Genomic DNA, 72,089 nt, shown 5'->3' with positions numbered 1-72,089 from the left:
GCATTTACTAGGATGATCTAGTGTTGATCACGTAGGCCAGAGAGTGGTATGAGGTAACTGGAACACGATCTTGGTTAAGTCAAGTGTCACATTAGTCAGTGACATCTACTACTTTGATCACAGATTGTTAGAGTAGGAAGGTGTCTGGGAGATCTACTCCTCCACCCCGACCCCTTTGGGAATTCCTTCATCAGCACTCAGGAGCAAGGAATTTCCAGTGACAGGGGGCTCACAGCCTGTTGGAAAGTTCTTCCATAATCTGACTTGAAATCTGCTTCCCTGGATTCCTATTCATTGATTTTACTTCTGCCCCCAAGAGCCATACAGACTTACAGTCTTGTAGTCTGTTCAGGGTGTAGAAGGGGAAGGTGGCAAGGAGGGGTTGGGTAAAGCGGAGGAGGAAGCAATCCTTGAATGACTTTAGAAAGTTTCACGTCTGTGGACAGCAATAAACTCCAGTTTATCTAAGGAATGGCTAGTGTTAGGAAACACTTGATATTACATGAAACTAGTTAAGTCATTCTGCAGCTGAGAGATGAAAGACAGCCTAGATGCTAGAGACTTCTGGAAGGCCCAAGAAGTATTATGGCATAGTGTTTTATAGTCAAGGAAGTTGTTGTTGAGGCGTTTAAATTTGTATCTGAATCTCTGTGACCCCATTTAGGGTTTTCTTGGCAAAGATACTATAGTGGTTTGCCATTTTCTTCTCTAGTCTATTTTTACAATGAGGAACTGATGCAAAGAGGGTTAAGTAACTTGCCCAGGGTCACACAGTTTGTAAGGCTTTGAGGCCAGATTTGAACTCAGGAAGAGGAGTCTTCATGATTTCCTGCCCAGCCCTCTATCCACTGTACTACCTAGTTGCCCATTAAGAGTCAGGAAGACCTAGGTTTAAATTCCTAGCTGTGTGATCACATAGGCCAGTCACTGTGCTTCTCTGGCCTGAGATTCTTCATCTGTAAAACAGAGTAACAGCACCCATCATACCTGCCTCACTGGGGATTGCTGAGAGAATCCAAGTAGACGATGTATAGAAGATGAGCCTTGCAAACCTTAAATTGCTATATCACAATCAGCTATTATTATCTTCAGTTCAGGGAATACCCATGGCCATGGGGATTCTGGTGTCCAGGTGGGGGCAAATGGGGGAGGGGGGAACCTTCAGCCTTGAGGTCATATGTGGCTCTCTAGGTCCTCAAGTATGGCCCTTTGACAGAATCCAAATGGATTGAGGACCTAGAGAGCCACATGTGGCCTTGAGGCTATGGGTTCCCCACCCCTGCTAGCCCCTTTCCTCCTGTGCTGATGGCAAGAGGCATGCAGTTTAGCGACTCAAGCCAAGCAGACACCAAATGGCACTGGTCAAGGAAGAGACAAATGCCATTGGCTTAGTTAACTGTGGTTTGCTAATATTTCTTAGGATTGCAACAGGAACTACCCTGGCCCCCACTGCCTGAAAGGCCAGGTAGGTAAAATTTCTCTTTTCCCCAAGAATTCTCTGGTTTCCCTTAAGGAAAATTTGGTGGTACCTAGGCTTTCTGTCAATGGCTCTAGCCTCCACCCATGTGCGGGAGATGGGGGGAGGTGTTCCTCTTTATCTCAAGTTTTCTTTGGCCACTATCAGTTGGATTAGTTTTTACAAAGAGATATTAAATGGTATATCACCAATATACAAACTTCCCCAAAAGATGGGAAGCATAATTCCCCCCCCCTTCCTCCCTCCCTCTTCTTTGTATCACCTCTTTTGCAGGGAGAGGAAGGGGATTAGGTTAGAAGCTTAGCTGGGTTCCTATAGAGCAGTGCTTCTTAAACGGTGGGTGACATATGGGATCATGAAAAATTTGGCAACAGTAAAAAGTTTTTGAATGTGCAAAATTTAATTAAAAATCAAACATGTAATGAATTAAAAGTGTTCAAAAAGGTGTTGTGAATGGAAAAAGTTTAAGAAGCCCTGCTATAGAGTACACAGCCCAAATTTAAAGTAAAAAATTCCCCTTGGGCTTGAGTCCCAGGTCCCCCCACCTTCTCTCCCTGTCTGTAGAGATGGCTAGCTACACCATTCTGCCTGTAATTCTAGTTCCAAGGTTATTATGGCTCAAACTCCCCAGTCCAATCTGATCACTGCCATCACCTGAAACTAAGGACAAATGACTTAGCACAGAGACCCCAGGCCCAGTTCTTGGAGCCAGGGTTAAAAGAAGAGGGGAGAAAGGAAGGTATCCCCCCGTCCTACTTCATTTCATTATGCCCACTTGGGCTATGTGGGTGAATTGCATTCTTTACTTTGTGGACGCAACAAGAAAGAACAAGCAGAAAAAAGAGATTAACTGTCTTGTCTTTGCCAGTTTTTAAAGACACAGCCTTTTAAAGACATAGCCCTAAAGATATATATGACATTATTATAACTATTTCCTTATTTTTCCTTTTATAGCAAATTTCTATAATCAAGAAGTTTTCTAAGTACAAGACTATATTAAATAACAGATTGATACTGGAACATCTTTGGGTATGATAGGATGCAAGTATGAACATCTTAAAATTTTAGCCTATATTTGTGGTCAAATTATAATATTTTCCTCTTAAGGGAGAAATGATTATACAAGGTAATGAGACAAAGATGTAATGTGAAAGTTTTCTAATTAAGTGGAATAGTAAATTTTTAGAAAAACAGCAGGACTAGGCTGTTTTCTTTAAGAACTATATGCATATGAATACAATTGGCTTCCAATCCAGTCTAATGCCTTCTTTTACAAAGCTCTCAAGTAGATGACAAAACCCACCAGGGACCTCACGGTTCATGTAATACAGATCCAGAAGCAGTTGACATACAGATGAGACAGTTGTCCCAAAATTCTGGATGAGGGATGAGTATACTGTCTTGTTTTTTTCTCCTTTTCCCTTTTGTTATGTGTCCAACCACTAAGACCTTGGTGTGTTGGCATTTTCTCTCTCTACATTCTTGGCCCCCCCCCTTTTCTGTTTGCAAGCAAACAATGGCTAGCAATGATATCTGGGACACACTCCCCCAATAGGGCCCCTCAAGGAACTGACCCCCTGGGATAAAAATGCTTGTCCTGGCCCAACTGGCTTCTTGGGCAATCTTGGCTTATACCTACCTGTCTCTCTTTTATTGGTCAGAAGGGTAGGGCTTCTTCTAGAACCCCTCCCTTTGACCAAAAGGGGCTAATGTTAAGATATTAGGAGACACTTTGTTTTCCAGAGCTAAGGCCCAGCAAGCAAGCTGGGCCCTGAGCTTGGCCTAACAACAATTCTTTGCATTCACTTTCTAGATAATCTCACCCTCTGGCAAAATCACATAATTATTGTATTGCTTTGACCAGTACCAGGTATTTTCTGAGCTCACAAACTCAGAAAAGCGCCCACTTCAGGTCACACAGTCCTGCTACGAATCAACTTGTTCCATGGTTACTGTTACCCCTCTTTGTTAGGGCTGCAGCTCACTGCATAGCCATAGGTATAAGTATTGAGATCGGCCTTCATGGCCTGCCATCCTTCCCCACTAGGGGTGGGGCTCCAGCACATGTGTCCTTGTTTGAAAGCCATTTCCCTCGTTTTGAAATTAAACTTGCTTGATTCCTGACTTTCCTGTCTCTAGCCTGCTCTGTTCAGCTCTGGCCACCCAAAGTTCCATCCATATTCCCATTACAGGAAAGTCTATTTTCCCTAAATATATACCTGTTTCAAAGTTTTGTATTTAAATCCCCTTCATATATTGTACTTCTATTCAACAAACACTTATTAGGTACCTACTATGTGTAGATTCCTAAGCTAGGGGTGGATGATATAAAAAATCAAAGTTTAGATAATACCTGTTCCCTGCCTTCTTAGAGCTATGGTCTGTTAGGGGCATATGCCATATATACCAAAAACCATAGTACTAAAACATTAGTGATTATGGAATAAAGGAGGTACAAAGTGTTATGTGAGGGCTCTGGGAAGAAAAGTCATTACCAGTTGGGGAAAACAGAGAAGGCTTCATGGTGAAAGTACCATCTGAGTCATATATTAAAGGATATCTAATATTCAGTTGATGTCGATTGGGGTGGAAGGTATTCTATGCATAGAGAAGAATGTGAGTTAAGGTCCAGAGGTGGGAAAATATGGGGCACATTTATTGGACATGTATTGGGTTTGATAGGACCAGTGTTTTGCTGGTACATCTCCTTTATTCTCATCCACAAAATGGGGAGGCTTTCCCTAAAAGAAGACCAAACTGCCTTGGGAATTGAGTCCAGTTTCACTGGTGACTAATAGCATAAAAAGTCCTGGCCACATGAAGTCTAGGCTTTTCAGAGTTGATGGACCACAGTCACCATGTCCTTCATCATAGCCTACTCTGAACGGCAGACTCAATTCCATATGGAGATAAGGAGGGCTGTATCCAAAAAAGGCAAGTGACATTGTCACATAGCCTTGCTGTGTGAGGGCAAAATAAACCTCCTTTGTTCAATGATTTATAAATGCCTTACTTTTGACTCAACATCAAACCATAACTAAGTACTGGTATTAAAATCTCCTGTGACATATGGAATAAAAGAAAATGGGAAATGATGTGTACAAGGGAGATCCTAACAGTGCTCTAGAGGGCACTCTGAGGAGGGAGGCTACACTTTCAGCTGGGAAAAAGGGATTCTGAAAGTCAAAGATGAGCAAGTGTATTTAAAGGATGGAGGGTGAAGGGTGGGGAGAGGCAGTTTTGGATAAATGAATGGAGATAGAAGACCACATTGAGTTTGAAAAACAGTTTAGCAGTTCACTTTGGCCCAGAGATAGAGTATACAAAAGGAAGAAGTGTGAAAAAAAGATGGGAGGGTAGGAGCCATTTAATGGAAGACCAGTAGTGCTAAGCTAAGGAGGTTGTATTTTATTCTGAAGGTAATAGGATGCTGTGAGGTTTTTGAGCAGGTAAGTGTATGGTCAAGATCTAGACTTCAGACCAGCCAAGATGGCAGAGTAGGAGAGTATTTTGAGTGAGATCTCCCTCACAGTCATTCTACAAAGATCTAGAAAATGTATTAGACCAAGTCTTGATTGGGAAATCCAAGGGGAAAAAAAAATCACTCAGAGTAATTTTTCAATCTGAGGGCAGTTTAGGGAGATGGAAGGTTTTCTGTATGCTGGGGATAGGTCTAACCCAGAACACATAAGGCATTTCCTGCAGGGAACTGAGCAAGCACCTGTATAGAGGTAAGCACCAGGGAAAGAAACTTCCCAGATCCAGAGGCACCCAAGCTTGTTCCAGGATCAGGAACAGATGATACTGTGTACTGCTTACAAAGATCAAGAAAGGACTGAGGACTGCACCTTGGGGTGGTCCAGAGCAAGGAGCAGTAGTCATTATCATTGCGGGTCCTAGGCTATGTCCTATAAGGAAGCATATACAAGGAGGCAGAGCCAAGATGGTAGCATAGAAGCAAGAAAACTCCATGCGCTCCCCCCATAACCACCTCAAATATCTATAAAAAATGATTCTAACCAAACTTTAGAGTTACAGAACCCACAAAATGACAGAGAGAAACAAATCTCCCGCTGAAGGCAGCCCAGTAGGTGAACAGGAAGGGTCCATTGCGTGCACTGGGAGCAGAGCCCAGCCTTGAGTGAGCCCGCGGTTTTAGTATCATGGAGGCCATGACCAGCTGCTGGCTGGAGGGACTTTGGGAGAGTTGATCACCAACAGTTGTGGCAGTTTCCAGAACTATCAGCCCATAAATGCCAAAGACAAAATGAGAGGTCAGTGTAGACTTTGGGAACAGGGAGTCCATGAGTGCGGTCTGGCCTCTGCCCCCTGAGGCAAAAGTGGCTGAGGCATGGTGGCGGCCTCAACATGGCTGCTTCACACATCCTGGCCTGCAGATTGTAGGGGAACCAAGCAACCATTCAGAGGGTAATCACTCTTGCTTTGACCTGCTTGGATCTGGATTGCTGTCTAGGGTGGAGGTCCTGGGGTGCATAACCAGGTGCCAGAACTGGTGGAGGCTTCAGAGAGGGAAGCCAATTAATAGCTCTGGCAGCTACAAAACCCCCAGCAATTTGGGACAAAGCCCTCCTCTCTGGAAGCAGAGTTCTACTGTGGCAAAAATCTCAAAAGTCAAGTAATTGAGAGGCAACATGAGCAAGCAAAGGAAGCAAAGCAAGCATAGCAATCCAACTACAGATTCCTATTTTGGGGACAAAAAGGATCAAAGCATGGAACAGGAGGAAGACAATGAAGTCAGAACTCCTATACCAAAAGCTTCCAAGAAAAATATGAATTGGTTACAGGCCATAGAGGAGCTTAAGAAGGATTTTGAAAACCAAATAAGAGAAGTGGAGGAAAAATTGGGAAGAGAAATGAGAGTGATGTAAGAAAATCATGAAAAGACAGTCAACAACCTGACTGAAAAAAATAACACCTTAAAAAATAGACTAACTTGGGGTGGCTAGATGGAGCAGTGAATAGAGCACTGGCCCTGGAGTCAGGAGGACCTGAGTTCAAATCCGGGCTCAGACAGTTAACACAAAATCTAGCCATGTGACCTTGGGCAAGTCACTTAACCCTAATTGCCCTACCCTCCCCCCTCCTAAAAGAAAAAATATATATGTATATAGACTAACTCAAATGGCAAAAGAGCCAATGAGGAGAAGAATGCCTTAAAAAGCCAAATTTGCCAGATGGAAAAAGAATCTCAAAAGCTCACTAAAGAGAATCATTCCTTCAGAATTAGATTGGAGCAAATGGAAGCAAATAACTTCATGAGAAATCAAGATACTATTAAACAGATACAAATATATGAAAAAATAGAAGGCATTGTGAAATATCTCATTGGAAAAACCACTGACCTGGAAAATAGATCCAGGAGAGATAATTTAAAAATTTTTGGACTACCTGAAAGCCATGACCAAAAAAAGAACCTAGAAATCATCCTTCAAGAAATTCTCCAGGAAAATTGCCCTGGTATTTTAGAAACATAGGGTAAAATAGAGGTTGAAAGAATCCACTGATTACCTCTTGAAAAAGATCCCAAAAAGAAAACTCCTAGGAATATTGTAGCCAGGCTCTGGAGTTCCCAGATCAAGCAGCCAAGAAGAAATAATTTGAATACTGTGGAAACACAATCAGGATAACATAGGATCTGGCAGCTTCTACATTGAGGGATCGAAGGGCTTGGAATATGATATTCTGGAGGTCAAAGGAGCTGGAATTAAAACCAACAATCACTACCCAGCAAAACTGACTATAATGTTTCACGGGAAAATATAATCATTCAATGAAATAGAGGACTTTCAAAAATTCTTGATGAAAGAACCAGAGTTGAATAGAAAATTTGACATTCAGATACAAGAAGCAAGAGGAGCATGAGAAGGTAAACAGGGAAAAGAAATCATAAGGAATTTATCAAAGTTGAACTGTTTACATTTCTGCATGAAAAACAATAATTGTAACTTACTAAACTTTTCTCAGTATGAGAATAGTTGAAGGGAATATAAATGTGTGTGTATATATACATATACACACACACATATACACACACACACACACACATATATATGTATACATACATATATATCTATATAGGTGGGTATATGGGCGTATGAATACATATGTGAGTGTATGTATATATGTGTAAAGGTTTACATAGATAGAGGGCACAGGACCAATTGAATAATAAGGGATGATACTTAAAAGTTGAAATTGAGAGGTGAGAGAGGAATATAATGAGAGGAGATGGGAAGAGACAGAATGGGGTAAATTATCCCATATAGAAGAGATAAGGGAAAACTGTTTCAATGGAGGGGAAGAACAGGAAGGCAAAGGGAATGGGTCAACCATACTCTCACTGAATTTGGCTTAGAGAGGGAATGATATACTCACTAAATAGTGTATCTCGCCTTACAGGAGAGTAGGGGGAGAAGGGGATGAGAGGGGGGATCATGGAGGAAAGGGGAAGTTGAGGGGAGGGAAGTTAGAAGCATACACTTTTGCAAAGGGACAGGGTCAAAGTAGAGAATACAATAAGTGGGGGGGCAGGATAGGATGGAGGGAAATATAGTCAGTCTTTCACAATATATCTTCTATGGAAATGTTTTGCGTAGCTACACATATACAACTTATATTGAATTGCTTATCTTCCTAGTAAGGGTGGGTGATGAGGGAGGAAGGGAAAGAATCTGGAATTCAAAGTTTTAAAATAAAATGTTAAAAAAAATTATTATTATTATTTTTACATGCAACTGGGAAGTAAGATATACAGACACTGGGGTATAGAGATCCATCTTGCCCTACTGGAAAGTCAGAGAGTGAATGGGGGAGGATATTGGAGAGAGTAGACTGGGGGAGGGGGTATATAGTGGGATCACTCTTTTGGTGTGGTTGGTAGGGGAAATATAGGGAGAAAATTTGTAACTCAAAATCTTGTGGAAATGAATGATGTAAACTAAAAATAAACATAAAATTTAATAAAAAAAAAAGAAGCATATACAAAACTGAGCAGTAGCTGTGTGACTTTGGCCTTGAGAGAGGAGCAGAAATTCAGATCCAGCCCCCAGCTCAGCCTGAAGCCTGTAGTGGAACAATCAGGGAGCCCAGATTCTGTTCTATCACTCTGAAGTTTTCCAACAGGCCAAAAAAGGCTTAATCCAACAATAGTCCACTGGAGTTCCAACCAGGGACAAACTCAGATTTGTGTTGATTGGACTCAAATGAAGGTGAGTAACTTGTAATGCTAGGGGCATGAAGGCAATGACTTTGCCTTGGATCAAACAAGCCTAGAAACCTTGCAGGTCACCAGCCTGAGCTGTCTCTGATATCCTGGAGTACCACAATATTCAATACCCCAAGAATGCAACAGTAAGATCCAAGAGCACAGAAAATAAGATCAAGCACAGGGGGGCCATTTCCTGTCAGACACGCATAGGGCCTGGCTCTAACACAAAGCCCAAAGTAAGGAAATAAGGTTGAAAGAGGGAGCAACCCAAAAGGAATTCTTATTATGATAAGAATTATGGTGACAGGGATGCTCCAGACACAAAACCAGAAATAAATGACCACAAAAATTTGGAACTATGCACCAAAAGTTTCTTAATTGTGTATATATCCATTGGCCTAGTTCCTTTGACCCATTACCCTATAATTTTAGAGTTCCCTGCTCTGTTTATGGAGTCTCAGAGGAATGAAAGCTAGAAGGCATACTTAGAAATAATCCAGTCTAATGCCTTCTTTTACAAAGAGGCATTTTAGGTATGAAGAGTCCGGGTGACTTGCCAAAGGCCATATATTTTGTGGGATTCTGACCCAGTTATTCTGAATCCAATTCAAATACTCTATACAAAGCTTAACTCAGTAGCTCTGGCACTACAGTCTCACTACCCAACCCCATTTTGCTCAACCAGTGATGATGCAGTAAAATTTCCTTCCCTCTTCCCCGAAACAAGCATTTCCTCAGTGCAATTGATCTATTTAGTTCTTAGCAGGAAAACAAGCTTCCAGAATGACTTAGTTTGCTATTTTGCTGATCTTGAGAGTTTTTAAAATTCCAGTTTAAGGTGTTTTGGGGAAGTACCTGATGATAAACCCTCAAGGAATTTAATTGGTTTAAAGGGTTAACTCTCCTAAGATGCATTTTAAAGAAAGATGTCAATTAGCCAAACGAATATATACACTTTTTAAAAATTATGGTCAGGTCAGGCCTAAACCCAAAATAGATGCTTGAAGTATTTTTAGAATTTCTTAAATTATAACATTGTGTCCTCAGACTAGGTGGCCTAGAGAATAGAGACAGGAATATCTGAGTTAAAAATTCTTCTTCAGAAGAATTTTACTAGCTAGGTGAGGGTGGGTAAGTCACTCATTCTCTCTCAGTTCTAGTTTATTTACAAAACAGAGATTAGAGCAATTCCCTCACAGAACTGTTGTGAGCCTCAAATGAGACAGCATGGACTTAAAATGATATAGGTGGCCTCAGATATCTATGTAACTTCACTCTTCTGGAGTAGAGAGATTTAGAATTAGGTTAGGCTTATCGCGACAGGCATACCTCAAAGGTATTGTGGGTCAATTCAAGACCACTGAAATAATCATGTGAATTGTTTTGTTTCCCAGTGCACATAAAAATAGTGTTTACATTATTCTGTAGTCTATTAAGTGTGCAATAGTATCATGTCTAAAAAGGCAACGTATATACCTTAATACAAAAAGACTTATTGCTAAAATAAGTTCTAACCATCTTTTCAGTTGTCTTCAAGTCATAATCTTTTTGCTGGTGGACAGTCTTGCCTTGGTGATGGTGGCTGCAATCAGAACACACACATTTATCAATTAAATTTATTGTCTTATATGGATGCAGTCTGTGGTGCCCCTAAACAATGACAATAGTAACATCAAAGATCAATGATTATCCTAACAGATATAATGATGAAAAAGTCTGAAATATTGAGAAAATTGCAAAAATGTGACAGAGACATGATATGAGCACATGCTGTTAGAAAAATGGCACTGATAGACTTGCTTGATGCAGGGTTGCCACAATCCTTCAATTTGTAAAAAAAAATTCAATTATCTGCAAAGTGTAAAAAGTGAAGTCCCATAAAACAAGGCATGCCTGTTTTAGGTAGTTTAGAGTATGGATAGACAACTGGCCTGGAAATAAGATTGGTTCAAGTCCTACCAGTGCAAACTGGCTTGAACAATTGCACAAGTCTCTTAAATTCTCAGAATTCCAAGCATTTCTCTAAAGCTGTAAATTGCAGAGATTTGACCTCTCTTGGCAAAGGAGTTTCTTCATTTGAGAATTCCCTAGTCCAGTCCCCATCCCTAACTGCTAGCGAACAATGAGAATTAAGTTTTGGTGCTTACATTTTGAAACAGAAATAGGTGATGTGACAGGTTTGGTTTCCTGATGGGGTGATGGCAAGATAAAATTAGTGTTTAATGGGGGAAGTGGAGGCAGAAAACACTTAGGAAGTTGTCATGGTAATGTGGATACACAATCCTCAAGGCTCTGAGATTTGAGAACTATTGTAGAAACTGGTTGGATTTAATGAAGGATTTGATAGGGTATGGGGTATGTGTATTGTGAAATGATACAGAAGATAATAGCTTGCTAGGCTGGACATAGTTTGGGCAGGGAGGGGCAAAAGGAAAGTGGATAGTAAGGCTTTGGATTTGGGAGACTGGGAGAAGATGTTGCACATGTGGTCATATTTTTAGCTGGGAAAACAAAAGGGACTTGGGAAATTGGGGGCAAAATTTAGATATTATTTAGAAAAGATGATGGGCCAGTTATGTAGGGAGTGAAGTATGGGCAGCCTATATGTTTCACTGGTCTGCCCAATGTAAGATGAGAGGAAGGTCCCCAACATGTTGGGCAGCTTCTGTGGAGGATTTAAGGCAGGATATAGCCAAACAGTAAAGAATGAGACTGTTAGAAGGTATGTGCATCTTTGTGTCTGTGTGCATGTGTATATAATATATATACACACATATACTCATATAAATATACGTGTATGGACATACATATTACATGTAAAGGAGAGAAACATTATATATGGGATATACACATAAAGAAGTCATCAGTGTTTACTGATACACACACACACACACATGCACATACACCCTTCATATATGACAGGAGGAAATGGATAGAGCTTTGGACTTGGAGTCAGGAAGATTGAATTTGAATCTGGCCTCAGACACTAGGTATGTGACCTAGTTATGTTAATTCCCTGGACTCAGTTTCCTCATCTGTAAAATGAGGGGTTGGATCTGATCTGACCTCTAAGATCCCTTTCCATTTCTAAATTTATGATCCTGTGTTCTCATAGCTCATATGTATACAAACTTGAGTTTTAGAGTGCTTTTTCTTCAGCCACCCTGTGAAGTAGGTGGGTAGAAATATTTTTGTATTCCTTTTGCAGACGAACAAAATGAGAGTCAGTTTTCTCAAATCCCCCTCTCCCCCAAAACAAAACCCCAAACCCAAACCATTCTTTCACCACATCATTTATATGTCTGATTCAACAAACATTAAGCACCTATTCCAGTGTTTAGCTTTTATTAAGCACAGCATCAAGGTAGGTGCCATGCTCTGCTTAAATAGAACAATGAAACAGCATTTTGCTCTTAAAGAGGGGGAAATACAGCATGCACACAGACAAGAGGCATACACTGTGATCTGAGACAAGACACTAGGAATTGGGGAGATCAGGGAAGGCTCACCAAGGTGACCCTGGAGCTGAGCCTTGAAGGACTGTAAATAAGGAAGAAGGCATGGAGCATAGGATCCATAAATGTGCAGAGGTGAGAGATGGAGTGTCAAGTTTAGGGAATAGGTAGTTGTCCAGTTTTGCTAGAATGTAGAGTGGGTGGAGGGATGCAGTTAGAAAAGAGACTGTATGGGGTGGCTAGGTTGTGCAGTAAATAGTGCACTGGCCCTGGAGTCGAGGACCTGGGTTCAAATCTGGCCTGACACGACACACTTACTAGCCTAGCTGTGTGACCTTGGGCAAGTCACTTAACCCCAACTGCCCTGCCTTCCTCCTAAAAAAGGCAAAAAAAAAAAAAAAAAAGAGGCTGTAAAGGTGGCCTGGACCTAGTACATGAAAAACCTCAAATACCAGACTGAAGAGCTAGTATTTTATTTCAGACAACAGATAGTCATTGAAGGGAATACAGTCAGACTTGGGAAGTCTATTTTGGTAGCAACTGGAGGATGAGACATTGGAGAGGGCACAGATTGAAGGCAGGGAAACCAATTAGGAAGCCATTATAGTAATTCAGACAAGAGATGAGGGGTCTGAACTGGGATGATGGCCATGTGAATGGAGAGGAAACAGATATGAGAGAAATTATGGAGGTATAATTAAATAGGACCTGGGAAATGAGGGGCAATGAAGAATAAAGGATGATTGAGGCCACAAACCTGATGACTGAATGACAATCACACCTTCCCCAGAAATGGTCATGTTTGGAAGTGAGGAAAGATGGGGAAAGATGAGTTGTTTTGAATTTCTGATTTTGAGATGCCAACAGGACCTCTAGATGGGAGATGCCAGTAAAGTTGGTGGAATGGAGCAGGATAAGGCTATAAAGGAGCCATCTGCATTCAATGAAACTAAACTAAACCCTTAAAAGTACCAAGGGAGAAAATGAAGAGGCACAGGATAGAGTTCTTAGGGAGTAGGAGATGGATGACGATCAGGCAAAGGGGGTAAAAAAGCAATCAGAGAATCAGATATTGACATAGTCAATAGCTCTGGGGATCTATTTATTTTCCTACATAGCAATTCCAATAACTATTAGAGTAATACTTCAATGAATCTATGAACACTGATGTATGTACTACCTTCAGTAGTATAGATTGCAACCCATTTGAACCTTATCCTGCATAATTCTTGCCCATGTCTTTCTTCAGGATCTACCCAAAGCATTCCTCAGACCATCAGTATTGCTTCTATGTGGAGATGGGGTTATCCATTCCCAACTGTCACTCACAGGGCAGGTGTTGCACACCCTAAGGGAGGAAGGAGGCCGCATATGCCGGGCAATTAACCCACCACCACCACCATCACTTTGATCAACTTCTCCCCTTGGACCCCGAAGCCAAGAGCTTTTGGAGGAATGCTTTCAGCCTGGTGAAAACGGCCATTATATTTGAAGCAGCCCTTATGATGATATAGCCTAACAATGGGCCCTTTTCTATTTGTATTCCCAGCTTCAACACACAGTACACTTGGCAAACACTTTACTCAGTCATTCACTGGAGGTCTCCTTTTGGGTCTTTAAACATTAAGCAGGTACACTTCAACTCTTCATGTGAACACTGACTTTTGTGCTCCCAATTCCTCTTAGGTTATGTATCTTCTTGATTTCACATAAAGCTTCTCAAACATGACTCCTTATTGGTAAAATATCTGGGTCTACCTAATGCCCACCATCTAGATCTCCACTGTCCAATGGATCACTGGCAATTTTGATTCTCTGAACAGTGTGGTGTTTCATGATTCTCAGATACTGGGAATCATTAAGAGTTTTCAAGGCTACGTTCTGCTCTACCAAGTTGAATGCTTTTATGGGCAATAAACAAAGCCAGAAGCCTGTATCTTTGGTATATTTCAATAAAATATGAGATGTAAGCTCGAAGGCAGAGACCATCTCATTTTTGTCTGATATGAAGAGAACTTAAATGTTTGTATGTTATAGGGTAATGCTATCAAACTCAAATAGGAACAGAAGGCAGTAATCTACATGTAAGAATCCTGGCAGGCTGAATATGCTTAATTTTGAAATATAATATTTATGTTTCATTGTATTTTTTTTTGATATTTCCCAAATACATTTTAATCTAGTTTGGGCTACAATCATGGGTATTGCCCATTGGTGGTGTTTGATACCTCTGCTGTAAGGTACTGCTTGTGAAATTTTCTTTTAATTGCTTTTCATCCATCTCCTTTTTTTGGGGGAGGTGAGGGGAAGAACTTAAACCATCTATGCTTTTTCCTAATCATTTAACATTTTTTCTTCTTGTCGGTTTGCAAATATCTGCCCTGACTACCTTAAAAGAGTTATAAGTATTAAATGGCATGACATACATGAGACCACTTAAAAAAAGGGTAATGTATTATAAAAATACAAGATGTTATTGTAACTTTTTTGAAAAGGTCTATCTCTTAAAAGTATAGGCTGCGAAAATTTGGTATTTATTTTATTTATAAAAGGAACGACATAAAGACAGATATAGCAGTATGATAAAAAAAAAGTGCAAAGTTTCTTTTTCTGCTGTTAAAGAGAACACATCCAGCTATAGTCCACTTTTCTAAGCTTCCGTAACTCTTTCTCTTGAGTTTTAGAAAGCTGAGGTATTATTTCATCCCCTATAACTGTGTCATTTATTGTATTCTGGATCTTTTCAGAAAAATCATTTTCTTCATCTGAGTCATCAGCTGCCTTTTCACTCTCCATTTCTATATCATCCGGAATTTCCTCAGCACTATAAAAAAAATATTCAGAGATACAAAATTTATTACTATATATTAACTTTTATAACATTCACCTTGATGTACTTATACATCAAGATATTACCAAAAACATTTCTTAGCAATTATATTTTGTAAATTGGCTTTTGCTGCATGAATCTCTATAAAATATTTTAAATCATGATGAACTCTATTTAAGGGACACAGAAAACAACTTATTTTTCCATAACTCATGTTTACCATATTAATTTATAGTTTAATATGTTAATCTTCAAACTGCTTTAATTTTTAGCATATCAAAAACACACTGGTCAAATATTCTTATGAAGAAGAGGAAAACACGCAAGCAGGTATAAAAGCCATTATCATGTACAAAAACACGAACTATTAAGTGATTAATTTCAAGGCTTCTTACTTACCTCTTAGTACCTTTTGATATCAATAATGAATTAACAAACATGGAACACAGAAAAGTGGCGGATGGTAGTACATGAGCAGGAGTTTGAAGGAGCTAAAGTAAAAAAAAAAAACAACAAAAAAATTTGAATTTAAGTTTTGCCTTTGTTTTACTAAGAACTTTTCAATTCTTCATCTTGCTATGTACTTTACCTTCATCTTCTATGTATCCTACCTAGTTCCATTAAAGAAGCTATAATACTAGAAAGAATGGTATGTAAAAAAGTAAAACCAAATAAAGATACATTTTTTCTCTATCAAAGCAATACACAACTTGTCCTGACCTTTTTTGCTTTAAATCTGCATACTATGTAATTACTTAATGAGCATGATCTTAAAGGAACTAAGAAGGCAGCAAAGTACACTGCAAGGAGCACTAGACTCCTGAATCAGAAAGACAAGTCCTATCTCTTTGCAGCTCTGAGACCTTGGGTAAGTCATCTCCGACTTTTCTAGGATTCATTCTCCTCATCAGTAAATTGGGGAAAGGGGTTGAAACAGACATCTTTAATGTTGCCCCTCAACTTCTTCCAGCCCTAACATTCTCTGAATATTTTTTTAAAAATTTATTTACTTTTAGTTTACAACATTCAGTTCCACAATCCCTTGAGTTCCAAATTTTCTCCCCCTCCCTCACATTCTCTGAATATTTAAGAAACTAAATTTCTCCTTCAGTGTCTCTACCTCCACAACCCTCCCACCACATTTTTATTAGTATTACCTCACTGATTGCAGGTATGTCTTCTGCTGAAGGGTGATAGATGAGCTCATTCTCCATCATTTCATTTGGATTGGCTTCCTGCTGCTTTCGATGCTTTCCCATTAGGAAATAGAAAGGGGTTGTTGGAAGGCTTTCTTCTACTATTAGCTGTAAGAAATGAAAAAGGGTGGGGTGGAGTGAAGGCTATTTATTGTAAGAGTTGCAAAAGAATCTCCTCAAAAGTTACTGGGATTATTTTAATGAAAAAGTAAAACTACTTTAACTTCATACTACGAGCTGGGGTCATCATCTTGAGACGAAAGGTAGCAGGTTTTAAAAATTTATTTGCTTATGCTACAATATAGGGTGTGAAATTTATTATTTTACAGGTTGCTACTGGACTAAAATTAGAAAACAAAACTTAGGGCTATCTGCCTCAAGTCATATTTGAATTGTAGAAGGTCCTTCTTTTCTTTATCTCCTGTGACAGATATACATAAAACAGATGTCAAATCAAATGTAAGCTCAATCTGAAGTTCTTGGTGGCTGCTCTGGCTCTTCACCCTTGGCCATGTCTTGCTAATTAATGGGCAAGTGTGCCCTGAGAACAGGAGAATACAATGGCAAAATCTTATTTTTATCTCTGTGTAAAGGTCAGCTCATTGTTGAGACCTAAGAGCCCCTTATTTTGTAGGGTTGTTGTCACTGTCTCATTGCCAGGGAGGCTCCAACATACCTGTTTGCTTGATGGTGTAAGTTTCTCTTCTGGGGATTTTGTACTGAAGGTCATTAAATCCTAAAAAGAGAAAAAACAGCAACAAAAGGTTGTATTTAATGAGAAATCTAAGACAAGGCTGGGGCTTTCTGTGATATCGATTTCTTCATAATAAAATAATGGTAGCAAATGGCTGGTGGTTTTCTGGAGTCAGCAGACTTGGGTACAAGGTTAGACCTTGGACAATAACCTGCAGTCAATGCCCGAGTCAGCTCTTTAAGACTAGATGATGATTTGCTATCTACCCTGAGAGTTTCCTACACCAAAATCACAAGTCTGAATCAAGAAAATCAAATAATGCAAGACTTTAAATACATTTAACCATTATTTTTAAGAATGTCAGAAATATCTCTAGGAAGACTCCAGATAAAATTCAGTAAAAGCAAACTAATTATGTTTTAACAAATGTTTAATTGGTTTATAGCATTGTCCACCCAAGCTCTGCTCTGACACCTCAAGGCAGCACAAAGTTTAGTTAAACCAGGACTGCTGAAGGCTGTGTCCACGATAGAGTTCTAGCTCCGGCTAGGCCAACCAGTGAGAGGGAGAGTTTGGGCCTGTGACCTGAGGAAGGGCTGGGCCAAGTCTGGAGAGACTCATCACTCCACTGGTAAAAGTGATCCATTTTTTTTCACTATAGAAATACACAAAGACTATTTACTACAGCCCCCAGGTGCTGTTCTTTGTATAAGAAGTACTCACAGCGATGAAATCAAGGACCCCTGAAGTTTTTTTACAGACTTTATATCAATGTCCTTTGCTTGCAATGTATAGAATTACTATGACATTTAATAAAGTGTCCATGTCTTGGCATGTGGGTTGCCTGGATTTTGATACTGTGTGTAAATTATGGCAGAATTCAGTTTTAAGAAGGTAGAAAACTGGAAACAGAAGATTTGGGTTATGGCTCTGAAGTAATTAAGGTCTTTAGGAGGAAAAACACTGTAAATAAAGTAAGTTTTTGAGGTCTTTCATGGTATAGTAGAAAGAGCACTAAATCTGGGAACTGGAGGAATAGGAAGTTGAGACCTTTTTCAAGTTTTGCCTCCAACATTTACTACTAAGTGCCGAGTTACTACCAGTTTCCTTATCTGTAAACTGGGTTAATTTTTATCTCACAGTAAGGAAAGGGACAGAGATGGAGACTTGAACTGCACTGGCACAGGGTACTCCAGGATGAAGAAACTCCCTCTACCAAGAAAGGTCATTATCTTCTCTTCCACACAGAATATTAGAGAACTATTTAGAACATAGAGTGGTTATGTGATTTGTCTAGGGTCATACAGTATGTATCAGAAATGGAATTTGAACTCAGGTCTCCTTGGCTTCAAGGTTGGCTCCCTAGTCAATATGCCTTCTAGTAAGGGAAGCATTATATAAACGAATTATTATTATGGTTGTTAATTTATGACACTGAGGATAATTCACAAAATAAAATTCCTTTTGGAAACTGAAAACTTTAATGAAATAAATCACTGAGAGAGAAGAGCGAATGGGTGTAGGAGACATCTTAATTAGTGTAGGACTGCTTTTTTTCACTTTAAAAAAAATCTCTAAGTGCTAGTTACCTGTGATTCATTTAAGAAGTAAAACTGGGATTTGTTTAGCCACTGGTAATCTTCTGAGATATATGATTCAGGGACATCTCTTGGAACAAACACAGCACACTGGACTTTCTCTCTACAGATACTCTTTTGAATACACAATGGCCTTGGCTCACTAGGTTTAAATACAAATACTGAGGGGGAGAAAAGAAAACACATCAGCATTCTGAAAGGTAAAGTTAGTTTTAGATAAGTATATATATATTTTTATCAAAGAATAGCAAAGTAGTCCAAACTTATGAATTGCTCCAGAAAGTTTATGTCCTACTCCTTAATTATTTTCAGGAAAACATGTAATTTTCTCAGAACCAAGTATGAATGCAGAGCCTTAAAACATGCCCGGGGACTGGAAATCAGGAAAGGGAAATGGTCTGTCTCAGGCAACATAGTTCCAAATGAAGATTTGTTTTGAAGTTAAATCTAACTCAATTATCTCACAGGTTAAAAAAATAATCAAGTATTATCTCTATCTACTTTGATCACCATTTGCTAGTGAAGTACTTACAGTCTGAACCTCCGGAGGACCAAGACACTGCAGCAATATTATCTGAACTGGGATCTGGCTCCAAGACTGTAACACTGAGTTGTACACTCCATTCCACTGTAAGAATAATCAGTCAAAAAGAAACTACTTAATTCTTAGTCTCACCAAACAATAAAAAATGTGGACAATTTCTTGTCCAAAGTTCAGATGAATAAGTACTCCAAACTTATAGTGACTTCAAACTGTTTGGTTTACTCATGTATGACTTTCACTTGGTTATTTCCAGAGAGAGAAGACAGAATAAAAAGAATTAATACTTCACATTTCCTTGTCAAATATGTATATAGATTTAAATATTCTTTGGAATATTATACTAGGAAGTCAAAGAACAGGGTAGAGCTACAGTATACCCTGCATAACCTATTCCCAACTCATCAAATTTTCCTTGATGACAAATTTCATCAAATGACAAAGTATATCAGAGGCAATTGCCTTAGGTATTTTTCCACCGGGAAGAACAATGTGCAGCATAAAGAACACTATGGAGTTGGAGAATGTGAGATTGTTTCTTAACTTTGTCCTTAATATTGTTGTTCAGTCATTTCGGTCATGTCCTACTTTTCTTGACAAAGATACTGGAGTGGTTTGCCATTTCCTTCTCCAGCTCATTTTACAGATGAGGAAACTTAGGCAAAGAGGGTTAAATGACTTGCCAAGGGTCACAAAGCTAGTAAATGTCTTGAGGCCAGATTTAAGCTCAAGGAGATGAGTCTTCTTGAGTTTAGGCTTGGCATTCTATCCTCTGTGACACCTAGGTGTCCCCTTAACAAATATGCTAACACCTACCTATATAGATGCAGTATTTCAAAAACTGGGGAATCTAGCTGGCTAGGAAAACAATAAAAACTGAGTGGCCCCTCTGGAGTTAAAACAGAATCTGGATGTTTCTTATAATTTCCAGAGTTTTCTGTGGGTTGTGAGCATTTTCTTTGAAGTCATAATGAATTAGAAAAAGATCTTACGGGGTGGCTAGGTGGTACAGTGAATAGAGCACTGGCCCTGGAGTCAGGAGGACCTGAATTCAAATCCGGCCTCAGATACTTAACACAAAAACTAGCCGTGTGACCTTGGGCAAGTCACTTAACCTCAATTGCTCTCCCCCCCAAAAAAAGAAAAGAAAAAGAAAAAGATCTTACATGCACAAGTGAGCAGGTTCCAGCAGCACAGAAAACTCTTTTCAGTTGTACCCAAAAGGTATCTAGAACAAGTTTGTCTCCCAAAGCAAAGGTTCCTAAAGAAGAACAGTAACAAAAAAAAAATGGGAAATTTGCACTCTTGTTTCTCATATTTTATAGTCCCTGGACTAACCTTATGTAAACTATAGTTTTGAAGGGGCACATAAAAACTAAATTGTTTATAATTATTAAAGTGGAAAATGGTAGGGGCAGCTAGGTGGCTCAGTGAGTAAGAGCACTGGCCCCAGAGTCGGGATGACCTGGGATCGAATCCGGGCTCTGATATTTAGCACCACACCCAGAAATAACTAGCCATGTAACCTTGAGCAAGTTACTTAACCCCAACTGCTTTAAAAAAAAAAAAAGAGGAAAATCGGTCATGGGACATGACAGCAAGATTTATTCAGGCAATTTATTTTATTTCTTAAAAGTAAAGTGGGTGTCTTTTGGGAGGAAAAAAAAGAATCAATTTTATATCTTGTATTTGATCATACACTTCTGTAGAGGTTGCCCAAATCATTTGACATATACAAGAAGAAGATGGACCCATCACTGAATGCTTATTTTGCCAGAAAAAAGAAGATCTCTCATACTAAAGTCTAACACAGGACTCTTACAGGTAGGATCAGAACTTGGAGCTCCAACTTCTGCTATATATATTATCTTTGGAGTAAACACAGTAATAAACTTCTCTGGACAATAATTTATTTCCAAATTTTAAAATGTCAATAAATACAACTGCAGCTAACATTAAAGATTACTTACTTTATTTTCCCAGGACGATGGCAAAATGTACATTTAAGCTCCCAAGTAGCTGAATCCCATAATGTTATTATTTCCTCGAAACTAACTGCAAGCAAAGACTCATCTTCAGAGAAACAGCAATTTGTTGCTTGGTAATTGTGGTAACTACCTACAAAATCACAGGTCCAACCCATAGCTTGTTCTGTGAAAACAAAGAATGAAATTCTAATTGGCAAAATAATTCCAAATATCATAATAAACCTACATATTCACAAAGCAGAAATATTAATATAAAAGATGTTATATAATGTAAATATAATCTACCATACTTAATATGTGCAATGAACACCAATGAAGAGGAAAATATAGAAAAAATAATTTTAAAATGTATTATGTAATCTCAATGTTCCCTCCAATGATGAAGAGACAGTGTACGGATGCCCATCTATCGTATGTGACTACTTACCATGACTTCCCATAAGTTTTCCCCAGGAAGTCAACTCAATGTGCTGGAGGACTTCCCCAGCTTCTCCTGATGTCATAAGAACACTAGAAGAACATTCTGCCTATCCACCTGTAATCCCTTGACCCACGTGACCAAATATCTCATCCTCTCTTCTTAGCATCAACTTTCTTTTTTTTAAATAATTAATTTTTAGTTTTTAAAATTCACTTCCATAAGATTTTGAGCTTTAAATTTTCTCCCCTGTGCCCCCCCTCCCTCTCCCGACAGCATGCAATTTGATATAGGCTCTATTTATTCATTCATATTAAACATATTTTCACATTAGTCATGATATAAAGAAGAATCAGAACTAATGGGAGGAACCACAACAAGGAAGAAACAAAACAATAAAAGAAAAGAGAGCAAATAACTTGCTTCATCTGTATTCAGACTCCATGGTTCTTTCTCTCGATGTGGATAGCATTTTCCATCACGGGACTTTTGGAGTTGTTGAGAAGACCTAAGTCTATCAAAGTCAGTCATCACACAATGTGGCTGTTACTGTATACAATGTCCTCCTGGTTCTGCTCACTTCACTCAGCATCAGTTCATGTTAAGTCTTTCCAGGTTTTTCTGAAATCCGCTGGCTCATCATTTCTTGTAGCACAACAGTATTCCATGACATTCATATACCAGCACTTGTTTAGCCATTACTCAACTGATGGACATCCCCCCAATTTCCAATTCTTGGTCACCACAAAGGGAGCTGCTGTAAATATTTTTGTACATATTGGGTCCTTTTCCTGTTTTTATGATCTCTTTGGGATATAGATTTGAAGTGGTATTGCTGGGTCAAAGGGTATGCATAGTTTGTGCCCTTTGGGCACAGTTCCAAATTGCTCAACAAAATGGTTGGATCAATTTACAACAATGCTAATGTGTTCCAATTTTCCCACATCTTCTCCAACATTTATAATTTTCCTGTTTTATCATGTTAGTCAATTTGATAGGTGTGAAGTGGTAACCTCAGAGTTGTTTTGATTTGCATTTCTCTAATCAATAGTGATTTAGGGCATTTTTTCATATGAGTATAGATAGCTATTTCTTCCTCTGAAAACTGCCTGTTCATACCCTTTGACCACTTATCAACTGGGTAATGATTTGTATTCTCATAAATTCAACTCAGCTCTCTACATATTTTAGAAATGAGGCCTTTATCAGAGACACTGGCTATAAAAATTGTTTTCTAGCTTTCTTTTTCCCTTCTAATCTTGGTTGCATTGGCTTTGTCTGTGCAAAAACTTTCCAATTTAATGTAATCAAAATCATCCATTTTGCATTTCATAAAGTATTGTTTGGTCATAAATTCTTCCCTTCTCCATATATCTGACAAGTAAACCATTCTTTGCTTTCCTAGTTTGCTTATAGTGTAAATCTTTATATCTAAATCATATACCCATTTTGACTTTGTCTTGGTATATGGTCTATGCCTAGTTTCTGCCATACTACTTTTCAGTTTTTCCAGGACTTTTTGTTAAATAGTGAGTTCTTAATCCAGAAGCTGGAGTCTTTAAAGCATCAACTGTCTTGACAACAAATTAGTTTCTGGATTCTTAGTAAAGGAGGGACTAGGTTAAAAACTAGAACTGAGGACTTGAGGAGAGGAGGTTTATAGCACATGCTTTCTACTTCATTCTCATTTATGTGAACAACTGTTACTCTCTTTCAAAACCTGAAAGAAACTTGACTTGGCTCAATTAGGGATAAATCCATAGTTACTGGTTTCCCCACAGGTAAGGGGGTGAGAGAAGGGAGAAGGGAGAGAGTATTCCTCTTCCTAATATAGCCTTAACAATGCTGAGTGCTTTCTTCCATTACTGACTTAACTCTGCTCATAAGCAAAATGGACTGATCTGAATGGTTAAATTGGATTTAGTATTTTATTTTGCCCTTGTGCTCCCTCTGGTGGAAAAGAACGGAAGTGGAAAATAGCTATAAACGAGTGCAGACAAAACCTGAAGATACTGTCTCTAAAATAGTAAAGCAGCTAAAACAAAAGCATGAAGACTTAAAAGACCACACTTATCTAAAACTGAACTCTACTTCTATGAAAACAACCAACAGAAGAAAGCAATGCTCAAACATGCCAATTAATCAATAAACATATATTAGGTGCCTCCTATATGCTACTTCTTGCACTAAGTGCTGGTCAAACAAATACAAAATTGAAATAGTCCCTAGCCCTAGCATAAAGAATTTCCAATAAACATAAAATATTTATGAAATATATAAAAAGCAAATGAAGACTTCTTTTGGGGGGGATGGGGTTCATGAGGAGATCAAGAAAAGCTTCATATATAAAGTTGAATGTGAGCTCAGCTTTAAAGGAAACCAGGGATTCTAAGGGCATGCATTTCAGGTATAGGGACAGCCAGGGCAAAGGCACAGAGATGACAGATGAAGGACTGTGTGTTAGAAACAGAAAGAAGAGTAGTCTGGCTGGCTACAGACTATGTGAAGGGGGTAGTTGGAAAGTTAAGCTGGAGTAATGTTGTGATGAGCTTTTAAATGCCAAAGAGAGAAGTTTGTATTTGATCACAGGGGTAACAGTGGAACCACTGGAGTTTACTTTTTACGGGAGTAACACAGTCAGACTTTGGTTTAGGAACATGACTTTGGTGGCTGAATGGAAAATGGATTCAAGAAAAGAGAGTCAAGGTAGAGAAATCAATTAAAAGGCCATTGTAATATTCTAGGCGAGAGGTTGAGTGCTGGAACTAGGGTGGCAACTGAAAGAGGAGAGATGAAGGTATTCGAGAAGTAGAATCAGTAAGGCTTGACAACTGACTGACCATGTCTGATGAGGAAGAATGGGTTAAGGAAGACTCTGTGGTTGCAAATCTGGTTGACTGGAAGGATGACACCTTAAACAGGGAAATTTGGAAGATGTATAGTTTTGGGAAGAAGATGCTAAGTTCTTTTTTTCTGGACATGCTAAATGTCAGGAATGGATATAATTCTAGAAATTATAACAAATAGAAAGTATGATTAACACTGACACATACAAAAATTTAGCAAGATAGAGTCAAAGCAAAACTGTCAACATTTCAAACTACAAAGGCATCTCAAGTATATACTTTTAAATGTAATGTTTTAACAATAATATGGATAAATGAATAAAACTTCTTAAACAGCTTACAAAGTTCTCATTAAAAAATTTGCTGGAGAGGATTCTGGGAAGATGGCAGAGTAGATCAGAAAATTTCAAGCTCTCAAGATTTTCCTCCACAAAAGAGATAAAATAGCGCCTCTGGGAGAACATAGAGCCTAGAAAACAAGGGCAGGGGCAAACAGAGGTCCTCTTGGAACAGTACCAATTCAGAAGACCTAAAGAAAAATCCCAGGACTAGACTTCCTCTCAGGGAAGAGTAAACACCCCCAGGCTAGGACTGCTTTAATAACAAGAGGCAAGCCTTGGGGTTAGGTGCCTCAGGAGGCTGCCTCTGCCTGGCCACAGGAACTTTTATCCCTGGGACAGTGAGGGGACCTGGGCTTCTGACCTGCGGAAAATCTAGGCAATCTCTACTGACAAGGAATGCTAGACTCAACTGTCCTGCAGAGAGCCATGGGGGCAAGAAGGAACCAGCACATCCCTGGTGAGTGCAGAAGCAGTGGGTTGGAATGACACTGACTGTGGACACTTGTAGGAGATTGGAGGTCTTGGTCTGAGTTCAAGGTCAGAGGGGAGAAATGAAGAGGATCAGACACCAGAGGCACCATCTCCCATACCCCAGGACTAGAGGTGATTGTTAAACTTAATTATTTAAAAAAGAAAATGCACAGGCAAAGAAGAATACAACTAAAGAGCTACTATGGGAATAGATAAGACTGGGTTTCGACTTCAGATGAGGATACTGAAGCAAAGAAACCCTCTTCTACCCCAAAGAGTAATGTCAAATGGTTGCCTGCACAAAAAGAATGCACTGAATAATTTTAAAAAGACTTTAAAAATGAATGAGAGACTGAGGAAGAATTATAAATAAAAAATATAATAATAATACAAGAAAAACAAGAAGATTATGACAAGAAAGTCCAATTAGAAAAGGAGATCCAGAATCTGAAAATCAGAATTGAGCAAGAGGAAGCCAGTGAAGTGATGAGAGATGAAATAATTAAAGAAAATTGTCCTGAAGCACTGGAACAAGAGGGTAAAGTAGAAATAGAAAAAATCTACTGATCACCACCTGAAAGAAATCCTATGAGGAAAACTCTTAGAAATATTATAGTTAAATTCTGAAACCCTCGGATCAAGAACAAAACATTATGAGCAACAAGAAAAAAAATTTACATATGAAACTACCATAACTGGAATCACACAAGACCTAGTGGTGGAAATATTAAAAAGATAGCAGGTCTTGGAACACTATATATCAAGGAGCAAAAGAACTGGGCTTCCGGCCAAAGATATCAGACCCAGCAAAGCTAGGCATAATTTTGAATGGAAAAAAATGGACATCTGATCAATTGTCAGACTTCCAGGACTCTGTTAAAAAAAAACCTTGAACTCAAGAGAAGATTTGACATATGACATCCAAGAGAAATATAAAGTACACACCAATGACCAATTACAAGGGACAAATAAGCATAGAATGCTAACCTTTTATGTATGGAAAATGTAAAACCTATGTCTAAGATTGTTACTAGTAATTAGGTAGCTTATAAGAAAGATTGGGGTAGACCTGAGTATAATGTGACTTTAAAAAGTAAAACCATTCAAGAACAGCTAAAAGAGTAATTATCTTATGGAAATGAGGTGCAAGAGGAAGAACCAATACAGAGGAATTAGATCGGGGAGGGGAGCTGTTAGTTCTGGAAATCTACTTTCATCAGGACTGGGTTTAAGAGAGTAAAATACATATACATCTAGAAGAGATTAAAAGTCATCTAAATTTAAAAAACAAATAAAACTCTAAGGGGGACAGGGAGGCTGAAGAGGAAAAAGAAGGGCTCCTTGGAGGGGAGGGTGAGGGCATAGGTTAAAAGTGGGGTACAAAAGAGTGTTTAGACTTTAGGGGAATGTGAGGATAAGGGAGGGACTGCTGCAGTGGGGATACATTAAGTAATAGGAGGGTAAGTTTGCAGGCAGGAGTAAAGTAGAAGAGTTAGGAGAGATTGGAAAAAAGAGATATGCAGAAACATAAAAACTAGGAGTAGAATCTTTTATGGAAAGTATATGTTTGTGTGTGTATATATGCGTATATGTATGTATATGTGGGTATATATGTGTATGTATATATTAATACCTATATATAAATAAATCCATGCTCAATTGTAGCCTTGGGGTGGCAGCTAGGGAGAGTAAGGGAGGAAAAAAGAACCAAGTAAAAAGTGACAGCAGAGAACAAAAGAAAACCTACAAGGAAGCAAAGAAAAGATGGACAGCTTTCAACTTAATGTACAGTATTTAATATACAAGCTTTCTTGAAATAATAAGTTATTGCTATATCTTTTGAATCATCTCCTATGTTTTGCTGTGCACATGATGTGTTTTTTCTTTTCTTATTTTGTATTTAAGTTTATGGTTTGTTTGGGTTTTTTTGCTTTTTGGAGGGTGGAAGGCAGGGTAGTGGGGGTTAAATGACTTGCCCAAGGTCACACAGCTAGTAAATGTAAAGTGTCTGAGGCCGGATTCGAACTCAGGTCCTCCTGACTCCAGGGCTGGTGCTCTTATTCACTGTGCCACCTAGCCACCCCTGAGTTTATGTTTCTTTTTCTTAACTACACATCTAAGTTTTAGCATTTGTCTAAAATAAAAAAAATTTTGCTGAATTAATTTAATAAAATAAAGATTAACAGAAACATTTGTTACAGAAAATGTATATTTTCACTGGAAAACTATTCAACTGTCAAGCAAAATATCGTACTCTAAACATTTTGTGGAAAAAAATACAATAACCCATTAAAAAACAAACTTACTATATATATCTGAGTCATCTGTTAATATCCAGACTTTAAAGTGGCCATCTTTACTGGTGGTTACCAAGGTAGGAGTTTCTGAATTTTCTGTAGTGGAGAAACATAGAGCTGTTACGTGGTCCTCATGTGGCATGTTGATTCTTGTGTTAAGAATAAACCTAAGTGAGAGAAAAGAAAATCTCCTCTTTTATAACTCAAATTATGTTAGTTGTAAACACACATTTATATAAAATTTTTTACACAGGATTAATTTCTTTACATATATTTCTATTTGGGAAAAGGCCAAATGATACACTACTGTCTTCATTAATTAAATCATTTATGGAATGCCGATTATGTACAAGAAATTGTGCCTTTGGTCTCTGTTCTCAAGGGGCTTATGGCTACACACTATGTGGCCTATTTACAAGTATGCTGGAATGCTTTCACCAAATATTTAAGAGTTTTCAAATGAAAAGGAAAAGGAATTTTATAGAATGCAGTATTTCTGCTCTCAGAAAGCTTCTATCACATCCAATTTGCCTTTTTTAGACTTTCCAGTCTAGTTTAAAGTCTGATACTTGAAAAATACAGAGATGAGTTTAATAATAAGTCAATTCATTAATTCTTTCAGATTGTGGACTGGTTATATAGGAAGCATTACCCTTGTTGCTGTTCATTAAATTCCCACAATTTCATCTGTAATTCAAGCTCTGCCTCCTTTTCTTGTCGTTGTTCCACTGTTGCGAGCCAGTTGCCTTGAGAACTAAATGTGGCCTTCATTAGTTCAATATGAACAAGACCAGGATCATTAATGTATTCCTGTTGTACAATATCTAACTAAAGTTTTTGGGGAAAAAAAAAAAAGACATGGAAAAGTATTTATTGACATATGACAAAATATTTTTGTTGAAGCAAAGATAAAGAACACAGGTATCTTCCTAATAATTTTATTAATGTGTATGGACATAGGATTTTTTTGTCCCAAAGCTGCATGGGCTGCCTCAAGAGGTAGTGGGCTGTTCCCCACCCTCTCCACCCGCCCCAGCCTTGGAGGCCTTCCAGCAGATGTTGGACAATCACTTGTGGGGTATGTTACACCGAGGAATTCTTTACAAATACGGGTTGGATTATAGACAACTAAGGTCCTTTCCAACTCCCAAGTTCTATAATTCTGTGTAATATGTAGAATCTGAGAATATCAGAGCCAAGAGATTCATTTTATAGATGAGGAAACTAGGGCCAAAAGAGCTTAATTAATATCTTGTCCAATACTGGAAGTAGAACCAGGACTGCCTGAGTCTTAAGTTTCTCAGTATCTTAAAAAGATTATATGAAATTTTTTTTTTTACTCTCTTTCCATAGAGATGAAAATTTGTAGTACAGAAGAGCTGAAATAACCATTTTTGATGTAACTTCCAAAAAATGTAAAGGAAAACAAACTACCTTAAAATATCAGTGGCTTTTTACAAACTCAGTGATGACTAACTGTCTTTAGGGATAAAATGTTTCTTTATTATAAATGATCTCAATGCCCAATATCGAAGTAATAATTAGATTTGTAACTCAGATTCCAAAATGAATTAAGTATTTTACCCCAGAGTTGTCAACCATTTATTTGATGCCACTGCTTTACACAATAATTTCATTAGACTTAACACCACATCAGTGTTTTACAGAAGAAACAGGAACCCCTCCAAACCTCTCCCAAAAAAGAAAAAAAAAGGTCATTCACAAAGAAAGTGGATAAAGAGGCTCTATCTCTTTCAAGTTGAAGGAAACAAATAACTAGGTTCTATGTTTTAAATTTCTATTTTCTCAGTAGGGCTGATGGATTTGTGCTGATCCACCCATGATCTCATCTGATCTCCTTATTACCAATGAACAATGGGAGCAAGATAGTCAGAATTAGAAGTCCATTACATGACCATGAAATAAAGCAAAACTAAATAACCCATAAGAAGATCTAAACTGAAAATGTGATCTCTTTAGCACTAGTTGAACTAACCAGCTACAGATAGTATTGACTGTGTTCAAGTAAACACAGCCACATAACTTTTTACTGATTGCTATAGAACAATTTCTTTGACCTCCAGATCTTCTGTAAATTCTTTTGGCAATACTTTGTTGACAGTGCACAGAATATAAACTTACATTGTACAGTTGTTTGTCATTTTGGAGAGAGTAGAACTGTAGATGGCCAGGCTTCCCATTCATAACCAAGGCTTTAGTTCTTGGATCAATCATCAAACCAGTGTTGACAACACTATCTGCAAAGGAAAAGTAACAAATAGTTTCCTAGTTAGAAAATGATGGTTTATTAATAGAGGCAATTACAAATGATCTTTATTACACAATACCTTTCACAAGTCCTTGGATTATTGCAGAAACCTCAAGGTTTCGGTGAATGACCATAATCTCTGTGGAAAAATAAATAAATTCAAATGATTTTAAGCGACCCCTAAACACACCTAGGTTCAACAACTACTTTTCGTTCCTTTTTTAAAAAATGGATTTTCATTAATAGAATTTTTTCATCACTTACACTTTCTAGTATGCCTCTCCTCTCCAACTTTTTTTTTGAAAAAATAGAGAGAAAAGTAGTCAGCAATACTGACCAATTCATTGAAAAAAAATCTGATATTATATGCAATGTTCTATACCCACAGTCCCCCCAAACCTTTTCAAGGGAGGGGGGAAGAAACACCTTTAAAGTTGGACTAATTCAGAACTTTATAATGCTTAAATGTAGGGAAAACTGATTTTTGTTTACTTAAAGCACTGTAAGTGACCTATCTAAAAATTTATTTAATCATACAGTTTGGAAGGGATCCCTGCTTCAACACCTAACTGAAGCATGAACCCTCTCAACAGCACCCCTAAGTGGTCACCCAACCAATACTTGAAAATACCCTATTCCAAAGGGCATTTTAAACTTGCCCGGGCAGTTGATTAATTTTGGGAATAGTTCTCATGAATAGCATGTTGCTGTTTCTTTTCATTCAAAATATGCCTCAAGAACCTTCTATCCACTGGTGCTGTTTTTGTCCCCTGGCACCCAGCAGACTAAGTGTAATCCAACTTCCATAGAGTAAGTTTCTGATTATATCCTCAATACTCCTATTTTCTAAGATAAATATCTCTAATCCGTTTTTTCTTTTTGTCCCCCTAGTTCTTTTTTGTTTGTTTGCTTTTTGGAGGGGGGAAGGCAGGGCAATTGGGGTTAAATGACTTGCCCAAGGTCACATGGCTAGTTAGTGTTAAATGTCTTGAGTCTGAATTTGAACTCGGGTCCTCCTGACTCCAGGGCTAGGACTCTATTCACTGTGCCACCTAGCCACCTCACCCCTAGTTCTTTCAATTAAAACACACACACATGGAAAAAATTATAACTGTTAGAGCTTCTCAGAATTTTACCAGGCATTGCTAAAAATACTATTAATACTGATTCAGAAAACGTCATACTATACAAGGAGTAGTATTATTTTAGTATAAATATTTTGACATTTTGTACTTAGGAAGGCAATGCAGAGAATTGAAAAGAATACTGGATGGAGGACCTAGGTTCAAATCTTGGCCCTGTCACTTACTATCTAAATGACCTTGGGCACTTAACCTTCCTGGACCTCAGTTTCCTCAATTATAAAACAAAGGGACTGGCCTTGACTTAAGTTTTTTTCTCTAAATCTATGATTTAGATTACAAGAGAATGTCACTTGGCATTTTATTGATTTTTGGAGGAAGTACATAAAAGAGGGTGAAATCAGGCTTTGATGCAGCTCATGCTACTTTGTTGTTACCCTATTTACTTCATAAGAAATGAAGGGGAGGAGTATAAATAAAATTGCCAATTAAAAAGTTATCCAAGATCCTGACTGTTTCCCTTCTCATGGGATGTTAACTTTTTATTTGGCTACATTATCAGATCATTTTAAAGATAATTTATGTACTTACTATTATCAGAGTGAGAAGTGCAGAACAAATCCCCTCCTGGTGACGCTGAAATGTGTTCAATGGTGCCTCCTAAACGGGGCAGGAACTCTTTATTTTTCTCTATGCCGCCTCGCCATTCTACTAGGACAGATTCACGCCCACCACTCAAAAGACTGGTGCCTTTCCATCCATTACACACACAGAGTGAAAAAAAAAATTTATTAGAGAAACTTTAAATATAACAGGATTAAATGTACAAATACTTCAAAATACACATAACAATTAACTTCTAGGATCTTATATGCCACTCACCACTGTTTTTTTTACTATTATTTTGGAAAAAAAAATGATCACTTAAACGTATTAAGCATTTGTTCAAAGACTGATAAGCCTCTAATCTGTTAGTGAATAGTGCAAAACAAAAATTTTAACAGTAAAGATTTTGGTGACCTGTCTTTACGTTCCCTCTAAGTTGTGAGTAGATGTTTGTATTTAGTGTTGAAATCAAACACAACTTATAAAATTAACTTGACACACCGATAATGCTTGTTATTGTGCATCTGCTAATAAACCACAAATGAAAAACAACTCATAAATTAATGTAACCAGCATGTTTTCACAGCCAAACCAAGACAATATTAGCTGTATATATCCAGGCAGACTAGCTTTGTGTGCTGTCCCTCAAGAGCACATTACATTCTGTACAACTGATATTCTTCATGCCCTTGAATTTTTACATGTGTCTTTTAGTAAAATTCTTGAGTAATTAACTCACTAGAAAGCTATCTGACATTCTAGGGCTTGATACACAGAACAAAGTTTTCTGAAAACAGGAACATCTCTCTGGAGGATCTAACAATTAAAGAGACTTTGCTGTATAATCTCCAGATCAGTGGCAAATAACTTAGTCTCATACCTTACTTATATTTATGATCAGATGGTCACACAAAATTATCTGTTGTTGCTTATTCTACGGTTTCTATGGCCTTAATATATGCATGGGACACACTAACAAAGAGAGCCTTTAAGGCAACATTTTGTAATACTAAATTGCTTTTATAGCTCAGTGGATATATTCAGTGGAATCTTGTATTTCTGCATCTTTCAGTCAACTCTGTGATAGAAAAGATGTTGTCTACTGTAGAATATTATTCACAAATGCCAATCAGGTCCTTGTGTACACTTTAAGCAAGGATGCCCTTGATGTGGGTATAGATTTCTTTCAGATCATCTCAAGAATTTATTCCTCAAGGGGTGAAAGATGAAGAATGAGATGCACATTTTCAGACACAGTTAATGTACGGATTGGTATAATAATATACATACAGTATAGTTAACTCAAATACAAGACAATTTTGATTGTGTCTTGGTTTTATTGTTTTCTAAATCTAGGAGAGAAAGGGGAACCAGTGATAGAAGGGAAACGTGTATAACGTGTTTTAAGGGAACAGAGGTTCAGATATATGTGTGTGTGTATTTTTTCTTTAGAGGGGCTATTTATAATGGGGAGAGCAATTTTATATGCAATCCCCATTTTTCTGCTCTTCATATACAGAAATACTAATTGGTATTAAGTGGTATTTGTTAAGTACAGAATAAAACAATTGGTGTTATTTGGTATTTATTAAGCATAGAATAACAAAAGAAAATTAAAGAAGAGGAACTGATCTATTAAATTTATATTATACCCTGGCATGGATCTCCTTTGTGTGGACTAAGTCTAATCCAGGATATACATACTGAACTTCTGTTTTATTTAGACAGAGGACTGTTACGTTAAATGTGATCCCTCTACTCTCATTCATGAGTAAATTGCTATAAAATCTTAAATTATTCTCATTTGTCATCTGTTATCTTCCTACTTTCAATCCTTAAATTGTCATAGGATGATTTGTTTAAAAGGAGTCTCTGGACAAACTTTCCTCCACCATTTCTCATTTTAGGATATTATACCGCTAGTAACCTTCTACTAGTCTCTTCTTTAAAAATTCATAAATGAGATTATATTCTAAATCTCTTTTGCTGTCATATCTCTCTGCTCAGAGATCATATTTATTATTATTATTTTTTGCTTTTTGGAGGGCAACTGGGGTTGACTTACCCAAGATCATATGGCTAGTTTTTGTGTTAAGTATTAGTCTGAGGCCATATTTGAACTCAGGTCCTCCTGACTCCAGGGCCAGTGCTCTATTCACTGCGCCACCTAGCCGCCCCCCAATCATATTTATTATTAAATGCCTCAGGTGGTTTCTGTTGTTCTGCCCTCCTCACCATGGCAACTGATTTACATCAGTTGAACTTCTTTAGGAAATGGTGTTAGTCCATACTAATGACTATAATTATATATAAAATTATATAATAGTATAATCCTTTATTTTTCATTTTTCTGCATTAATATAGTAGCAAATTAGTATACATTCTTTTTTCTTTGGTTTGATTTTGATTTTGATCTTTGTTCCAACAAGTTAACATAGTTGATTTATAAATGATTTTCATATTCAGTTACCAGTCATTCCTTGTGGCTTTTTTTAGGTGATGATTGTTGTTCACTATTTTATAACATTTCCTTACTCTTTTCTTGAAGAAAACATTCATGATGTACAGAGTATATGTTTTGTGCAGTTTTAATTGTGCTAATCAAGCTATTAATGAACACTCCGTCCACCCCCTTATTTCTGAGCCACTGTGGATAGTTTTCTATATACAAGACTCCAACCACTTCCTTTTTAAAAATTCTAAATCATATTTTCCCGATTTTTTTCACAGTCTACACTAAGCTGGACTGTGCATTGAAAACATCAAATAATACAAAGACTTAATTTACAAGGTCTTTATCAATATTTCTATAGAATTTCTCTACTTTATCATTCTCTCTGCAATAGATATTGGTGCAGAAGTTGCAACTATCTTCAGGTTTATTTGTTTGTTTTTGCCAAAAAACTCATCATAAGCCCTGCAATATGAGATGAACAAGTATCCCATGAAATGTTATTTTATTATTGTCCAAAGGCAACTCTGTTAAATATGGCTCTCCATGGAGAGCTTGTGAACCATCCTTCCATTAAACTCAAACTTCCTTCTGTCTTATTTCATTGCAGATACTGTCAAGATTAATACAATTCGCTTTCTATATTACATTAACTCATTGGTCATTATATATAGATTTCACATTTAAAGTACCTACTACTCATAGACAGGCTAAAAAGAGAGATTCTTAGCATCCTTTATCCCTCTTTTCTGCCACTTTGTGAAGTAGAAGGAGACTGCTTAGGAGTAGGGTCATTTTGAAACTTTTTTTTTCAGGGCAGGTGGAGGGGTTGCCACAGTAGAAGAATTCATTGTGTAGTATCCAGCCCACTTGTGATGATCTTCTCTAGACCCAATTAGACTGCTCCATGGAAAGCAGGTGCAATCTGTTAGCATTACTATACTTAAAGTCTTTCTAGCCTGGCAGAATCTGCTAGAGCTTCTATCTTCCTGTCATATTCTTCAAAGACCCAGGGGTCCCCTCCATATCATAATGAAAGATGGGAGCAGGACTTATGTTAAACTATATTGCAATGCAATAATACATACAAAAAGAAGAGCTAAAATTGTGCATTTCTGCCAACAAATTATGCAAATCCAATGACTGCTGAGTTTATTACACAGGATTCATTTCTATCTTCAAAAGATTAAAAAATATACTCACCTTCTATTGAAAAAGCTAGATCCATAACAATATCATGGTGCCAATGTAGAGATGTATAGGTATAGTTTTTATTGTCATTGAAATTTCTCCTGTTGAAGAAAAAGACACTTAATTTCAGTTAATCAGGAATGTGGTAACAGCCTGGATCCTATAATGCTAACTGTCTTCTAGATAGCTTCATATGGATAACCTATAACTTAAGATGTCTAAAATGCAACACATCTTTGCCCTCCTACCTATCCCTGCTCTAAACTTTCTGATTTTGTGGAAGGCACTACCACAATTCTAGCAGATCAGTATCAAATCTTGGAGTTCTCTCTGTAGCTGTCAAGCTGTAAGTTCCTCTCTCCAGAATATTTCTTGCTTCGGCCTCTCCTTTCCACTCTCGTGGCTTTTACCCAAGTTTAGAGCTTTACCTCTATCAGACTAACACTACAGTCCCCCCAATTACTCCCTGATTTCACTTTCTCCCCTTTCAAATCTATCCATCACAATTACCAAACTGAGATTCCTAAAACATATATCTGACCATTTCAAATCCCCTACACAAAAACTTTCAGTGGTTTCCTGTTGCTTCTAGAATATAAAATACAGAGACAGGGGTTTAAAACCCTCTACAATGACTCCAACCTACCTTTTCAGTCTTAATTCCTATTTCTTCCCTCAACACACTCTCTATTCCTGCCAAACTGGCCTTTTGCCTGTACTCTCATACATGACAAATCATCACCTACCCTATGACTTTGCAGAGGTGAGCCCCCATGTCTGGAATACACTGGCTTCTACCTCTCTCTCATTATCTTTAGCTTTCTTTACAAGACAGTTCAACGCCACCTCTTCCATAAGTTGTTTCCTTATCATCTCAAATACTACTACCTCTCTCCTTCCTCTTAAATCTTTACTGTATATATAGGGTGTTCCAAAAATTTTAGTGAAGTTTAAAACACTGATAACTTAAAATTTCTACTTACTATTTGTGTATGCCATATCTTCTAAATATAAGCACCAAGGATATGGGCTGTTTCATTTTTGTTAGAACCCCAGAACCTATCACAATGTCTTGTACAACAACAAGCACTTAACGATTTGTTGCCTGAATCATCACGTAAGGCTGATTGTTTTTAATAAGCAAAAGTTAAAATACTTTTCTCTTTCACCACCTATCATCTGTAGCATGATGTTAACTGCTGAAAAAAAAACTCCTACTTTCACTTTTTTCCTTTTAAAATTGGTGAGATAAAAGGTACTGTCTTCAAAAGACCAATATAAAAACTTTGTTAATGAAGGCAACAATAAGACAATAATACCTAATTTCAATCAATTTAGTGGGTCTTCAGTGTTCTATTTTTTGATTACATACAATTACAAGTTCTTCAAGGTTAATGCAACGTATCATATGTAAGACTGGCATGATCTTCATGAACCAACCTACCAGAGACGAATTCTGCCATCCTGATGTCCAGTTGCTATGCAATCTTCTTTAGGGTGACACGCTACACAAGTAAAGATGTTATTGCCATTCTTCTTGTTTCCTGAAGGCAAAGTAAACCTTAAAGGAAAAGTTTTTCATGATTATAAAAATAACTTCTGTATAGGTAGTAGTGTTATGCTTCTATAAAAGGGAATCCTAAAAGTACCGGGAAGGAAAATTTTAATTTTCAAAATCTATTAAATGGAAGATTAGGAGGTAAGCAAAAAATAGGCCATGCATCTTCTTTGGTAAGTACACAAAAATATTCAATTCCACATATATTTGAATCTAACATGGCCCTATTTTACTTGTTCATCTTCTTAGAGACCTTGGTATATGTTACTGGACTTTATCTATATGGATCTCAATTTCCTAATTTGTAAATGAGAGGGTTTGCCACTACCTTGTTTGGTGGTTTAAACTTTGGGCCTCAGGTTCCTTACATATAAAATAACTAAGTTGGCCTACGTAATTCCTCAGGTCTCTTCCACTTCTGACAATCTAAGTTTAATTAAGTTTGAATTAGAGTCAGACACTTCTACGACTGGGGACTAATTATTAAGGGTTAAATTTCCAATTGAACCAAAATTTGGAGATAATTTAATTTTGAAGTATAAACAAAATATCAACCCACCCATGGCACTGAATGACTAAGAAGCATTTAGCACCTTTAGCTGGCCACAGCATGGGTTATTCATTGTCAACCTGGCAATATGGGCTATTACATTTAACTCAGGAAAATAAAACAGAGAATTGATATATGAAAAGCTAGGAAAATCCTAATCCATTACAGTATTAAACAAGAAACATTTCTGAAATTTAGAATACTACAGGTTAAACAACTACAACAATAACCTTAAGTTTTAAAATAAGTTTAATTTTATGGAGAAAAAACTTAATACATTAAACAAAAACAGTGACCACCAAAGCCAAAATGAATTCTTACCTAAATGTCTTTTTCTTTTTGAAGAAATACACAGACAAGTGCAAGTCCCGAGCTGCAGCGACGTACTGGCTCTAGGTTTTGGGAGAGAAACAACGTGATTTTAGGCATGATGAGCTCATCATATTCCTAAAAATAGAAGCATCAGAACTGCTTAATTGCAAATATTCTTCTCCTTACAAATGTACCATATTTCTAACAAAATAAAGCATTTTAAAGTTTATTAGGGCAATGATGTATGCATCCAAAAAGAAACTAAGAGGTGCTACCTACAAAGGAAAACAACCCTGAAAAGGCTTTAGAGCTCTTAGTGATGCAATGGTTAAACCGGAGGACCAAAGATGAAGGAGGTTACCTGTTTTCTGATAGAGAAGGGATGGACTTAACTAAGTAAGGGATGTGCTTCTTAATGAGAAATACAGCTCTTTCAACATGGCCAATGATGGAATTTGCTTGCTTGATTATGCACATTTGTTACAAGGGTCTTTTTTTAAATTGTGGTTGTTGAATGGCTAGGGATGGGAGTAGGTGGGTGAGATGTAGAAAGAGAGAGAAAGGGAGAATATTTGTTAATTAGAAAGAACACATTATAGTTTATCACCAAGAAACTTCTTAAAATCAATGAGAATATATGTTCACCATCCCTTTCACCTCAACTTCAAAGCCAGTAAAGTTGTTAATAATACAAACAGCATGAAGTTTCCCTCTTTCATAGGAAATATTCTCTCCTTTCTAAAGCCACAACAGTGGCCACCCCGTCAATGTTATAAATGGAAAAACATGACATGGTGTACATAATTCTGGTCCTCATGCTCTATCCTGGATCCCCTTTTAACTCTAAACCACTTCACTTGGTGATCTCATCAGCCTCCATGGGTTCAATTATCATGTTTAAGCAAATTATTCCCAGATCTATTTGTGCAGCCCTAACTTCTCTCCTGACCTCCAGTTTTGCATTTCCACCTGCATACTGGATATCTAGAACTGTTATGTCCCACAGACATTTTAAACTCAACATGTCTAAAACTCAACTCAACCCTTCCTCTTACTCTTTCACTCTCCATATCCTATTAGTGGTCAACTCCTATCTTTTCCACTTATGCAACATCCCTGGAAAATGCCCCTTTCTTTCCTGGCATCGTTGTCACCCTGTTCCAGACTCTCACCTCATACCTGGACTAGCCTGCTGGTTGGTATCCCTGCCACAAGCCTCTGCTCCAATCCATCCTCCGCTCAGGTGGCAAACTGATCTACCTAAAGCAAAGGTCTGACATCACCTCTATCCCTTTGAAAAACTCCACTAGTTCCCCATTATCTCAAGGATCAAATAGAAAATCTTTTGTTGGGTCTTCAAAGCCCTTTGGCCCCTTCCTACCCTTCCAGTTTTCTTCTCTCTTATTCCCCTCCATGTAATCTCAGATCCAGTGACACTGGTCTCTTTGTTGTTCCTTGAACAAGACACTCTATCTCCAGACTCTAAGTGTTTTCCCTGGTCATCTCCCCGGGCTGGAACATTCTCCCTCTTTATCTCTGCCTCTTGGCTTTCCTAAATTCTCAGTTAAAGTCCACGTTCTGCAAGAAACCTTTTCTAGCCCTTAATTTCAGTACCTTCCCTCCGAGACCAACCCCAGCTTATTCTGTCTATATTGTGCTTGCATCACTTGTTTGTATGTATGGCCCTTTGACTGAATCTAAACTTCACAGAACAACTTCCTAGTGAAGTTTGGATTCAGTCAAAGGACTACTCTTGAGGACCTAGAGGGCCACATATGGGCTCAAGGCTGCAGGTTCCCCACCACTAATCTATATGTAAGTTGAGAGTTACTACTTAAAGACTTTCAGCATTACTATTTCTACGGGTGGCCAGCTACACGAGTAGGTTCCTGAAGCAGATCAGTAACTCACTGTCTCAGAGAGCTGCTTAAAGCACTAAGATTTTAAATGAGCTGCCCATAGTATGAGAGATAGGATGTGATTTTAGGTCTTTCTCATTCCAAGACCAGCCCTCTACCTGCCATGGCAAACTATTTTCTATTACTCAGCTAAACAAACAAAATCCATATCTGTTAAAACATATTTATTCATCTTTTGAAATAGGAATTAACTACAGGTGTCAAGAAACAAAACAAAAATGCTACCCTGGCAAGTAGTCAAGGTACATAAGTGTGCATTAACATGATTCCAACCAGCCTTCTACTTAAAGGATATCAGGCCTTACCTATCAGGTATAGTATTTATCGACCAGTTAGATAAAATGAGCTGAAAAATGTGTTTCCAACATCCCATTTCATATTCATCCTTAGTGTTCTACATGGGCAAGGCATCTCAAAGAAATCAGACATTTCCTAGATTTCATAAGGTATTGGGAGAACTGGAATAAGGAATGAGATTATTCTGCTAGGGAGGATCGTTGGATGGTAAATTAATTTGTAGTTATAAGCAAGGATGATGAATAACTAGTATGGCAGGCCCCACAAAGTATACTCAAACCAATTCTGTAGATCAATGAAAATTAATTCCAACTGTCTCTAATTTGTTTCTGATCTTTTAGTTAGTTTACATTTTTGGGGCTATATATCAAGGATTCCTTTCTTTTGTCAGTAGGGCTGAAGGAAACCTTAAAAGGCAGTATGGAAGTTCTGCCACTAGGTAGCTTTGTAACCATGGCCAAGTTAATTCCCTTCTTTGAGACCCAGTTTCTATATTAGAGGATGTCTAAGATCCCAAATTGTATTCTCTTGGTAAGAAGACTTTATTTTGTGAAGTTAATCATTTTCAGAGGGTCTAAAAAGCTTTAAAACAAAATGATGACAACTTTCTAAAAATTCAAAACTAAAACACCATTTATTTTAAGTATGTTCAGTGACTTTTCTTTATACTTGGTTTTAAAGTTGTCAGAGACATTTAGAACAAGAAGTTCTCTAGTTCTGGGGACACCAAAATTTTAGCAATTTAAAAAATTCTGAACAAAAAAGTCATTTGAACAAAAATGTAAAATGTATTAACTTTATGGTAGAGGTCTTACACAAAAAAGAAAAACTAGAAACAAACTAACTTACTTCTCTTCCAAAGGCAGTGCACTTAGGTGACTGGTTTATGTAATCCAAGACAAATGATAAGTCTTTAGCTTCTACTTCTTGGTTTGGTGATTTTGGAAGTTTCAATGAAGCCAAGTGGAACCCATCTAGTCAAAGAAAATTGTATTAAACTGATGTGCATTTTTTTTTGACCAAAGAAATTTGCATCAGTAACATGAAATCCATTTGATGTTTGGTAATTAGTGATTCTTAGTAATTGTTTGTAATTCTGGGAAATATTAAAGATATTCCTTTCAAAGCAGAAATTCAGGCAACAGGAGTTACACCATAAAAACAATAATAAATAAAAGAGAAGTATTTTTTCTCACAAGCCTCCACTTTCCAAAGACTTAAACCATGTAAAAAGATGACTACAGAGTTTAAAGGCACAGAGAATAACTCTACTAATAAATAAGGTACTTGAAAGCATTGGAAAACTGATGTGGAAACAAGTAGTCTCCTACAAATGAGACTCTCTAAACTGTTGCTTACAACCTGTATGACCTTAGGCAAACCATGTCTCTTTTACAGGTGAGTTTCCTCACTTATAAAATGAAGGGGTTAGGTTATATGACATCTCAGATGAGTTCCATTTCTTTCTTTTTTTGTCTTTTTGGAGGCGGGAAGGCAGGGCAATTGGGGTTGACTTGTCCAATGTCACACAGCTAGTAAGTGTTAAGTGTCTGAGGCCAGATCTGAACTCAGATCCTCCTGACCCCAGGACCACTGCTTTATTCACTGGGCCACCTAGCTGCCCTGATGCCTTCCATTTCTAAACCTATGATCACTATGACCCTACTTTTGTGATGCTGATTCTTATATATATAAAAAAGATAGGTTCCCCTTATTGGATAACCTCTTTTACTCTAATTTTTCTAAACCCTTAAATGTACTTTGGTATAACACAAAATAACTGAATTGGAATCAGAAGGCATTACCAAAACAAACAATACTATTTATTAAGACACTGACACTTAATGTCTGTATGACTTTGGACAAATCATTTAAACTTCTCCAGACTTGAGTTTCAACTGTACATTAGTGAGATGGATGACATGCTCTCTGAAATCTCTCCTAACTCTAAAATCCTATGTTTGAAAATGGAACAATGTTTGCAATAATGTGATAGGTGTGTGATGGTCATGGGGACTAACGGAAATAAGTAGGCTTTCTATTATAACATCCTGGAATCTTCTTCACCTTTCACCAAATATGAAATATGAAGCAAACATGAAATCAGCATTAGGAGAAATCTTAGGAACTCTGGAAAGACGGCAGTCTGTTAGGATCTATAGGTGCTTACATTCCCCACAACCATGCTGAAAAGCTCCAAAAATGTACAAGAAGGAATTATAATGAAGAACACCAAAGAGAAGCATCTATAAACTCTTTAATACAATCTGAGATTGCACAAAAAGGACTGACAAAATCCTGAGGACGTGTGGAGATAAGCTAGGATAGTTGAAAAGTAAAGTGCCAAATAGGTTAGTCTCACAGCAAGAGACAGAGTTAGACTAGTGCCAAGCACAAGGAGATCCAGATGCCCTATGTACAGCAGGAGACAGGGCTGGACCAGTTCAGCATCCAAGAAGTCTCAGATTAAATTATAGCAAGACAAAAAACCAGATAATGTTTCCAAAAGGTGCTGCCTCATCTTAAATTATCACACTCTGCATCAAGCGGGGCCCACCCAAAGCACACAGGAATATGGGAGCAGCTTTTGGCCCAAGTACAAGTCCCCAATCTAGAAACTGAGAAAACCATGGTAAAAGCTAGAAAAAGAAAGCAATTCCAAAACAAGTCCAGGAACAGTTTCAGAAAAAAAAGAATATCACCCAAGAATAAGAATTCCCAGAAGAAATAAAATAAGAGATAAATAATGGAATACCCACGGTATAAAGAACAGTAAGGAGAAATAACAACTTAGAACAGACAGTAGTAAACTTTACCTAAGAATTAAACTTCATGAACAGAAAATGACGACTCCATGAGACAAAAAAATGTTAAAAAAAAACACCTTAAGAAAAAAAAAATCTGAAATATATCATGCAAAACAACTGATGTGGAAAACAGAAAAAGGAAAGATAATTTAAGAATCATCACACTACCTGAAAACCATAACCAAAAAAATGCATCAATATCAGATTTCAAAAAATCTTAAATGAAAACTGCCCAGACCTCTCAGAATCAAGGACAAAGATCTTATCAGTCAGCTCCTGAAAGAAACTCCCAAATGAAAACTCCTAGGAACTTCATAACCAAAATTTGGAGCTTCCAAGTTATAAAAAAAAAAAATGCCACAAGCAGCTAAAAACAAAGAGTTCAAGTTTTATAAAGAAGCAAAAGTGAAGATAACCTAACCCTTGACAGCTGCCACTAAAAACTAAAGACTTGACTACAATATTTGAAATGATTAAAGTTTAAAACAAAGAATAACTTGTCCAACCAAATGGAGTATAATCAAATAGGGGGAAAAAATGGACCTTTAATGAAATTAAAGAATTTCTAAGCATTCTAGATGAAAAAGCTAGAATTAAGTAGATACTTCGAAACAGAAATGCAGGAGACAAGAAATATAGAAAGGCCCAAACATCTGATAAAACAAAAGGGACTATGTAATGATGAATTGTGATGCTAAGAGTAGAGGAGAAAGTGGTCCCCTGGTGTCTTCAAGGGTCACAGATAAGGAAAATAAGACAAGAGGGCCAGGTGGTAGTTCTGTTCTATTTCGATCGCCTTAGGACATCTTTCATGAAAATAAAAGTGAACATAAATCTTTCTCTCTGCTTTATTTATTGGATATGGCCACTTAGGGAATCAATGAACAAAGTTATTTGTGTCAACAAATTTAGTGAATCTTAAATAATCTTAACAGATACATGGAAAGAGCTTGTAAGACTGTATTTTGCTATGCCAAATCAATGTTTTCTTGAATTCATCATACCTTTGTCAACTGTATGACAAAAGATTTGGTCTTCTGTACATAATTATTTGTTAAATTCTGCCTATTCTCTTCTCATTTTCATCAATGCATAAGCAGGATTTCCTCAAAGATAAGAAAGTAACCACAGAGGTTGTAGTTATTAATGCCTTCCAATAACCTTTACTTTGTTAATAATACTGTGATTTCTCCCCAAGGATTTGGCACCTTTCTTTTAAATATCTTATAAATGAATCCTCTCCCCTTGGAACTCTTAAAATTTTGTCACTTTCATGCAAATCTCTTATAAGAGTAATTGGTCTAGTTCATTTTCTTAAGTGACAATAAGTGACATTCTCTTATAGCATATCAGGAACTGAAGTGTTAAAGAGTCCAATGTTACAATGATGAAAATAAGTTGTTATAAAATTGCTAACAACAAATATTCAGCAGTATTTTTTTTTAAACATCTTAAATTCTGATAAATATACTGGTAGCAGCAATACCTTAACTCTCCTTATTTCCTACACTTTCAGCAAACAGATTGTTCAGCATCTCTGGCATAATGGTAGTGGTCAAGAATGTAGAATGAAGAACAGACATTCAAAAAGAACAGGTTTCAGTTACAAGAACACTGTATAAGTCAGTGTGAAAAAATAATCTGTGCTTGTTAGGCTTATTTTTTGTTGCAACCACTCCTTTTTTTTTTTTCTTGCTTTTTTGGAGGGCAATTGGGGTTAAGTAACTTGCCCAAGGTCACACGGCTAGTTTTTCTGTGTGTGTGTGTGTTAAGTGTCTGAGGCCAGATCCGAACTCAGGTCCTCCAGACTCCAGGGCCGGCGCTCTACTCACTGAGCCACCCAGCCACCCCACAACCACTCCTTTACCGCAATGCAGATTCAAAGATTCAAGTTTGTTGAGATGTTATGTTGCATCATTCCTACAGTATGTGTAAGTTAAAATAAACCCCAAAATGTGATAAAATATAAAATTAAACTCCAATTACAAAAACTGTTGAGTTCACATAGAAATTAAGTCAGTAATTATAACCAGAAATTTGTTTGAGCCCCAAATTATACATTAGAGAGAACTTGGAATCTGAAAATAGGATGTACTCAATACTACACAGGAAAAGTTACTAAAATGTACCTGGTACTTCTTTATTTATTATAATGAATAACGAATCCTCAAGATGGACAGGAGCAAAGAAGGCAAAGAGTTTACACCCAACCACGAAAGTCTGAAAGATAAAAATCACACAAGTATATTATAAAATCTAAAATTAAAATAATTAACTGCTACCATGAGTTGGTAAGCCAAGAAAAGAACTTTGCTTGTTTTTAAACTTAATTTATACATAATGGTATATATTCCATAATTCAGTCAGAAAATCATTTCTGAAAACTTTTAATTTCCCCAACTATCAATATCTAGTAGAAAAAAATAAATTTGGAAATTCTTGACTCTCTACTTTCTCTTACGATTCAGCTACATGATTTCTTCTGCAAAGTATGTTTGAAAAAGGAGAGATTATGCTTGATCTAGGCTTCTTCTTAGCACTTGTGGTAGAATAAAGTCATTTGTAAACAACAGCCCTTTTATTCTACAGACACAGTTTCATCAATATTCAATTAAAAAATACTGACTAAGTGCCTATAAGGCACTTCTTTTTTTTTTCTTTCTGTATGTGCATCAACAATCATTGTGCACAGTGCTTTAAGTGTGCCAGTATTTGTATCCTGGGATAATTTTAGGGGTAGAATAAACGACTTTAAATTGCAATGGGAATTTAAAAAATGATTGTTATTCCCCAATAACAAAAGGGACCTTTGATAACCAGATCACCAAATTTCTGCAGCTACATGGCAAACGGTTGTCAGGAAGACCTGAGTTTAAATATGGCCTTAGATACTTAACTAACTTTTTCACTCTGGGCAAGTCACTTCACCTTTCTACCTCATGAGATAGTTGTAAAGCACTTCACCCAGTGCCAGGCACACAGTGGGCACTTAATGCTTGTTTCTTTCCTTCCTTTCAACACAAATGATTATAAAGAAAAAACTTTGCCCACAGATTATCCTCCTTAGTAATTCTTGCCCTCTTTATCTTTCCAGCCTTAGAGAATATGCTCTATGGACAACTTCAAATAGACCTAGACCTCTAATTTTATTAGCTCATGCTATCACATGTTGGGAGACAGAAGGCCAATCTACATACCTTTATCAGAATGCCATCTATGAAGTCCCAGAGTTTAATTGTGCCATCAAGAGAACAAGAATATAGCTGAAAGTGTGAAATCAACATATAACTGATTAGAAAACAGAATACAATAAAAAATCAAATTATTTAAAAAAAAAGTTCTTTATAGATAATACAACTTTTCCTTATTTACCTCTGAAGAATTAAGACATAGTTTATGTCTTTGAAAAATGGACAATCTTACCACCCTTGTCTATACTGGTAGCTTTATCAGTTTTAAGCCATCTTAGGTTGGGAAATCTTGGCTAATTGGAATTAACTGGCCTTCCTGTTTACTAAAGCTTGAAATTAAACTTGATATTGGGTGTTTATATTATCAGTAAATTGTTCATTTTTAAAGGGAAGAGGAAAGATATTTTACTCTATGTCTGAGTGATTCTAGCAGAGAAGGGGGGAACTTGTGGCCTCCAGGCTCTAGCAGTATCAGCAGTTTATAACATTACTTCCAACCAGAGAGTGTCTTAAGCTAATTCAGACTGTTGAAAGGGTGCTACTTTGTCTCACTTTCAAGTGGATTGAATAAACTTGGGTGTATTCCTAGCAGAAAGCTTCCAAAGAGCTTCAACTCCAATTTTCTGGTAAAATTAGACAGGCAAATTCTAAAATACTTATAAATAATCAGATAACCTGTAGATGGTTTTGAGGATTGAGCTGGATACCAGTCACCAAATTGCTGTGCCCTTGTAGTACATACACACATCCTTCTGTAGCTGTGCTATAGACTTTCACAAAGTCACCAGAGACACAGAAAAGGTACCTAGAAATAAAAAACACATTAAATAGAAGAAAAGAGATATGTAGGGCAGTCCCATGAACCATACAGATGACCAAAAGCATTTCTGTATAAAAGTGAGGATATGCGACACTTTCCCTTCTGTCATAATTATGGTTTTTATTCAGCAAAAATATTTTAGTGGGATAGCATACTATGAAAGTGTTTTCACACACTGTAGGTATTAAATGTCTGGTCAACTAAATTTGTTCAACTAAAATGCTATCTGTGACTTAAAAAGCTCTTTTACTAGGACAGCATATCAATGAGGGATGGTCAAAGAATTTCATAGCTAGGAGGGAGATCATTTTGCAAATGTTTTTATTTTACTACTTTTATTTTTGCTAAGTTTTCTTAGGCCCTACTAAAATAATACTTGCCTAATGACACAGAGGTAATAATGGCAGAAATGAGATCTGAACTCTAACACTAGTAATCTTTCTATTGCTTCTTGTTCCATTACTAAAGCAGAAGTGAGCCATGGTCATGAGTTAGGTCCCTGTGTGAATAAATGCATCAATGCAAATCCATGGCCAGCACTGGAAAAATGGAACAAAGCAGTGTTCCACTGATGGTAGGTGAGCTATGTTATTTTCTATATGGAGGACAGCACTAAAAAATATATGTCCTAATGAAATGTCCAGAGTTACATGTTAACGCTTAGTTTCCCATGTTGAAGCTCAAATAATATTATGTGGTATAAGTGGTAACTAATATCTAATATATTTTTAGCCTAGAAACAAAATAGTAGATATAGCTGCTTATTATAAATCTGTATGCAATTCATATTTAGTCATATGGGTGTCCTTGGTATTAAAAAAATGATCTAATTAAGAGAAATCACTACCCATACACATTCTCTTTTGGTTTATGCCTTCAACTATAATGACCTTTTAGGTCAGACACCACCTTTTGAAAAGGAAGAACAGCAGAAGTGATACCTCATTTTCCAGCAGGGTTGAGGAATAAAGTATCCAGGATGAGTAAATCTTTTTTCTTTTTTTCAGGTTATAAAGACAGATTTTATCAGATGGAATAAAAAATGGCAAAGAGGACATAGAACCAAACAAGAAAAGGAAAAAGATCAGGTATTTTGCTGTCATCTGGATATAAACTCAGTTCTTTCTAGTTCTTTTTCTGGATGCACACATTTCTCTCCTTCGTGAGTCTTTTGGGGTTGAATTATATCACTGCACTGCTGAGAAGAGTCCACTCTATCGAAGCTGGTCATCACACATACATTGTGTCTGTAAATTGTGTACAAATTTCTCCTGGTTCTAGTCTTCTTACTCAGCAACACATTGTATAAGCCTCTCCAGGTAAATATGAAGTCCATCTGTTCCTCGTTTCTTATAGCACAATAGTATTCCATAACATGCATATACCACAACTTGTTCAGCCATTCCCCAATTGATGGGCACCCCCTTAATTTTCAATTCTTTGCTACCACAAAAAGATCCGCTATAAATATTTTTGTACATGTGGGTCTTTTCCCCACTTCTATGATCTCTTTGGGATACAATCCTAGAAGTGGTATTGCTGGGTCAAAGGGTATGAAATTATTTATAGCCCTTTGGGCATAATTCCAGATTGCTCTCCAGAAAGGCTGGGTCAGTTCACAACTCCACCAACAATGCATCAGTGTTCCAACTTTTCCACATCCTCTCCAGCATTTGTCATTTTCCTGTTTTGTCATCTTAGCCAATCTGACTGGTGAGATGTGGTACCTCAGAGTTGTTTTGATTTGCCTTTCCAGGATGAATACATCTTAATGATAAAACTTAAAAAGTAACTTATTTACTCCCTGACTTATCCAAAATATGTTCTGAATATAATTTAACATTTTATTGATGATTCATTCGTCAATATGAGTATTAATATTGCCAAGAGCTTTAAGAGAATAAAGAGAAGAGTAAAATTCCTACGAGGTAGATCCTCCGTAAGATTTGTAAAAAATCACAAGCAATAATCACACAAAATGAGATGTGGAGGCATCATGGGACTTAGGGTTGGAAGGGGTCTTGTCCAATCTAGTCCAACCTCATTTCACAGATGTTCCGGGAAATTAAGGCCCCAAAGATGTTACGTCAGTGAGTCTGTCAATAAACATTATTAAGCACCTATCATGTGCCAGGCACTGGGATAAACTCTGGGTGTACAAAGATAAAATCTGCTCCCTGATCTCAAGGAGCTCACAGTCCAACGGAAGTGGGATGACTTGGCCAAAGTCACCTGAATAATAAACAGCAGAGCTAGAACGGGCCTCCTTATTCCAACTCAGGTACCATAGGCCACATTGATATGTTGTATTAGAATAGCCAAGCCATCAAAACAATTATTGCATTGAGGTATAATATGGTTCTTTAGAAATAATGGCCCAGTAAGACTCTAGTCAGAGCATCTGAATTCAAATCCTGCCTCTCATTTTCCTTCATCAGTAAAATGAAGTGGTTGGACTAGATGGTCTTTGAAATCTCTGTAAGCTTTGGAAATATATGATCCTCTGATCTTATATGTGTTAATGATATCACTGCTGTGTCTGAAAAGGTATCAGGGTGAGATTGGAAGAACAAAAGCAAGCCATTACCCTCACCTCAGGTATAAGACAAAGTTTAAGAATTATTTACTAATGTTTACTACTCTCTATTATCCTAAAAACTTAAAACTCACACTGCCATATTGTTTATGTCATCTGCTCCCCTAGCCATCACTTTCACTTTTTACAATGTGTATTCAATATAAGAATTTTGCTATAAATACTGACACGTATTAACAGTAAGGTTTTCAAAATACTTCATGGATTTAGATCCTCACAACACTCCTGTGAAGTCAGTATAAGTGCCCCCATTTTTAAGAGGAGTAAATTGAAGCTCAAAGATGTCACTTGTGCAGGACCACAGAGCTCCTGAATAACAAACAAAATGTGAACCAAAGATGACTTTAAGGTCAAAGAAATGAGTGAGTCTGACCTGTGTGCATAATTAGTGAGAAAGAATGAGTGAGAGTCATGGGGTGGTAAAAGCGGTATACCAAAAATCAAGAGGGCTGAGTTATAATTTTACCTTTACCATTAGCTTGATAGGTGACTATGGGCAAGTCATTTAGGGCCCCCCCCCAACCTGTTACATATGTAAAATGAGGGAGTGGTTCAGGGGATCAGTTAAAACATTTTATTATTCTAAGTACCAGAAAGACTATTTGAGAAAGTGGTTTTATCTACAAGGAAGTCCTATGGCTTAGAGACTCATTAATTAATTCAACAACTCAGTCATGTGTTAAATGTAAAGAATGAATACATAAGACCAAAAGCTATTTTTCCACGGATAAGTGGTCAATGGATTATGAATAAACCATTCTTTAAAAACATTTTTTTTTTGCCTTTTGGAGGGGGAAGGGAGGGCAAATAGGGTTAAGTGACTTGCCTAAGGTCACCTGGCTAGTGTTAAGTGTTTGAGGTCACATTTGAACTTAGATCCTCCTGACTCCAGGACCAGGGCTCTATTCACTGTGCTACCTAGTCACCCCAAATAAACAGTTCTTAAAGATATGCAACTACTGAAAATACAGTACAAATCACTGAAGAGAGAAATGCAAACCAAAACAACTTTGTGGTTTTACAAGACTGAACAAATCAGCAAAGACGATTAAAGACAAGGGGGAGTTAATTTTAGAGGAATTGTGAAAAGAATGGCACAATGACACCTGTTGGTGAAGATGTCAATCATTCTTGAAAGCAATCTAGAATTATGTTAAGAAGTAACACAGAGATTCTAATGCTAGGTGTATATCCATGGAGGTCAAAGTATAAAGGCCTCAAATTATACACAGCCGCATTTTGTTGTTGCTCTGGTAATGAACTAGAAACAGAGTAGATTCTCGTTGATTGGGGAATGGCTAGGCTAGATTGTAGTACCAAAGAATTCAGATAGCAAAACAAGGAACATTATATATGTGTATGTGTATACAACTATAGTAATGTAAATGGAAGAATAAAATGAAACTGAATGGCATACAATTATAATGAACAAGTGTGACCTTCAAAGGGGTGGCTAGGTGGCACAGTGAGTAAAGCACAGGCCCTTGTGTCAGGAGAACTTGAGTTCAAATTCGGCTTCAGACACAATACAAAAAATTAGTTGTGTGTCCCTGGGCAAGTCACATCTCTTGCCCTACCTTCTCCCCTCCAAGAAAATAAAGTGTGACCTCAAAGAAGAAATCAGAAAATGATTTTTCTTCCTCATTTGCAGAGGTGGGGAACTATGGGTACAAAACATTGCATATGCTGTCAGAGTCATTTGATGTGTTAGGTAGTGTCTCTCTTTTAAGAATTTTTGTTGTTGTTATCAGGGGTGGTTTGCTGGGTAGAGAAGAAGGAAGAATATATTTGGAAATGATGGTATGTAAAAAATAGATAGCAATAGGTTTTTTTTTAAGACAGTACTGCAGAGTTTTTAACATCCTGAATTCTGTGAACAAAGCATTTATTAAGCACCTACTATGTGCTAGGCACAGTACTTTGGATTAAAAAAGAGGCAAATGATTGTCCCTAACCTCATGGATCTCACAAGCAAAAAATATGTACAAACATATTATAATCAGGATAAATAAGAAACAATTTAAAGAAGAAAGGCACCAGAATTAAAGGAGGTTGGGAAGGCCTTCCTGTAGAACATTTAATTTTAGTTAGGACTTGAAGGAAGTCCTGGAAGCCAGGAGGCCGAAGAGGATGGAGAGCATTACAGGCACAGGGGACAGCCAGAAATAATGCCAAGAGATGGGAGTGTCCTGTTCATGGGAACAGACACTGGACTGAAGAGTATGCAATGGGGAATAAGATATATGAAAACTAGAAAGGTTGAGCAGAAATGGTGTGGGAGTGTTAGTTATGAAAGGCTTTGAATGTTCAACAGAGTATTTTGTATTTGATCCTGGAGCCACTGGAGTTTGCTGAAGAGGGTGACTTAGGAAAATAATTTTGGTAGCTGAATGGAGGATGGACTGGAAAGTGGAGAAACTTGGGGCAGGTAGACCCACCACCAGCCTATTATAAGAGTTTAAATGTGAGGTGAAAAAGGCCCATACCAGGGTGATGACAGTGTCAGAAGAGAAAAGGGAGATGTTGTAGAGGTGAAATCGACAAGTCTTAGCAACACATGGGATATGGGGGGATGAAAAGCAGTGAGGAATCCAGGATGACTCCTAAGTTGTGAACCTAGGGGACTGGAAATTTGGTGGTGCCAGTAGCAGAGAAGTTTGGGGAAAAGATAATGAGTTTTGTTTTGGACATATTGATTTTAAAATGTCTACTGGACATCTGCTTTGAGATGTCTTAAAGACAATTGGAGATGGGAGACTGGAGGTCAGCTGAGAGCTTATGGCTGGACAGGTGGATCTGAGAATCATCATCACAAGAGATAATTAAATCCGTGGGAACTAAAGAGATCACCTAGTTTAGTAGTATAGAGGAAAAAGAGAAGAAGACCCATGACAGAGTCATATGAGACAGTTATTGTTAGAGTTCATGTCCTGCAGGAATTTCTGGCAAAGGAGATGGAGTAGATAGGTAGAATCAGGAGAGAATGGCGTCCTGAGAATCTAGAGAGAAGTGTATCAAGAGAAGAGGGTGACTAACCATAGTCAAATGCTGCAGAGAAGTCAAGAATGAGGATGGAGAAAAAGACAATGGATTTGACAAGACATCACTGATAACTTTGGAGACTGCAGTTTTAGTAGAATGAAGTCCAAGATTGGATTGCAAGGGGTATAAAGGAAGTTAGAGAAGAGAAAGTGGAGGCATCTATTGTAAGCATCCTTCTCAAGGAGTTTAGCCATAAAGGGAAGAGATAGGACTGCAGAGAGCAGGGATGTTAGGATCAAGTGAGAGTATTCTGAACCTGGGGAAAGACATGGGCATCTTTGCAGGCAGGAGGAAGGAACTAGAAAACAAGGAAAGATTGAGAGTGAGTGATAGGGGTGGCCAGGTGGCACAGTGAATAAAGCAGGGCCCTGGAGTCATTTGGACCTGAGTTCAAATCCGGCTGTAGACACTTAACGCTGAACATTAGCTGTGTGACCTTGGGCAAGTCACTTAACCCCAACTGTCCTCAAAAGGCAATAGATAAATAAATAAATAAATGAAAGACGGGGCAATCTGCTGGAGATGGGATGGAATGAGATCATCTGTGCAAGTAGAGGGGTTTGATTTGGTAAGAAGTAAGGCCACCTCTTTGAGACAAAGATGAAGGAAGAGTGACAGAAGGCATTTAAGCAATATAAAATGAGGAACAAAGGTGGAGAGGGAAAGCCATGGAAATTTTGAAGAAGGATGAAAAGATTTGAAAGAGCCGCTGTAGAGAGTGGGTCGGTAAGTTCATGTGTGTATGTGTTAGTAGAGGAACAGAAAGTAAATATGAAACCACTTTCTTTTCTTCACTAGTGCTTGGCATAGTGCCGGACACACAGGAAGAGCTTAATAAATGCCGCCTTTCCTTGCTTCTTCTATTGGAATGAATGTAAGCTCTTTCTGAGAGCAGGAACTCATTCCCAGGGCTTAGCACTGAGCCTGGCACTCAAGAAAGGCTTGATCATGGATCTAAGGGACCGCCTTTCATCACCCAGTTATTAAGCATCAGAGAAAGCCGCCAAACCCGGACGCTTCTGCTGGCACTGAACTCCAGGCAGCACCCAAGCCTCATCCTCATGGGAGAAAAGACCAACATCCCTATGGCCATTATTGGAGTGGCTCTAACAGGAGGATAAAGAGCTACGAAATCACGCGGGTGGGCTTCTCACAGGGAGAGCGAGAGGGTAGATGTGCGGGGGTGTGTCACGGCGTGCGTGCGTGTGTGAGCGGTAAGTCTCATGAGGCGGGCCCCGTGCGCTGGGGGCCTGCCGGTTCTGCCCACTCTAGGAGCAGGCGCGGGAAGTATCGGGATCACTCCCAATCTCTTCCATCGCCCCGGGCCTCCCGCCCCCGCATTCCCGCCTTGATCGCGCGTCCTGCGTGGGCACATATGCGGATCACGATCTCCCTCGCTCCAGCCCTCCCTGCGGGCACCTCCAGCGCCGCGCGCGAGGGAGAGCTCGGCTCGTGACCGCTCCCCGCTGCTCCCGTGCCCGTGGAATTCTTACTTGGAATCGGCCGAAAACACCGCTCTCCGGAAGTTCAACTTGCTGCCTCCGCTGCGAACCACGCGAAGGTTCTCCTCAGCCACCATCTTAGCTCCGGAGCCGGAGCCTCTGACCCCCGACCTTTGGTCTTGGGGGTGGGGCTTCTGTCTTTTATGGCTTCACAAACTAGGAGGAAGAGTAAATGTTAAGTGGCAAATTGACCGATAGTCCTTCTGGGGAGACTCAGAATGGACGAAAGTTGACTCAAAGCGTATCATATAAACATCACGCAGTTTTATACAAAAATCGTCGCCACATTTTGGTGAAAGAAATAAGCCTCCGGAAAAAAAAAAAATCTCTTCCGCCCGTAGTAAATATGGCGATTCCATGGGCACGCGTCGGCTCCTCTCTGTAAAAGGAACAGGCGACGTCTCTTTGGTAAAGCCTGTCTCTGCGCTTTCTGATGACGTTATAAGTAGGCGTCAAAGGCGGAATTTCTCTTGGCTCTCGGGCCACTGGCGCGCAAAGGCAGAGGGTTGCCCTGGTTTTTTTTTCTTCAGATAGTCTTGTAAGTTTTCGAGTCTGACTTGCACCGGTGCAATAAAAAAAAAATTAAAGCTAAACCAACAGTGAAGGGCAAATGACTGCTGTTGTCTCTCTGGAAGAAGAAAGGCTCCTCGAGAATGGGTGAAGAGGCAATAGGAAGGATAGAAATAGGGAAAAAGAAAGCTACAAACTACCACTGCTGAATACCCCCATGGGAAAAAGAGATAAAGGGAAACTGGGACCTTACAGTGGGTGTAATGTTCAGGAATTTGCTTCTTAAAGACCACCACTCATCCTGCCCCAGGAGAACAATCAAAGCTCTAGGGGCAACTGACATCCAGAAGAAAAAGCGGACATGGACATAATGAGGGAGATTTCAAGGCAAATGGGAAAAATGTGACTGGGAAGGGCTAAGATTAATGATGAACTGCAGTCAGGGACATAAGAGAACTTTCATCTGAAGGAGTTGAAAATTCTAAGAGTGGGGCAAAACAGAAAAGGGGATCAGAAAGAAGGTCTACACGGCAATAACACAGAAACTGTTTAGAAGAAGGAACCCAAAATAGGAATTCCTTGAAGAATAGAGACTAAAGAAGGAATAAGGAAGGGCCATAAATATAGCAATACCAGTCTAAAATCGACATAAAGAGAAAATAAGAGGAAAAGAAGCTCTTTTTTAGAAAAAGGTATTTAAAAGTTTTTAAAACAAAAATTGAAGGGGAGAGAAATGCATCATTTTAATTGACTAGCAGGAAAAAAAGGATAGTTAAGTAACTAGATAAAAGAAAGAAAAAGGAACTAATAAACAAAATTCCAAATCTAGAGAATGAGATAACAAAGCGGAGTAAGAGGAGTCTTGAGGGTGAGAGGAAAAAAGCTGGTGGGAATGAGGTTGCCAAAAAGTAGATTAAACCAAAGTATTTATATGTATTTTACTGTGTTTAAGAAGTGGGGTAGGGGAGGAATCCTAATTTGGAAAAAAAAATTTTGTAGACAAATGGAAACTGTAAACCTACTTAATAACTAAATGTGAACAGATTAAATAATCCAATCTTTTTTTTAAAGAAGTGACAAATTGGATTAGAAAACCATGCCATTTGTTGCTTACAAGAAACATTTAAAAAACAAAAACAAACAGAATAAAGATAAGGGGCTGGGATTTTATAAAAAAATTAGATGTATAAAAAAAAGCAATAGTTTCAATCATGCTGTCAGACAAGCAAAAAAGGAAAATCAAGGAAACTACATGATGTTGAAAGGACCCATAGACGGAAAACTAATAGCAATATTAAACTTAGATACCAGAAGTATTTTAGCATCTGAATTAAATAAAACATTGAACCAAAAGAAGACATGGACAGTAATACAGTAGAGGCCTGAGATTTCAGTGGCCTTCCTGTTTTGTCTAAGTCCAACAGATGGAAAATATAAAAACTAAATAAATTTCTGGAGAAATGAGCTAAAAGATTTATAACAACTTCGAAATGGGATTGCTAAAGAATATAAGTATTTCTCAATACCACATGGAACTTTGAGAAAAACATCTTGTTTTAGGACACAGAGATAATTGCAAATATAAAAAGACAGAAGAAGTAAACTTATTCTTTACAGAACATGTTGCAATAAAAAAAAATACTAATTGGTTTAGAGAGCACAACAAAAGACACAGGACAAAACCGAGACTTAACAATGAAATCTTAAATGAATGAATCAGGACAAATAATAGAAGCAATAATTATGTAAAGGGAAATACTGATGAAGCAACATAACAAAATTTCTGGAATGCAGCTTAAAATTATTACTATACAGACATCCCCTAACAAAACAGAAAAGAGGATTAATGAATTAATGAATACACTTAAAGAGAATTAGTGAATACACTTAAAAAGTTAGAAAGCAAAATAAACACAAAAGAGGAGATATTGAAAGTAAAACAATGAAAACCCCTAAAACTAATGGAAATGAAAAAAAAACCCACTGGTTCTTTAGAATAATATAAGAATAAGAAAAGAATAAAAATAGATAAGTCTTTAGCCACTCTGATCAAAAATAGGGCAGAATATCAAATCAACAAAAATGGCAAATGAGCAAAGTGAAATAAAAAAGCCAGAAGAAATTTAAAAAAATATTTAGACTCTAATGTATACAGTTATAGTCTTAACTAAACTGAGAACATAAAAGAAACAGGGGAATGCTTTCAAAATACAAAGTACCCAAACTAACAAGACTAAATAGCTTTAAAAAACCCCAATGTTAGTAAAGGAAATGGAACCTGGTAAAAACACTATCAAAGGAGGACAGGGAGGGTAGTTCTGGTCCTGATGTATTCATAGGAAAATTCAATTAAACTTAAAATAGAAAAGTTAGTACCAATGTAACATGTATTCTCAAAAATTGGGAAAGCACCATACCACATCCCTTTTATGAGACAAATATAGTCATTACACCTAAAGATGAAGCACAGGAGAATTATAGGTCCATCAATAAGATCAATTTAAAAATTTTAAATTTTAAAGAACATTCTGCTAGTCAGATTGTAGCATGTTATCCAAGAAATCATTCTTTGTGACCAAGTTGGATTTATATCAAGCATACAAAGAGTATTCAATGTTAGGAAAACATCATAATTATATTAGAAACAAAAACATCCCCAAACACATGATTATCTCAATAGGTACAGAAAAAACAAACAACCCCTCGCCCCCAACTTTGACAAAGTACAATACTCATTAAAAACTCCAAAAATTATAGGCTTAGGAAGATCTTTTTTAGGAGCATAAAAATATTTAAAACTAAAAGCAAGAATGTAAAACAGGGACACATTTGTCAGTGAATAGGGGAGTCAATCAAAGATGTCCACTCTGTAAAGAGATTAAACTATTCTGATTTGCTGATATGCTAATTTACTTAGGAATATAAAGAATTAACAAAGATACTGATTGAGACAATTTCAGCAAAGTTGTAGGCTACAAAATCTACAAAAATCAACATTTCTATGTAGTTAATTACAAGAGCCAAGAGTAAATAAGAGGCAAATCTAATTCCAAATAATTACAAAATGTGTAAGCTATCTGGAAATAAATCTATTAAAGTACACAAAAAACTTGAGTACTTATAGAAATCCATAGACAATTTCATATATACACGTACACACACACACATTCATTTACAAAATGCTCCTTCAAAAAATCCCCGATTTATGTGGCTTGAGAAATATTTAGTATTCATAACTGAGCTGTGCGAATGTAATAAAAATGGCTACCAAAGTTAATTTACATTTTTTCATACTATACTAATGATTTTACCAAGGGAATACTTTATAAATCTCAACAAAATATTAACAAAATTGGAAAAATATCTAGAATATCAAAAGAAACAATGAAAAGGGATGAAGGGGAAATAGAAATAGCACTTCCAGACCTCAAATTCTATTATAAAGGAGCAATTACCAAAGCTTTTGGTTAAAAAAAAATTCATCAGTGACAAGGTAGAATCAGAAAAAATGGAACTCAATAATCCAGTGTTGGATAAACCAGAAAATAGTAATTGTTTACGAAAGAACTCCCTATTTGATAAAAACTGCTGGGAAAACTAGAAAGTAGGCTGGAAGTAATTAGGTTTAGACCAATACCCTATGTCATATTCCATAATACAGTTTAAGTAGACCTTAATATTAAAGATCATGCTATAAAAATTTGGAAGAAAAGATCACATATATTAAGTCACAGTTGTGAGTAGGAGAGCTATGGATAGGAGAGTTATAATTAACCAAAAAAGGGAAAGAGGCAATTGCAGAAGAAAATAAATAAAACTTTGATTATATGAAACTGAAAAGCTTCTGTATAAAGGAAACACATCTAATGTAAGAAGAAAAGTGGTATAATAGGAAAATAAGTATCAAATTCTATTAGATAAGCAACTAAAATGTTTGTTTATATGTATAAGCAAATATATGTATATTTATATGTATGTATACACACATTAAATAAGTCATTTCCAAATAGATAAATGGTCAAAGGATATGAACGAACAGTTAAGTATTATGAACTATTACCCAATAAGAGAATGTCCCAAATCACTACTAATTAAGAGAAGTGAAAATTTTTTTTAAATCCTTGAGGTTTCATCTTTCACCCAGCAAATTGGCAAAATAAAAAATATTTAATTTTGGAGGGGTTGTGGGAAGATAGGCACACTAGTACATTGCTGGTAGAGCTGTGAATCAGTATAATAGTTTTAGAAAAGCAGTTTGAAATGATGCTAATAAAGTGACTAAAATTTTCATGCCCTGACCTAGAGATTCCATTACTAGATATCTAAGGAGGACATTGATAAGAAAAGAGTCTCCATGTGTACCCAAATATTACAGCATCACTTTTTGTGATAGCAAAGAATTGGAAACAAAAGGAGGTACTTATCAATTGGGGAATGATTACACAAATTGCTCATGAATGTAGTTAAATATTACTATGGTATAAGTAATGGTGAAGTTGATGAATAAAAATCTACATGAACTAAATCTATATGTAACCAAAAGATCTACATGAATTGATAATAGGGCGAAGTAAGCAGAGCTGAGAAAACATTATTTACAATGATTACAGCAATGTAAGTGGGAATAACTCCCTCCAAAAAATTTTTGTTGCAAAATTATAAAGAACAAGTATGACTTGAAAGAAAAGATAATAAGACAATTCTACCCTACTCCTTTCTAGAGTTGGGCAGGTACACAAGTTCTTTTACATAGTAGGTGTCTTCAGAATTTTTCAAATGAAGATTTTGACTTCTTTTTCTTTCTTTGTATTTAGAAAAATGCTACATGTTATTTGGGAAGAGTAGGGGGACATGTGTTAGGGGAAATTAGGGTGATGTAAAAACATAAGTTACATCAATAAAAGCTTATTTAAAAAATAAATGGGAATTAAATTCACCTGCATTTTTTTTCTTAGTTGTCTTAGTTGTCTTCTGTCGATATTTAACTCTTTTGTCTGTGTTATTGTCTATTAACTCTTCTAAAGTCTTACTTCAGGTCAGTTTCCTGACATGGAAGGGACCCTGGGTTGTAGAAGTCTATGACTGTAGAGGATAAATTCTGCCAGTTTTTGCCAAGATAGTAAGCTTTGCCATATGAATCACAGAATTTCAGAGTTAAAGGGGACTTCAAAGCCCCATCCAATCCATAGAAGAATCCTTATTACAACATATACAGCGAGTGGTCATTCAGCTTGTTACCTTCAACTGGGTAAATTATAAATTCATGTTATCCAATTTTATTTGGGCCCTCATTGAAACAAGACTATCATTTTATTTATCTATAATTTTTTCCCTATATTACCCCACAAAAACTATTCCAAAAATTCTCATCCATCCTCAAATCTTCTACTTCTCTCTCACCCCCATTCTCACCTGAAGACCTCATCTCTTACTTAGAAAATGGAGACCATTAGAAGTGATCTCTCTCTACCCAGCTTCTCTATACTTTTTGATACTGCCACTCTCCCCCCATTCTCTCTTCTTTTTTCTCAGTCTCTGATAATGCAGTGGCCCTACTCTTTGAAAAGGTAATCCATCTTCAGGTGCCCTTGATCCCATACCTTCTTATCTTTTCTTTTTTTTTTTTTAATTTACTTTATTATAATTTATTTTTTTATTTTTGTAAGCAATCGGGGTTAAGTAGCTTGCTCGAGATTACATGGCCAGGTGTTTCTGGGTGGGTGCTAAGTGTCTGAGCCCGGGATTTGATCCCCAGGTCATCCCGACACTGGAGCCGGTGCTCTTACTCACTGTGCTACCTGGTCACCCCCCTTCTTATCTTTTCTATCAGGTTGAAACTGTATCTAACGCCTTTTTAAAAATTAAAGTTTACTTTCTTTTCAAGCAAAGGTCAGTCTTTTCTCCTCTTCACTACTATGAAAAAACAAGAAAACAAAACCCGTACTACAAACATGTAGTCAAACGAAACAAATTTTATTGTTGGTCATTACTAAACAAAATATTTGTTATCATTTGTCAGTAGGTTTGTAGTATATTTTATTCTAAATCTTCAGGAATTGTTGTTGGTCATTGTTTTGATCAGAGTTCCCAAGTTTAAAATGCCCCAGAAAAATATTTTCCATGTTCATGCAACTTTAACAATATGAGGTGAAGAAGATAAAAAGGAGACAGTTTATAAAAGTCACAAGATGAAGTCCTAGTTCACTGTTGAATGAAGTATATTTCTATACCCAGCTCTGTGTGTGTCTTGAAATATGACTATGATTTTTTTTGATCATGGTGTTCAGATAGTTCAAGGATAGTTTTTAATCTTAAAAAAAAATGACTTTATTGGGGGCAGCTAGGTGGTGGAGTGAGTAGAGCACCAGCTCTGGAATCAGGAGGATCTAAGTTCAAATCCAACCTCAGACACTTAAAAAACTTAACTAGCCATGTGACCTTGGGCAACTCACTTAACCCCAATTGCCTTGCCTTCCCCCCTCAAAAAATGACTTTATTAAGAGCTCATAACTAAAGCAGTAGTGAGGATCACACAAGATAAAATTGACAATTTTGATTTTATAAGTAAAAGCTTTTGCATGAACAAATTGAATATAGTTAAAATTAGAAGGTAAAAAATAACTGGAAAAAATCTTTGTAGCAAGTTTCTTTGGTAGTCTCATTAAAGATACATATATGGAAAAGATTCAAATTTATAAAACTAAGAGCCATTCCTCAATAGATAAATTAGGCAAAGAATTATGAACAGGAAGTTTGCAAAGGCAGAAACCCAAGCTGTCAAGAATCATATGAAAGAAATGCTCCAAAATTACTAATAGAGGAATGTAAATTAAAGCATCCTTAAAGTTCTGCCTTACACCCACACTGACTGAGAAGACAGATGATTGAAGAGCTTTGGGAAAACTGGTACATTAATGTACTGTTGATGGAGTTATAAATTGGTCTAACTGTTCTGGAAAATAATTTAGAATTATGCCCCTAAAGTTACTAAACGGTGCTACTACTAGAATTCTACACCAAAGAAATCAGAGAGGAAAAGGATTTGTATGTACAAACGTATATATAGCAGATTTTTTAGTAGTAACTAGAGATTGGAAACTAAGGTGCTGTCCTATTGGGTAAGCTATATGAATGCAATGGATTATTATACTTAAAGAAATTGTGAAATGGACAGTTTCAGAAGAAACTGCCAAGCTTCAGAAGCCCAATATATGAATTAATGCAAAGTAGGCAGAATTAGGCAAACAATTTATACAACGTTATGGAGAAAAACAATTAAAAAAAACCCTACCACTCTGATCAGTTCAATGACAAAGCACAAATTCAGAAGACTAAAGATGAAACATACTACTCAAATCTTGCCAGAGAAATGAGGAACTTAAAATACAGAGAAATAAATAGTATATAATGGACATTATGGGAATTTGTTTTGCTGGAATATATTTTTTATGATGGGAGGGATTTTTTGTTGTTCAATTGGGGGAGTAGCAGGTCTAGATTATATATTCTCACAAAATTAAATTTTAAAACAAATTTAAAGATAGTTTGTTGGCTTAATTTTTAGGTTGGAAATATGATTTGCATTCTCAAATGACCCTAAAGACACAATGATAACTTAAAATATTTGAGCTGCAAGGCTGTTTTTCAAACAGTGGTGTTCATATCTCCTCTTAGAAGTTAGCTGTAAATAATAGATAAGTTTTTCTTGAGCTATTTTCGAATTATGGCAGCATCACAGAATTTCGGTGTAAAGAACAGGTGGTCATTTAGTGAATGCCATAGTTATTTCTCAATGGGGCTCACCTTAATATGGAAGAATGGCTCTTCAACTAAATAGAATCATGGAAGCTTCATCTTGGTCTAGTAGCACTTTAGGAGGGTAGCAGGGTCAGCCTTCCTCTGCTCCTGTGGTATGCTTTCGGAGGGAGGAGAGCTGGGGAAGGGCTGATGTGGATGTTTAATATAATGTTTGGCCCTGAGTCTAGGAACATAGGGACTCACAAATACAAGCTGTTCTAGCATTTCCCAGGACCAGTACCATTGGGGCCATCATTGTTTTATAATCTTCTCCTGTGACTGGTTTTTCCTCTGGAGGGGAAGGCCCTGGAAGGAAAGACAAGAACATTTTATAGAATGTGTGGCTATGAGTCTCCAGAATAAGTAGGAATTCTCCACCAGAACAAATTTTCTAGCTTCTTCCAACCAGTAGTACCATCAGAGAACAGCCTCCCCATAGTCTTTTTTTTTTTTTTTTTAAAGCAATTGGGGTTAAGTAACTTGCTCAAGGTTACACGGCCAGTTATTTTGTGTGGGTGCCGAGTATCTGAGGCCAGAACTGATTCGGGTCTCCTGACACCGGGGCTGGCACTCTTACTCACTGCGCCACCTGGCCACCCCTGCCTCCCCATAGTCTTAACAGAGGAGGAGATAATTAGAATTTTCACGTAAATCATGGCCTTGACTTGACCTTGGGGTCCTGAGTCAAAACTGTCTTTTAGGGAAGCTGGACCTTTTCTTACAGATGAACCTCAAAATCTGCTACTGCCTTCAGATCATAAAGTTGCCATAAAAATGGTTCTGTTCTCCAGTGCTCTTGAGGCATACTTTCTCTCATGAGGGGAAGGGGACTTCCAGGATGAGAAGGTTAGGACACATTTCAGGTTTGCAGATTCTGTTGATGCTGTAATGGTCTTGGACCACAAAAGTTGTAACAGCTACGATTTCCTACAGAAGAATATCCTGGCCACCTTAAGGATTCCCTCCCATGACTTGGCAGGTGCTCAGTTAGAACTAGTCAGTAAAATTGGCCATAGGTGACATTTGCTTAGCCTGTGGGGCTGTGGGTTGTACAGATCACTGATGGAGGCAGGAAGGGTCCAAGGGGCCTATATCACCAACTCGATACCCACAACAGCTGCTGTGAATATGCAGGTGTATTTCCAGGTTTGAATCAAAAGATATAACAGACTCTTATTCCCTGAAGACAAATCCAAGACATTTAGTCAAACACTAGAAAGCCAAATCCATCATAGTAACAAAGAAATCTATAGATGCTGCCAATGCAGGGAGCACAAACATCCCAAGTCAGGCCTCCCCAAAGACAAGCTCTCTTAAGCAAAATCAGACCCTCTCTCACTCATTTTGCTGCTCCTCTTTGCTCTGTCTGCTCTCTCTCAGCTCTGTCTCACCTATATTTCTTGCTCCACCCATTCAGCAAGCTCCTCCCACCATGTGATCACATAGCCCTGTTAAGGGGCAAGGAAGATCTTCAAATTCCCTTAACATTACAGGGCCTGACAGGCAACTGCTATCCCTGACTTGGGAGCCAATGCTTCAGAAGCCGGAGGACAAGTATAAGAGGCAGATATGTGGCAGTTTGGGTCCCAGGAACCCAAAACGGATTCAGATTGGTCCTCTAACTCAATGATTCCTATTTTTTCTCTCTTTGATCTGTTTTCTAGGTCAATTGTTTACGCTATAAGAAGCCTTACGTTTTCTTATATTTTTTTCAGTCTTTTGATTTTATTTTAATATTTCTTACTGTCTCATGGAATCATTGACTTCTATTTGGTCCATTCAAATTCAGGGAGTTTGTTGCTTGGGTGAAGTTTTGTACTTCATGTGCCAAGCTGTCAATTCTCTTTCAAATTCTTTCTAACTCAGCTCTCATTTGCTTTTTTTTTTTTTTTTGGTGGGCAGTTGGGGCCAAGTGACCCACCCAAAGTCACACGGCTAGTAATAGTATATCAAGTGTTTGAGGCCGGATCTGAACTTGGATCCTCCTGACTCCAGGGCTGGCACTTATAATCTTATATTAATTGAAAAACATGCCAATTTTACTTATAAAAAAAGAAACATAATTTATTTATAAAAATTATATCAGGTTTATAATTACTTTTCAAATTCTTCTATTTCCTTTATGGATATCCTAACAATTCAATCCATTTATATTAATTTTTTAAAATGCCTGCCCAATTCAATTGATATATACATATATATATATATATATATATATATATATATATATATATATATATACATATAAAATTTTCTAAAATGCCTTCCCTTCACTTCTTCACACTCTCTCCACCTTCCCTCAACTTCCTCATCCAACCAAAACTGGTATCATATAGCTGGAGACAGGAGGGGCTTGGATAAACCCCATTTGTCCCCAAATCTTCATATCTACATTCCCAAACCTCCTTATCTGCTTTGTTTAGCTATCCATCATACATAGACTTCCAGAACATAGCACACAAAACCTCCTAAAACATCTTTCTAAAAGTATTTTTTTTCTTGAAGGCAGTTTGAATTTATCCTGGTGTTTAAGAGGAATAATAAAAATAATATCAATTGAAAAATTTTAAATGGCATCTTCTTTTTCTCTTAACTAAAATATTTCTAATTTAATTACTTTAAGTATTTATCACCTTCATCAAAATTATAATTAATTATTTCAACAGACTTATAATTGCTTTCCAAATTTCCTATCTTCCAAAATATTTGTTCAGGCACCCCCAAGCCACCCATCATTCCCCCCTTAAAACAGATGGGCACCAAATCATTTGGGAGGGTCCCACCACTTAAGAGGATGGGGCTGGGGCCAGTGACCAATGGCCAAAATGTGGCCCGAGCCAGGTCCATGGGGTGTTGGGTCCTGGTCCGAAACAGTGGTGGATACTGGGTACTCAGCCTGAAGTGTCAGCTGCAGATAAAAGGGTGCTGAACCTGGTGATGGGTCCTGATCTGGAACAGTGGGCCTAAGACGTAGGACGAAAATGAAGGGTGCTGAGCCCAGAAAACACAAATCTAGCAAAGAAATTAAACAAACAAGGGCCAAAGAGCCAAAAGAGGAGATTGGATGGGCTAATATACTCCATTACTTAGACATAACACAATTCAGATTGTAAAAACTGCTGTACCTTGTACAGGTAAAGGTTGTGGATACCAGATGTTTTAAATAGCAGAGAGACACAATATAAGACAGGGCTAACAAAGTTGATAAAACAATACAGTTGGTTTCACACAATTTCTCACACCTTTTAGTTTTTTTTTTTCTAACAAAATGTAGATAGAAACTGCTTTACCCAATTTATACAATATAAAAGAATCTTACAATTTAGAGATGCCATGATAACACAATGACATTATGACAGTAACTGTATTACCAAAGCATTTACCCAGTTATTACAAACAAAAATTAGTTATGGAAGACTGGGCTTTTACTGAGTGCAGGGGCTTTTCTCCTCTCTTCACAGTTGCTGGGCCTGATCGTGGACACAGGGGTGTGAAGGAGAGAGGGTCATCTGCATGCCTAGAGGTGTGGGCTTCAGGGAGGGGCCCAGGGCAGGTACCAGTGGGGCCCTTGATAGATGCTCTAGTTATTGTAACTTATACTCCCATAAATGTCACTTACATTTACTACTTCCCTTTTTCTGTCTCTCAGCATACAAAACTTTGGCCAGAAGTTAAGAACACAGAGAGTTGTTTATTAATGTAACTATTTTTAACTGGTCTTACTCAGAAGATTTTGAACACATTTTATTCCTGATTTCCTCTGTCTCCTCTCGCTGACCCAGAGATCAAGGGTTAGGGGATGACATTGTGGAGAAACCCCGGGGACAAAACTTTAGAAGTATTGTGAGAGGATGCCTTATGAGGGCACTGCTTAATGTAATGACCTGGTTCCTTACAATAAAAGCAAAGTGATCTTTTCAAAGGGCAGTCCTTCCTCCAATAGCCTCTCTGTTTGCACTGATCTATCCTGGGTTTAACAATATGGGAAGATTGCCTATATTCCAGTTGTTGTCCTGGAAGAGGGCGAGAAGGGAGTTGAGGGCCAGTGGAAATAGTGGGATGTAGTGCAGCCACCAAGGGCCCAAGCAAGACAGTTATCAGATTTCTCAGAAGGACTGGAAGTAGAAGGTGGACAGGAAGAACAGGCAAGGTGGTCAGGACCCTTAGGGGGCTGACAAAAGAAGGAAGAGGAGGAAACCTGAGAGCAATAGCTTGTTCCTTCCTGGGTATGAGGGGGAGAGAGGAGCTTACCTTCTTCCATAGCAGAATCAGGCGAAAGGTGGAGGTGGGTGCAGCTAGGCCAGGTCTGGGGAGGGAGGCGGCAGTGTGCAGAGGCCAAGGGAGGAAATTGAGGGGAATGAGGGGCTCCTGAATTATTTGAGGGTGGTAGAAGGAGGTTGAGAAGGGGATCTGAATCTTCCCCTTGTTCTTGCATAATTTTGCAACTTTCTCCTAAGTAGCTAGGAGTACAGGCGCAGGCCACCACGCCTGGCAGTTGGAAGGACAGACAGGATTATAATAGGAGGACCCGAATGCCCTTCTGTAAAGAACTTTACCCGGCAAGCAGAAAACCACACAAAGCACAAGAGGTTCAGATATAGGGTGCAGCCGGGCAAAATAAAAGTAACTTATGACAAAGCTTCAGAGAGAGAACAAAATCACGGTAAAATAACTCTCAATTAACACAACAGAAACAAGTAAAGTTAAAGGGAAGGAGACAATACTTTAGGGCTATATAGAGGGCTCATAAAGCAAAGCATCAGAGAAGGGAAGCACAAAGGACCTGAAGCAGGGCACAAATTATTTTCCTCTCCATACACTGTAATGCTCACCAAAAAGGAAAATACAAACAGAAACAAAACACCCGATATGCAAAAAGAGACAGAAAAATGGGCTTCCAAGTGAGATTTAACCCTGCTTGAAACAGGACCCCTCCTCTCAACTCATACTCTCAACCTCAGAGGAAGTCCCGAGGATCGAGACTCAGGAGTGGGCCTCCAGGAGTACGCCCGCCTCCCACAACTAGTTCAGAAAAGCGGGATCCGTCTTGGGGCCGTACCCCCGGGACTTAACTACTGCCTTGTGGGACAAGCGTCCCCACAGATAGATTACCCGCAGAAGTCCAGAGTCCTGGAGTCTCGCCAGGGAGAAGGTATGGTTACAATGGATCGAGACACGGTCTGAGAGCCTAGAGGGCCCTACGAGATGGGGTTTTATGAAATTTGCGCCTGCCCTGTGCTGCCCCATAGGACAGGATACTGCCCCTTTTTCGTATTACACCCGCCTTGGCAACCACCAACCACCAATACACACCGCCTATGGCACAACCACCCCCATACTTCACCAAACCACAAACCATGGCCAAACGTCCAGCCTCTAGAGGAAAGACAGGACAGAGACAAGCAAGTAAAAAGAAGAACTCACTAATACTCACAGACCCTCACAGACACTCACAAACTCTCACAGACACTCACCTCTGGAGGATTTACAGATCCACTTTTGGGCCGAATATAGGCTGGTCAACATCAGACAGGCAGTCTAGTCTTGGCCCATTTCAAACCCCAGAGCCCTGGAAACATCCAGGAGCCCACTTGTCCAGAATGAAATGGTCAGGGACCCCTGCCGACTGAGGCTGAGAGCCTAGTCAAGCCCAGGTCCTGAAGGGGTGGTCCAGAAGCCCCAAAGGGCTTCTAGGAACCTCCAGATCTTTCTGGGGCCTCCAAAAATGTTGTGAAGAGAATAAGAGTGAGACTGAGACCTGGGTTCAAGGTAAATTTAGGTGTGGATTTATTGATCAAGCCCAACTGCCAGGAGTATACACTCAAATCAGGCAGTCTTGAATTGGGGTACATACAATGTTTATAAAGGTAAAAACCACAGTTGGAGAGGGGAGCTAGTGTAAGCAATGACATACAGAAGCCAAGAACAGCCATTGGTTGGATCTATAGCTCAGGGTTAATTTGGGAATCATGGTGCAAAAGTACAAGGGCACAGCCTTCCTTGTGACAGGGGTCCCTCCTAGAATGGGGTAAGGGTACAGGATGGAGGGCATAGGGGGAGTGGAATTCCCAGAACAGGCCAGGGTCATGTTCTAGGTGAAGGGTGTGGGAGACCCTGTTTGGTCAGCGTTCTGGGTGGGGACTTGGCTTGGTCAGCATCCCAGAACAGGGTGGTCTCTTACATGAGATAGACTTGCCCCATGATCTCTATACAGACTTGCACCATGACCGTTATACAAAATGCTGCTTCAAGGCTTACTGATTTAGGGAAGTGCTAATTCAGGGAAAGATAAGGGGGCAGGGGACTGTGCCTTGGGTGATTCACTTTACCCAGGACTAGGCCTTTAAGCTATTACAAGCGGTTGCAGGGTTGCAGGGATAGAGACAGAGACAAATATAAACCAAATCAGGTGTCATGTGATTTGGGTTAGGGTACAACACATTCACTGTACCACCCAGCCGCCCCTGCTCTCATTTTCTTTTCCAATTTTTCCTCAATAACTTTTATTCCATATATAGAAATACTTTTATACTTAAAAAACCCCCAAAACCCTTGTTCCATCTCTGATAGGAATTCTAATTGAATTTGTGCCCAGTCTGTGTTTTTTCTCTAAGCCAATACTTATAGATGTTTTAGAGTCATTCTCTCCTCCTTCATTTGTGTCTTAATTGTCCCTGCCACTAAAATGGTTCTTAAAAGGGGGTGGCTAGGTGGCGCAGTGAGTAAAGCGTTGGCCCTGGAGTCAGGAGGACCCGAGTTCGGTTCTAGCCATAGACACTTAACACCCACACAAAAAAACTAGCCCTGTAACCTTGGGCAAGTTACTTAACCCCAGTTGCCCTCCAAAAGGCAAAAAAGAAAAAGTTCTTAAAGTAGGGTTTTTGTTTTGTTTTTATTTTTTTGGTTCAGTCTTCCAGGTTGCTTCCCAACTTTGGACTTGCTATTATGGCTAGGCTCTGCCATACTTCTTTAGGGACAATCCAGGCTGGTCCGATTGTTACTTTCTTGGGGAATTGAATGTTATATTATTCCAGGATTTTAGGAACAGGCTGGGGACTTGCAAGCCTACATTGCCACCCAAGTGGTTTGATCCAGCGGGAAGTCTGATTTGCTGTCTTCCTTTGAGCTCTGGAAGATCCTGACCTGCATTTGGGTCTGAGCAAGAGTAGACTGCTGTTGGACTCAGCCCTATTAGCCATCTAGAAAGCTCTTTGAGTGATTCAGAGCAGCATAATTGTAGGCTCCCTTTTCATTTGAGATTTCCATCCTATTTATTCCTTTGTAGTCTATGCCAGGAGTTGGAAGTAAGATCTTGCTTTTCACCTGAGGTTTGAGCCACACTACTGTTATGACTCCTTCTGCTGGTTTCTGAACTTCCTCCTTTGTCTATACACTGACCATGGCCTTCCCACATATTAAGGCCACTATTATGTATAGGTCCTTTCCCACCTGGATGGTTGCTGGATCTGCAACTTGGATGTGGGTAGTGTGCAACAAACCTGGAAGTTGGCACTTGCTGCTTTTGTAGTGCCCGAGGTGGGTCTGGTAGATCTCTCTTCTCTTTTTCAGCCAAACTCCTTGAAAAAATATACTTGTTGTCCTAACTTCTCCTATTTCTCAACCCTTTGTGAACTAGCTTTATTATTTGACTGAAACTCCTTTGTCTAATGTTATTAGTGATCTCTTAATTGCCAAAGATGAGTGTTTCCTCTGACTTTATCCTAGATCTGTCTACTTCATTTGAAATTGACCACTTTTCTTTTGGATACTCTTTCCTTTCTGGGGGCAGGTAGGTGGTGCAGTGGACAGACTGCCGGGCCTGGAGTCAGGAAGACTCATCTTCCTGAGTCCAAATCTGGTCTCAGACCCTTACAAACTGTATGACCCTGGGCAAGTCGTTTAACCCTATTTGGCCCAGTTCAGCATCTGTATAATGAACTGGAGAAGGAAATAGCAAACTATTACAGTATCTTTGCCAAGAAAACCCCAAATGGGGTCACAAAGAGTTGAATATGACTGAACAACAAAATCCTGTCTGGGCTTTTGTGATTCTATTCTTTCTTGGTTTTCCTCCTCATTGTCCAAGTCACTCTAGCTCAATGTCATTTCCTGGTTCAGTATCTGATATCACGTCCCCTAATTTTGGGTGTTCCCCAAGATTCTATCCTAGACCACCCCCCCCTACTCTTTTCTTTCTCTGTTTCTTTCTTGATAACTTTATCAGCTGTCATGATTTAGTTATTATCTCTATGCTGATAATTCCCAGATCTAAATATCCAGCCCTGGTATTTCTCTGACCTTCAAAACATTATTGAATGACTATTAGACATTTTAAACTGTATGTCCCAGACACCTCAAATTTACCAGGACCCAAACTTAACCTATATTTCCCCCTAAATCATCCCTTCATTCAAATTCTGTTGTTGGCACTGTCATTCTCCCAGTCTCTGGTTTATAACCTTGGTATTATCTTCAACTTCTCACTCACTCTCACCCCACATTTCCAGTTAGGAGTCAAATCTTGGCATTTCTATCTCTATAATATCTCTTGCCACTGGGTGGTCAGTGGATAAAGCACTGGGCCTAGAGTCAGCAAGACCTGAGTTCAAATGTGGCCTCAGACATTTACTAGATGTGTGACTTAACCTTTGTTTGCTTTAACCCACTGTAGAGGGAAACAGCAAACTACTCCAGTTTCTTTGCCAAGAAAACCCCTTGATGTGCTAATGGTTTACAGGATCATTAAGAGTTGAACATGATTGGATGACTGAACAACAGCAAATATCCCTTCCATCCAATACCTTCTCTGATTGTATAGTTAAGACCTGTATCACCTCTCACCTAGATGAATTATCTCTCCATTTCAGCCCATCCTCCATATTGCTGCCGAAGTGATTTTCTTTTAAGTACAAATCTATCCATGCCATTCCTTTATTCATTGTTATTGTTTCCAGTTACTTTTAGGATAAAGTATGAACTTCTATTTAGCTTAGAAAGCCCTTCACAACCTGGCCCATACTTAATCGTTTCCAGCATCATTGTATGGTGCTTCCCATTCCATATTCTGTGATTAGCTGGATTGGCTTTCCTTTATAGAGCTCAAGCACTACCTTCTATAGGAAGCCTTTCCTGATTACTTCAACTCTTAGTGACTTCTCAGACTACTTATTAAGCACCTACTATGTGTCAGACACCATGCTAAGCACTGGGGATATAAAAAAGGGTGAAGGAGAATCCCTTCTCTCAAGGGGGAGATTGTTCAAAAGATTATGTGTAAGCAAACTATATACAGGATAAATAGAAAATAATCAATAGAGGAAGGCACTAGAATTAAGAAGAATTGGGAAGGGCTTCCTGTAACAGGTAGGATTTTATTTGGGACTGGGAGTAAGTCAGGGAAGCCAGGAAGCAGAGGGGAGGAGGAAGAACATTTCTGTTCTTTGAAGTCAGGAGGAGTTGTTTGAAGAACAGCAAAGAGACCAGTATAGCTGGATCCAAGAGTATACAGGGGAGTGTTAGGTGTGAGAAAATTAAAAAGGTGGTGGGGAGGGAGTTGGTTATAAAGGACTTTTCCCTTTATATTTATTCTTTATATGCTTGCTGTATTAGATGTAAGTGCCTTGTGATCAGAGACTGTCTAATCCATTGTATTTGTGCCTGTATCCCTGGTGCCTGGCTCATTATTTTGTTGTTCAGTCATTTCATTGGGGTCTGACTCTTTGTGACTCCATGTGGTTTTCTTGGCAAAGTTTCTGAAGTGGTTTGCCATTTCCTTCTCTAGCTCATTTTACAGATGAGGAAACTGAGGCAAATAGGGTTAAATGACTTGTGCAGGGTCACACAGCTAGTAGGTTTCTGAGACTAGATTAGTTTTTCTGACTCCAGGTCCTTTAATTTATCTACTATACCACCTAGTAGCCCTGCTGGCTCATTATAGGCACTTAATAAATATTGATTGATTGATTTGATTTGGCCTTTGCTTGAAGATCTCCAATGAGGGGAAACCCATTAGATAGCTAGTTAGATAGACAGACATTTATTAAGTAAGCATTTACTATGAGCCAGGCACTGTACTAAACATTGGAGGTACAGATACAGGAAGTAAAAAGCAGTTGGTGTTCACATATTCTAATGGGGGAAGACACATAAAGGTGGGCTGGAAAGGAGAAGGTAGTGATAAGCACAGTGGCCTGAGGTGGTGTTCTGGG

General features: G+C 38.0%; 1 protein-coding gene across 1 annotated transcript; it reads right to left on the bottom strand.

Moving 5' to 3' along the window:
- Nucleotides 1-14,686: 14,686 nt before the first annotated feature.
- On the bottom strand, nucleotides 14,687-53,864 carry WDR75 (WD repeat domain 75). The gene is made up of 21 exons (XM_069064534.1): nucleotides 53,566-53,864; nucleotides 46,290-46,419; nucleotides 45,621-45,686; nucleotides 44,553-44,643; nucleotides 40,466-40,590; nucleotides 37,410-37,480; nucleotides 36,425-36,541; nucleotides 34,993-35,081; nucleotides 31,323-31,481; nucleotides 29,729-29,788; nucleotides 29,523-29,638; nucleotides 28,033-28,208; nucleotides 27,390-27,547; nucleotides 20,990-21,170; nucleotides 20,186-20,280; nucleotides 19,011-19,106; nucleotides 18,470-18,639; nucleotides 16,863-16,922; nucleotides 16,148-16,294; nucleotides 15,390-15,481; nucleotides 14,687-14,984 (listed from the first exon to the last, which is right to left on the bottom strand). The coding sequence occupies exons 1-21, from the start codon at nucleotides 53,649-53,651 to the stop codon at nucleotides 14,777-14,779; spliced, it is 2,493 nt and encodes an 830-aa protein (XP_068920635.1). The 5' UTR covers nucleotides 53,652-53,864; the 3' UTR covers nucleotides 14,687-14,776.
- Between the last annotated feature and the right edge of the window lie 18,225 nt (nucleotides 53,865-72,089).

This window comes from Petaurus breviceps, unplaced genomic scaffold (genome assembly GCF_028583685.1).
Source record: "Petaurus breviceps papuanus isolate PSGF00001 unplaced genomic scaffold, PetGlider_PUasm1.0 90638, whole genome shotgun sequence".
NCBI lineage: Eukaryota > Metazoa > Chordata > Mammalia > Diprotodontia > Petauridae > Petaurus > Petaurus breviceps.
Note: the sequence above shows the minus strand (reverse complement) of the source record. Positions and strands in the feature narration are given on the sequence as shown.

Excerpts from the sequence above, each read along its gene's own strand:
- WDR75 (XM_069064534.1), bottom strand. The coding sequence starts at position 53,651 with ATGGTGGCTGAGGAGAACCTTCGCGTGGTTCGCAGCGGAGGCAGCAAG. Across the intron at positions 29,789-31,322 it reads CACTTCTCACTCTGATAATA|AGATTATGGTCATTCACCGA; the intron begins GTAAGTACATAA and ends ATTTTTCCACAG. Across the intron at positions 15,482-16,147 it reads ACATACCTGCAATCAGTGAG|CTCCTTCAAACTCCTGCTCA; the intron begins GTAATACTAATA and ends TTTTTACTTTAG.